Raw genomic sequence first — 72,089 nt, 5'->3', positions numbered from 1 at the left:
TTGGTGTTTGTCCCATTTTGTGAAGTCTTGGTTGGTGAGCGGACCCCAGACCTCACAACCATAAAGGGCAATGGGCTCTATGACTGATTCAAGTATTTTTAGCCAAATCCTAATTGGTATGTTGAAATTTATGTTTCTTTTGATGGCATAGAATGCCCTTCTTGCCTTGTCTCTCAGATCGTTCACAGCTTTGTGGAAGTTACCTGTGGTGCTGATGTTTAGGCCAAGGTATGTATAGTTTTTTGTGTGCTCTAGGGCAACAGTGTCTAGATGGAATTTGTATTTGTGGTCCTGGTGACTGGACCTTTTTGGAACACCATTATTTTGGTCTTACTGAGATTTACTGTCAGGGCCCAGGTCTGACAGAATCTGTGCATAAGATCTAGGTGCTGCTGTAGGCCCTCCTTGGTTGGTGACAGAAGCACCAGATCATCAGCAAACAGCAGACATTTGACTTCAGGTTTCTAGCAGGGGGAGGCCGGGTGCTGCAGACTCTTCTAGTGCCCGCGCCAATTCGTTGATATATATGTTGAAGAGGGTGGGGCTTAAGCCGCATCCCTGTCTAACCCCACGACCATGTGTGAAGAAATGTGTGTGTTTTTTGGCCATTTTAACCGCACACTTGTTGTTTGTGTACATGGATTTTATAATGTCGTATGTTTTACCCCCAACACCACTTTCCATCAGTTTGTATAGCAGACCCTCATGCCAGATTGAGTCGAAGGCTTTTTTGAAATCAACAAAGCATGAGAAGACTTTGCCTTTGTTTTGGTTTGTTTGGTTGTCAATTAGGGTGTGCAGGGTGAATACATGGTCTGTTGTACGGTAATTTGGTAAAAAGCCAATTTGACATTTGCTCAGTACATTTCTCTTCACTGAAAAAGAGAAAAACTACAAACTTTTTGCCCCCAACAATCTCTATTCCTCACTCCTAAACTCACATCAACATCAGCCTCCAGATGTAACCCTGGAGGTGTCCTGAGACAGTAAAGCCCTGGGCTTTGGCTAAAGCCATCAGCCAACAGACAGCAGCCAGGAGAATGGTTAGTACCTGTTGCTTAGTGCTTCATCGCAGGGTCTGATGCTGGGCTCACCCAGGCTCACCCTGCCCACTCTACCCATGATTTAGTGTCTGTCTCTGGGCTGGTGGTTGGAGGTTGGCTAGGGCGCGGGGCGCGGGGGCTGGAGCTGGGAGTCACTGGAGGTTGTAGGAGTACTGAGCCTACTGGCGAGGTAGTTTATAAAACGAATAGCGGTGGGCACTCACTCACATCTCCATGGGAGACGGTTTGGCAGCCGATGCAGTTATCCAGCATCATAGTACTATGTTAGGAGGGGGTTCTCAATGGCAAACGATACTCATAGTTCTACAGATATCCTGTTCATAAATAAGTCAATTATCTGATATTAGGCCTCAAGGCAATTATCCCATATACATTATGCCATTAGAACATCTCTCTTCTTCTCTAATACTAGATACTAGATGGGATAATATCAACCTTTTTTTTTTTTTTACCTGGATAACACTCGCCAGTCCAGCTTCCCTGCCCCATCCACCGCTGCCCCCTGGACACTGATCACTTGGCTACATAGCTGATGCATGCTGGACTGTCCATTAATCACGGTACTCCATTCTGCTTGTTTATGTTTTATCTGTCGGCCCCAGCCGCACTCAGGCTCTGTGTGTAGTTAATCCGACCCTCCCTGCCTAGTCAACGCCATTTTACCTGCTGTTGTTGTGCTAGCTGATTAGCTGTTGTTGTCTCACCTACTGTTTTAGCTACTGTTTTAGCTAGCTCTCCCAATTCAACACCTGTGATTACTGTATGCCTCGCTGTATGTCTCTCTCAAATGTCAATATGCTTTGTATACTGTTGTTCAGGTTAGTTATCATTGTTTTAGTTTACAATGGCGCCCCTTGTTCCACTCTTCATACCCCTGATACCTCCTTTGTCCCACCTCCCACACATGCGGTGACCTCACCCATTACAACCAGCATGTCCAGAGATACAACCTCTCTCATCATCACCCAGTGCCTGGGCTTACCTCCGCTGTACCCGCACCCCACCATACCCCTGTCTGCGCATTATGCCCTGAATATATTCTACCATGCCCAGAAATCTGCTCCTTTTATTCTCTGTCCCCAACGCTCTAGGAGACCAGTTTTGATAGCCTTTAGCCGCACCCTCATACTACTCCTCCTCTGTTCCGTGGGTGATGTGGAGGTAAACCCAGGCCCCGCATGTCCCCAGGCACCCTCATTTGTTGACTTCTGTGATCGAAAAAGCCTTGGTTTCATGCATGTCAACATCAGAAGCCTCCTCCCTAAGTCTGTTTTACTCACTGCTTTAGCACACTTTGCTAACCCTGATGTCCTTGCCGTGTCTGAATCCTGGCTCAGGAAGGCCACCAAAAATTCTGAGATTTCCATACCCAACTATAACATCTTCCGTCAAGATAGAACTGCCAAAGGGGGAGGAGTTGCAGTCTACTGCAGAGATAGCCTGCAAAGTAATGTCATACTTTCCAGGTCCATACCCAAACAGTTCAAACTACTAATTTTGAAAATTACTCTCTCCAGAAATAAGTCTCTCACTGTTGCCGCCTGCTACCGACCCCCCTCAGCACCCAGCTGTGCCCTGGACACCATTTATGAATTGATCGCCCACCATCTAGCTTCAGAGTTTGTTCTGTTAGGTGACCTAAACTGGGATATGCTTAACACTCCGGCAGTCCTACAATCTAAGCTAGATGCCCTCAATCTCACACAAATCATCAAGGAACCCACCAGGTACAACCCTAAATCTGTAAACAAGGGTACCCTCATAGACGTCATCCTGACCAACTGGCCCTCCAAATACACCTCCGCTGTCTTCAACCAGGATCTCAGCGATCACTGCCTCATTGCCTGTATCCGCTACGGAGCCGCAGTCAAACGACCACCCCTCATCACTGTCAAACGCTCCCTAAAACACTTCTGTGAGCAGGCCTTTCTAATCGACCTGGCCTGGGTATCCTGGAAGGACATTGACCTCAACCCGTCAGTTGAGGATGCCTGGTCATTCTTTAAAAGTAACTTCCTCGCCATTTTAGATAAGCATGCTCCATTCAAAAAATGCAGAACTAAGAACAGATATAGCCCTTGGTTCACTCCAGACCTGACTGCCCTCGACCAGCACAAAAACATCCTGTGGCGGACTGCAATAGCATCGAATAGTCCCCGTGATATGCAACTGTTCAGGGAAGTCAGGAACCAATACACGCAGTCAGTCAGGGAAGCTAAGGCCAGCTTCTTCAGGCAGAAGTTTGCATCCTGTAGCTCCAACTCCAAAAAGTTCTGGGACACTGTGAAGTCCATGGAGAACAAGAGCACCTCTTCCCAGCTGCCCACTGCACTGAGGCTAGGTAACACGGTCACCACCGATAAATCCATGATTATCGAAAACTTCAACAAGCATTTCTCAACGGCTGGCCATGCTTTCCGCCTGGCTACTCCAACCTCGGCCAACAGCTCCGCCCCCCCGCAGCTACTCGCCCAAGCCTCTCCAGGTTCTCCTTTACCCAAATCCAGATAGCAGATGTCCTGAAAGAGCTGCAAAACCTGGACCCGTACAAATCAGCTGGGCTTGACAATCTGGACCCTCTATTTCTGAAACTATCCGCCGCCATTGTCGCAACCCCTATTACCAGCCTGTTCAACCTCTCTTTCATATCGTCTGAGATCCCCAAGGATTGGAAAGCTGCCGCAGTCATCCCCCTCTTCAAAGGGGGAGACACCCTGGACCCAAACTGTTACAGACCTATATCCATCCTGCCCTGCCTATCTAAGGTCTTCGAAAGCCAAGTCAACACAGTCGGATGACTGCCGTGCCTGGTTCACCAACTACTTTGCAGACAGAGTTCAGTGTGTCAAATCGGAGGGCATGCTGTCCGGTCCTCTGGCAGTCTCTATGAGGGTGCCATAGGGTTCAATCCTCGGGCCGACTCTTTTCTCTGTATATATCAATGATGTTGCTCTTGCTGCGGGCGATTCCCTGATCCACCTCTACGCAGACGACACCATTCTATATACTTCCGGCCCGTCCTTGGACACTGTGCTATCTAACCTCCAAACGAGCTTCAATGCCATACAACACTCTTTCCGTGGCCTCCAACTGCTCTTAAACGCTAGTAAAACCAAATGCATGCTTTCCAACCGTTCGCTGCCTGCACCCGCACGCCTGACCAGCATCCTGGATGGTTCCGACCTTGAATATGTGGACATCTATAAGTACCTAGGTGTCTGGCTAGACTGTCAACTCTCCTTCCAGACTCATATCAAACATCTCCAATCGAAAATCAAATCAAGAGTCGGCTTTCTATTCCGCAACAAAGCCTCCTTCACTCACGCCGCCAAACTTACCCTAGTAAAACTGACTATCCTACCGATCCTCGACTTCGGCGATGTCATCTACAAAATTGCTTCCAACACTCTACTCAGCAAACTGGATGCAGTTTATCACAGTGCCATCCGTTTTGTCACTAAAGCACCTTATACCACCCACCACTGCGACTTGTATGCTCTAGTCGGCTGGCCCTCGCTACACATTCATCCCCAGACCCACTGGCTCCAGGTCATCTACAAGTCCATGCTAGGTAAAGCTCCGCCTTATCTCAGTTCACTGGTCACGATGGCAACACCCATCCGTAGCACGCGCTCCAGCAGGTGTATCTCACTGATCATCCCTAAAGCCAACACCTCATTGGGCCGCCTTTCGTTCCAGTTCTCTGCTGCCTGTGACTGGAACGAATTGCAAAAATCGCTGAAGTTGGAGACTTTTATCTCCCTCACCAACTTCAAACATCTGCTATCTGAGCAGCTAACCGATCGCTGCAGCTGTACATAGTCTATCGGTAAATAGCCCACCCATTTTTACCTACCTCATCCCCATACTGTTTTTATTTATTTACTTTTCTGCTCTTTTGCACACCAATATCTCTACCTGTACATGACCATCTGATCATTTATCACTCCAGTGTTAATCTGCAAAATTGTAATTATTCGCCTACCTCCTCATGCCTTTTGCACACAATGTATATAGACTCCCCTTTTTTTCTACTGTGTTATTGACTTGTTAATTGTTTACTCCATGTGTAACTCTGTGTTGTCTGTTCACACTGCTATGCTTTGTCTTGGCCAGGTCGCAGTTGCAAATGAGAACTTGTTCTCAACTAGCCTACCTGGTTAAATAAAGGTGAAATAAAAAAATAAAAAAATAAAAACCTAGACCCACTTGGCAGTAAAAGTCATCCATTTCTCCATTTAACATAAACCTGCAATGAAGCTCATCCAAAACTATTACAACATGTTGAAGCATCAAAAGCGTGCCTTTAAAGGTTTTGGACTTGACTACAGCAAGCCTAACACGGCTTCAGTCTTTTCTACTACTGGCAGTCCCTTAATGACAGCCCATTATGACCAGTTAACAGACCTCTCCAGACCTCCGAGCAGGTCTCTGTCCTGATCATCAGTCCCACTCTTCCATCTCTCCTCGCTCTCCTCCATCTTTCCATTGCTCCAAATACCCGTCCGTGTAAAGCCATCCACCATCACTCCATCCCTCTACCACTACCTCGCTCTAACCCAACCACGGCTGTAATGACAGCCATTGTTCTCATTAAATAGAGAGGGATGGGGGGATGGGATGGGATGGAGAGAGTGACAGAGACAGCGACAGAGAGGGAGAGGGAGAGAGAGAGCGCAAAAGGAAGAACATAAGTGTCAGACATGGAATGTGTGACGCTTCCGGAACATACAAGTGCTCTAACCTCTTATGTAAATAATGATGTCACTGCTTTGCTGATCTCTGAATACTGACAGGTGTTCCCACTTTAGCTTCTTCATCTACCATCAACAACACTGGGTATTCACATTCTATATGAGAACGATTTGAATGGGCCAGGCATTCTTTATAAGTAAGATTTTAATGGGCCGGGTATTCTTTATAAGTAAGATTTTAATGGGCCGGGCATTCTTTATAAGTAAGATTTTAATGGGCCGGGCATTCTTTATAAGAAGATTTTAATGGGCCTGGCATTCTTCATAAGTAAGATTTTAATGGGCCGGGCATTCTTTATAAGTAAGATTTGAATGGGCCGGGATTTTTATAAGTAATGGGCCGGGCATTCTTTATAAGTAAGATTTTAATGGGCCGGGCATTCTTTATAAGTAAGATTTTAATGGGCCGGGCATTCTTTATAAGTAAGATTTTAATGGGCCGGGCATTCTTTATAAGTAAGATTTTAATGGGCCGGGCATTCTTTATAAGTAAGATTTGAATGGGCCGGGCATTCTTTATAAGTAAGATTTTAATGGGCCGGGCATTCTTTATAAGTAAGATTTTAATGGGCCGGGCATTCTTTATAAGTAAGATTTTAATGGGCCGGGTATTCTTTATAAGTAAGATTTTAATGGGCCGGGCATTCTTTATAAGTAAGATTTTATTGGGCCGGGCATTCTTTATAAGTAAGATTTTAATGGGCCAGGCATGAATGCAAGTGAGCCTTCCATAGTGTCTTTACCAAGCATGCTATTACCATATTCTAAGAATGTTATATTTCACACGGAAGCTAATTGCTTTATCTGAACTGTGGACACCAGCTGTGCACTCATATACAATCACAGCAAGGTATGGAAAAATGATCAATTTCACCAGTTATTTAACCTAGCACATTTTACCCCATGTTTCTCTATTAGCTGTAAGTACTCTCACATTTAGATACATTATTGCACAGAGTGAGTGCATTCTACCTTCACGACAAGTGTCATGGGGAGGGCTCTGTGGCTAAGGAAACGGCTTCGACCGCCGGCTGTGAGCGCATGTGTATAACTATACATCCGTTTCTATAGACCATGAACAAAACACTCCATGTTTGGTAGATTTCTTATTCATGGTGAATCTTTATGAAAACATGAATGTATCGAAGACATGTGGTTTAGAAATGCAGTACATTGAGACTATCATATAAGTACAACGAGTCTATCAATGTACAGTAGATAGGAGCTTAGCTAGCACATACTGTATGGAAAACTCCCCCATCTGAAAACAGCTGTACTGTCTGTCTGCCAGAGACACAGTGAGACAAATAATAGCAGGTCCTGACAGCATGTGATGTATACACCATGTTTATCTCCCTCTGTCATGGTCCCCTGCTTCCAATGTATGACAATATCCTGGTGGTGGTGTCCTACAACAGCTGTACTATCAGCCCTAGAACATGAGGGTTTCACTATGCCAGTAAGGGATCCTTACAGACATGAAACACATGCTATCAGTCATATTGGTCGAGGTCCCCAGTCAACCAAAACAATGTATTCCATCTCTAGCACGTTGAGAGTCAGGGAGCAGCTTTTTAGTGGCTCAGCAATGGAATACATTGACAACTCTCATTATAAAAAAGACAACCTATGATTTGTAGAGATCTTTGGAATGAGACTTTCTTCTATTGTCCTTTACAGCTTATAATTGGTGGATTTCTAGCCCATGGTGGTCTGATGGTTGACCCTGTGTCTCTGAACAGCATCATGCCGTGGCTCATAAAGTGGGAGTCAATAGAGATCAGCAGAGGACTACTATAAGAACACTGCTGTGGCCCTGAGAGAAGTAGATTCCTGTCTCTCCAGCAGACCTGGATTCAAATACTATTTGAAATCGTTCCATTCCTTGGTCTGCCTAGATCGCTACATGGCCAATGTTTGCACTGCTGCGACTATTCAAATGGTTCTCAGTCAAACCCAGCTAAAGTTTCTGAAATGATTTCAAATAGTATTTCAACCCAGGTCTGCTCTCCAACCAATCCCTCTCCTCTGATTACAGTGGTCAGACCATATCAACACCTCTCCTCTGATTACAGTGATCAGACCATATCAACCCCTCTCCTCTGATTACAGTGGTCAGACCATATCAACCCCTCTCCTCTGATTACAGTGATCAGACCATATCAACCCCTCTTCTCTGATTACAGTGATCAGACCATATCAACCCCTCTTCTCTGATTACAGTGATCAGACCATATCAACCCCTCTCCTCTGATTACAGTGATCAGACCATATCAACCCCTCTCCTCTGATTACAGTGATCAGACCATATCAACCCCTCTCCTCTGATTACAGTGATCAGACCATATCAACCCCTCTTCTCTGATTACAGTGATCGACCATATCAACCCCTCTCCTCTGATTACAGTGATCAGACCATATCAACCCCTCTCCTCTGATTACAGTGATCAGACCATATCAACCTCTCTCTTCTGATTACAGTGATCAGACCATATCAACCCTCTCTTCTGATTACAGTGATCAGACCATATCAACCCCTCTCCTCTGATTACAGTGATCAGACCATATCAACCCCTCTCCTCTGATTACAGTGATCAGACCATATCAACCTCTCTCTTCTGATTACAGTGATCAGACCATATCAACCCTCTCTTCTGATTACAGTGGTCAGACCATATCAACCCCTCTCCTCTGATTACAGTGATCAGACCATATCAACCCCTCTTCTCTGATTACAGTGATCAGACCATATCAACCCCTCTCCTCTGATTACAGTGATCGGACCATATCAACCCCTCTCCTCTGATTACAGTGATCAGACCATATCAACCCCTCTCCTCTGATTACAGTGATCAGACCATATCAACCCTCTCTTCTGATTACAGTGATCAGACCATATCAACCCCTCTCCTCTGATTACAGTGATCGGACCATATCAACCCCTCTCCTCTGATTACAGTGATCAGACCATATCAACCCCTCTCCTCTGATTACAGTGATCGGACCATATCAACCCCTCTCTTCTGATTACAGTGATCAGACCATATCAACCTCTCTCTTCTGATTACAGTGATCAGACCATATCAACCCCTCTCCTCTGATTACAGTGATCAGACCATATCAACCCCTCTCCTCTGATTACAGTGATCAGACCATATCAACCCCTCTCCTCTGATTACAGTGATCAGACCATATCAACCCCTCTCCTCTGATTACAGTGATCAGACCATATCAACCCCTCTTCTCTGATTACAGTGATCAGACCATATCAACCCCTCTCCTCTGATTACAGTGATCAGACCATATCAACCCCTCTCCTCTGATTACAGTGATCAGACCATATCAACCCCTCTCCTCTGATTACAGTGATCAGACCATATCAACCCCTCTCTTCTGATTACAGTGATCAGACCATATCAACCCCTCTCCTCTGATTACAGTGATCAGACCATATCAACCCCTCTCCTCTGATTACAGTGATCAGACCATATCAACCCCTCTCTCTGATTACAGTGATCAGACCATATCAACCCCTCTCCTCTGATTACAGTGATCAGACCATATCAACCCCTCTCCTCTGATTACAGTGATCAGACCATATCAACCCCTCTCCTCTGATTACAGTGATCAGACCATATCAACCCCTCTCCTCTGATTACAGTGATCAGACCATATCAACCTCTCTCTTCTGATTACAGTGATCAGACCATATCAACCCCTCTCCTCTGATTACAGTGATCAGACCATATCAATCCGTCTCCTCCTCTGTGATCCAACCAGCCGAGGAACAGACGTTGGTGGTAAAGATCCATATAGTGAACCAACACATGTCCTGTCATCACACACACACACACACACACACACACACACACACACACACACACACACACACACACACACACACACACACACACACACACACCTCATTGTCATTCACTAAGCCCTACACACTGTGGTCCGTTCAATTACAACACAACACATCCTCTCAGTGGAATTCCTTTGTGAGTATTTTCTTTGCCTCAAAAAAATGAGCGTAAGGTCACACAGGTCCTGTCCCATCACCTCATAGTCACAGAGTCCCATCAGTCCCATAGCAGCCATTTGCTCATTGGCCTGTTGCGGCCAATAGACCCAGCAGTAATTGACTATTTCACACCAGTGAGGCTGGAGGTGGTCGATGGGGAAAGGGCCGAGAGTGAGTCCATCAGTGTCTTGTACCGAGCACATCCATCAATTAAACAGTGCAGAAGGGGAGTTCCTGGCTCTACGTCAAACACCCCCACCTCTCCACTCCACCAACCCTAACTCTACTCACACTGCCCCCTTCAGCAGTACCTTTTCTGTGTGTGTGTGTGTGTGTGTGTGTGTGTGTGTTGGGATTGACTGTATCATATGGCATAACAGACAAAGTTGCCAGCTCACACACTATTTTTGTGTGGCAAAAGATTGATCAATGAATCAATGTACATGCAAAACACAGATATTTTAAAAACATTTTTTTATCTACCTGCAGTAGAGCATGCTGGGAAATATGTTGAATATAATGATTGTATACATTTTCCATTTTAGGGTACCACCTCAGTGACAAAGCCCTGGCTAAATTCCCAATCTGGCCCTCAAACCATCACGGTCACCTAATAATCCCCAGTTTACAATTGGCTCATTCATCCCCCTCCTCTCCCCTGTAACTATTCCCCAGGTCGTTGCTGCAAAAAAGAGAACGTGTTCTGAGTCAACTTACCTGGTAAAATAACGGATAAATATAAAAAAATATATTTAAAAAAACATCCTTTTAGGAGGTAATTCCTCATTGTACCTTACAGTGGATATTAAGGGTTGGTTTGTATCCTAGGAAACAGAAAGACACCTTCACATTGTACCTTACAGTGGATATTAAGGGTTGGTTTGTATCCTAGGAAACAGAAACACACCTTCACATTGTACCTTACAGTGGATATTAAGGGTTGGTTTGTATCCTAGGAAACAGAAAGACACCTTCACATTGTACCTTACAGTGGATATTAAGGGTTGGTTTGTATCCTAGGAAACAGAAACACACCTTCACATTGTACCTTACAGTGGATATTAAGGGTTGGTTTGTATCTAGGAAACAGAAAGACACCTTCACATTGTACCTTACAGTGGATATTAAGGGTTGGTTTGTATCCTAGGAAACAGAAAGACACCTTCACATTGTACCTTACAGTGGATATTAAGGGTACGTTTGTATCCTAGGAAACAGAAAGACACCTTCACATTGTACCTTACAGTGTATATTAAGGGTTGGTTTGTATCCTAGGAAACAGAAAGACACCTTCACATTGTACCTTACAGTGGATATTAAGGGTTGGTTTGTATCCTAGGAAACAGAAACACACCTTCACATTGTACCTTACAGTGGATATTAAGGGTACGTTTGTATCCTAGGAAACAGAAAGACACCTTCACATTGTACCTTACAGTGTATATTAAGGGTTGGTTTGTATCCTAGGAAACAGAAACACACCTTCACATTGTACCTTACAGTGGATATTAAGGGTACGTTTGTATCCTAGGAAACAGAAAGACACCTTCACATTGTACCTTACAGTGGATATTAAGGGTTGGTTTGTATCCTAGTGTAACAGAAACACACCTTCACATTGTACCTTACAGTGGATATTAAGGGTACGTTTGTATCCTAGGAAACAGAAACACACCTTCACATTGTACCTTACAGTGGATATTAAGGGTTGGTTTGTATCCTAGGAAACAGAAACACACCTTCACATTGTACCTTACAGTGGATATTAAGGGTTGGTTTGTATCCTAGGAAACAGAAACACACCTTCACATTGTACCTTACAGTGGATATTAAGGGTACGTTTGTATCCTAGGAAACAGAAAGACACCTTCACATTGTACCTTACAGTGGATATTAAGGGTTGGTTTGTATCCTAGGAAACAGAAACACACCTTCACATTGTACCTTACAGTGGATATTAAGGGTACGTTTGTATCCTAGTGTAACAGTATAACTTTAGACCGTCCCCTCGCCAGTACCCGGGCGCGAACCAGGGACCCTCTGCACACATCAACAACAGTCACCCTCGAAGCATCGTTACCCATCGCTCCACAAAAGCCGCGGCCCTTGCAGAGCAAGGGGAACCACTACTTCAAGGTCTCAGAGCAAGTGACGTCACCGATTGAAACGCTATTTAGCGCGCACCACCGCTAACTAGCTAGCCGTTTCACATCCGTTACACTAGGAAACAGAGAAACACACAACAACACAAATTGTACCCCTTTCTTAGAGAGTGAATCTGATGACTGGACCTTTATATTCAATATAGAGGGTACAAAAATGTACCATCATACTCTTTATCCACACATGTACCCTACAAGGTACCTTATTACTGTGTAACAGAGAACAATACCATACCCTCATTACTGTGTAACAGAGAACAATACCGTACCCTCATTACTGTGTAACAGAGAACAATACCGTACCCTCATTACTGTGTAACAGAGAACAATACCGTACCCTCATTACTGTGTAACCCAGAGAACAATACCGTACCCTCATTACTGTGTAACAGAGAACAATACCGTACCCTCATTACTGTGTAACAGAGAACAATACCGTACCCTCATTACTGTGTAACAGAGAACAATACCGTACCCTCATTACTGTGTAACAGAGAACAATACCGTACCCTCATTACTGTGTAACCGTACCCTCAGTGTAACAGAGAACAATACCGTACCCTCATTACTGTGTAACAGAGAACAATACCGTACCCTCATTACTGTGTAACTGTGTAACCCAGAGAACAATACCGAGAACAATACCGTACCCTCATTACTGTGTAACCCAGAGAACAATACCGTACCCTCATTACTGTGTAACCCAGGGAACAAACCGTACCCTCATTACTGTGTAACCCAGGGAACAATACCATACCCTTATTACTGTGTAACCCAGAGAACAATACCGTACCCTCATTACTGTGTAACAGAGAACAATACCGTACCCTCATTACTGTGTAACAGAGAACAATACCGTACCCTCATTACTGTGTAACAGAGAACAATACCGTACCCTCATTACTGTGTAACAGAGAACAATACCGTACCCTCATTACTGTGTAACCCAGGGAACAATACCGTACCCTCATTACTGTGTAACAGAGAACAATACCGTACCCTCATTACTGTGTAACAGGGAACAATACCGTACCCTCATTACTGTGTAACAGAGAACAATACCGTACCCTCATTACAATAACCCTCATTACTGTGTAACAGGAACAATACCGAACATTACTGTGTAACCGTACCTTATTACTGTGTAACAGAGAACAATACCCTCATTACTGTGTAACAGAGAACAATACCGTACCCTCATTACTGTGTAACAGGGAACAATACCGTACCCTCATTACTGTGTAACAGGGAACAATACCGTACCCTCATTACTGTGTAACAGGGAACAATACCGTACCCTCATTACTGTGTAACAGGGAACAATACCGTACCCTTATTACTGTGTAACAGAGAACAATACCATACCCTCATTACTGTGTAACAGAGAACAATACCATACCCTCATTAAATCAAATCAATTTTTATTGGTCACATACACATGGTTAGCAGATGTTAATGTGAGTGTAGCGAAATGCTTGTGCTTCTGGTTCCGACCATTTAGTAATATCTAACAAGTAGTCTAACCTAACAATTTCATAACTACCTTATACACACAAGTGTAAAGGAATGAATAAGAATATGTACATAAAGAAATAGGAATTAGCGATGGCCGAAAGATGCAGTAGATGGTATTGTTCCCATTACTGTGTAACAGGGAAGCCATCCACAACTATCCAGCCTCATGAATAAATGTTTAATCCCATTCACAGACTACAGAACCTGAATCCACCTGTGGTCATCAGACCAGCTCAGTACCATACCGCCGCTTATATGTCCTGTGTCGAATGAAGAAGCCAATAAACTACACTGCCTTTACATCAATGAAAGGACAGATCACTTCCATGCGTTGTCTCTGTGTTAATGATGCACAATACATTCATGAATTTATACATTTTCCAAGAAGTTGTAAAAAGCTTTTCTTACCAGAGTGGCTAGTTTTAGTTGGATACAAATGCTGAATCCCAAATTGCAACCTGTTCCCTATGGGCCCTGGTCGAACGTAGTGCACCATGTCGGGAATAGGGTGCTATTTGGGATGCATACAAACAATGTCCATTTATCTTTTTAATGGGCCAGATAAATTATGTAGAGTTGAATTGTAGTGGCAAAATAAATGTAAATTACTGACTCAAATTAGCTTAAATTGGATTCCGCCCCACACTGACAACAACACACACACGCACACACACACACACATATCCATGCATTGCTTGGATGTGGTCAACGTTCTTGTTAGTAGATTCCCTAATCAAATCAATACTATGAAGGCCAGTCTGTCTTACCAGTTTATCTAATTGATATCTATGTTGATGGACATAGTACAATTGCGGGCACACACACACACACACTCTCTCTCTCTCTCTCTCTCTCTCTCTCTCTCTCTCTCTCTCTCTCTCACACACACTGCTAGTATTGTCTGGTGAGGTTCTTCAAATGATGCAAATGAGGGATGTTATATAGTACCCAAAGAGGGGTGTAAACAATTAACCTGAACACAATGTTCTATATTTGGAGAAGACAAATGAATCTCCACAAAGAATGTCATTATACAGAGGGAATTATGATGTTTAATGAAGCAGCAGACCACAGTGACCTCAAAGTCCTTCACAAACAAAGCACTGCACACTGATTGGTTGCTCACCCAACATGCTCCTTGTATTAAAAAAATACAAACAAAATGGAATATGAATGTGCCTTTCTATAGACCAATCAAACGCATGTCCTTGGTCCTACACATTAGACGAATAAAGTGCCACCCAAACCTCAACAAATACATATTTATCTAAATGAATTTGTATTAGACATTGAGGCCAGACTCTTATATCTACAACATAATTTGTCTATTCATTTAATCATTCCAGGAGACCCCGACCCTAAAAAACCCTGAGAGCTGTGAACTGAGTAATCCATCCTGACTGATCCATGTTAACTCTTTAAACCAGTCTTTAGTCTAAACCAGGCTTTAGTCTAAACCAGTCTTTAATCCAAACCAGTTTAAACCAGTCTTTAGTCTAAACCAGTTTTTAGTCTAAACCAGTCTTTAATCTAAACCAGTCTAAACCAGTCTTTAGTCTAAATCCGTCTTTAATCTAAACCAGTCTTTAGTCCAAACCAATCTTTAGTCTAAACGAGTATTTAGTCTAAACCAGTCTAAATTGCCTTACGTCTCTATTGCCTTACCTCCCTAATCCTACTTCATTTGCGTACAAATGTCTATTGTGTTATTGACTGTACGTTTGTTTATTCCATGTGTAACTGTTGTTTGAGTCGCACCGCTTTGCTTTATCTTGGCCAGGTCGCAGATGTAAATGACAACTTCTTCTCAACTGGCCAACATGGTTAAATAAAAGTGAAATATATATTTATTTTTTTAGGATCAGAGGCTAAGAAACAGGAAACAGAATTTACACCAATAAGTAACGAAACCAGATTGATTAACTATCAGCCAAATCAAATCTAACGAGCTTAATCAACAAAATGAAGCCGATAACTAAATTGCAACCATAAAGTATGTTTTGTAGTGCTAAATAATATGTCTCAGACGATGACAGAACATTTGGAAATCAACAAGATAGTGTGAGACAACACTTACATAATAACCTGTTGCTCCCTATTAACTAGCTAGTGTAAGACAACACTTACATAATAACCTGTTTCTCACTCTTAACTATCTACGGTAAGACAACACTTACATAATACCCTGTTCCTCCCTCTTAACTAGCTTTAACAAGTGTTGACAGCTTCTCTAGTCAAGAAGGATGCACCAAGTATGGGACAGACTATGGGAGGGGCACAGTACTACATAGAACCATGACTACATAGAACTACACTGCTCAAAAAAATTAAGGGAACACTAAAATAACACATCCTAAAACTGAAACAACAAAATCACACAAAAATTATCAATGGAAATCAAATGTATCAACCCATGGAGGTCTGGATTTGGAGTCACACTCAAAATTAAAGTGGAAAATCACACTACAGGCTGATCCAACTTTGATGTAATGTCCTTAAAACAAGTCTAAATGAGGCTCAGTAGTGTGTGTGGCCTCCACGTGCCTGTATGACCTCCCTACAACGCCTGGGCATGCTCCTGATGAGGTGGCGGATGGTCTCCTGAGGGATCTCCTCCCCGACCTGGACTAAAGCATCCGCCAACTCCTGGACAGTCTGTGGTGCAACGTGGCGTTGGTGGATGGAGCAAGACATGATGTCCCAGATGTGCTCAATTGGATTCAGGTCTGGGGAACGGGCGGGCCAGTCCATAGCATCAATGCCTTCCTCTTGCAGGAACTGCTGACACACTCCAGCCACATGAGTACTAGCATTGTCTTGCATTAGGAGGAACCCAGGGCCAACCGCACCAGCATATGGTCTCACAAGGGGTCTGAGGATCTCATCTCGGTACCTAATGGCAGTCAGGCTACCTCTGGCGAGCACATGGAGGGCTGTGCGGCCCCCTAAAGAAATGCCACCCCACACCATGACTGACCCACCGCCAAACCGGTCATGCTGGAGGATGTTGCAGGCAGCAGAACGTTCTCCACGGCGTCTCCAGACTCTGTCACGTCTGTCATGTGCTCAGTGTGAACCTGCTTTCATCTGTGAAGAGCACAGGGCGCCAGTGGCGAATTTGCCAATCTTGGTGTTCTCTGGCAAATGCCAAACGTCCTGCACAGTGTTGGGCTGTAAGCACAACCCCCACCTGTGGACGTCGGGCCCTCATACCACCCTCACCACCCTCATGGAGTCTGAGTTTGAGTTTGAGCAGATACATGCACATTTGTGGCCTGCTGGAGGTCATTTTGCAGGACTCTGGCAGCTCTGGCAGTGCTCCTCCTGCTCCTCCTTGCACAAAGGCGGAGGTAGCGGTCCTGCTGCTGGGTTGTTGCCCTCCTACGGCCTCCTCCACGTCTCCTGATGTACTGGCCTGTTTCCTGGTAGCGCCTCCATGCTCTGGACACTACGCTGACAGACACAGCAAACCTTCTTGCCACAGCTCGCATTGATGTGCCATCCTGGATGAGCTGCACTACCTGAGCCACTTGTGTGGGTTGTAGACTCCGTATCATGCTACCACTAGAGTGAAAGCACCGCCAGCATTCAAAAGTGACCAAAACATCAGCCAGGAAGAATAGGAACTGAGAAGTGGTCTCTGGTCACCACCTGCAGAACCACTCCTTTATTGGGGGTGTCTTGCTAATTGCCTATCATTTCCACCTGTTGTCTTTTTCATTTGCACAACAGCATGTGAAATGTATTGTCAATCACTGTTGGTTCCTAAGTGGACAGTTTGATTTCACAGAAGTGTGATTGACTTGGAGCTACATTGTGTTCCCTTTATTTTTTTTGAGTAGTGTATATTCCACATCAGGGAACTGATGCAAGCAGTAGAATCACATTTCAAAAACAGGTAAAAATGCACCTTATGGAACAATGGGGACTGTGAAGAGACACACACAAAGGTACAGACATACGCACTCTACACACACGTACATTGTAATATTGCTGTATTATACATTTTGTATTGTAGATATATAGTGGTGTAATAATGTTATGTGATGTACTGTTTTATATTTTGTTTTATATGTAATGTAAGTGTCTTTATGCGTTTGGACCCAAGGAAGAGTAGCTGCCGCCTTGGCAGAACTAATGGGGATCCCTAATAAATACCAGTCATTCAGCGAGCGCTCCTTGACCACTCCTCATTCAGAGGACAATATGCTGAGTAAGAACCCACCAGATGTTGGTACTCCCTGAAACAGATTCCCTCTCCTCTCTAAAGACATTTCACCCAGGAGGGGTCAGCTAACAGCCATGTGTTCAGGGTCACCCAGGTGTCAAAGGTTATAGGATAATCCCCTTATATACACCATCTGCATTTCTGGATTTCTGCTTCCTGCTCAAGGGAATTATGGGAAGGGACTAAGTGATGCCAAATTGTCACATAGTGATAAGGGATGATTTCACTATATCTATATGATAAGATGGAATAGGATCTATGAAAGCAAACTCTATCTCTCTCTATCTGTGTATCAGTAAGACACACCCTGTTACATCTGTCGTTGGAGGAAGACAAAGGTGCAGCGTGGTAGGCGTAAATTTTACATTTACAAAAAAAATAAAAAATACAAACGAACGTAAAGCTCTGTAGCGCTAGACAGCAACTACACAAAGACAAGATCCCACAAATGAAGGTGGGAAAAAGGGCTGCCTAAGTATGATCCCCAATCAGAGACAACGATAGACAGCTGCCTCTGATTGGGAACCATATCCGGCCAACAAAGAAATAGACAAACTAGACTGCCCACCCATATCACACCCTGACCTAACCAAATAGAGAAATAAAAAGGCTCTCTAAGGTCAGGGTCTGACACACCCGACTACTGTCCTACAGAGTCCAGTTGAGCTAGAGGGCAGTGTAATGCATCGCTGTCTGACCCTACTACCCTGACACAGACCCCTTGACCTGCTCAGGACGTTCCCACACACAGAGGTGATGACCTTCGTACCCTACTGTAATCCCTCCCAACATGGAAGAAAGTAGAAACATTACAGGTCAAAGGAATGCATAGAGGTATTTGTGTTTTAGCTCACTAGTGTAGCTTGTCTTGCTAGTTCATTCAGTCTGTAGTCTTTAGACGTTCCTCTACTGAGACAGCGAACAACGGGAGGAATTTGACCAATAGAGTGAAAGCTTGTGGATTTAATGTTCCATTATACGTGTATTTCTATTCAGTTCGTTCTGTTTTTTTCTGACAGAACCACGCTCACTATCAAATGGGAAGCAATTAGCACCGCTAACTAACCTGCTTTCACACTACTGCCCAGTGACAGGGGACTAGGCTGGGGGATCTGGCTGAGCTAGTTTGTGTAATGTTCAGGAACAATAGGAATGAGGGGCTATCGCTCCGTCACCGCATCACAATGTCATCCAGCACACACTAACCAGGCTGTAGGATCACACAGCCTGTACTGAGTGGGGCTACCGCTACACCACCGCATCACAATGTCATCCAGCACAGACTAACCAGGCTGTAGGATCACACAGCCTGTACTGAGTGGGGCTACCGCTCCACCACCGCATCACAATGTCATCCAGCACACACTAACCAGGCTGTAGGATCACACAGCCTGTACTGAGTGGGGCACCGCCAGCATTCAAAAGTGACCAAAACATCAGCCAGGAAGAATAGGAACTGAGAAGTGGTCTCTGGTCACCACCTGCAGAACCACTCCTTTATTGGGGGTGTCTTGCTAATTGCCTATCATTTCCACCTGTTGTCTTTTTCATTTGCACAACAGCATGAACCAGTTTACCGTGCTTCTACACCTGCATTGCTTGCTGTTTGGGGTTTTAGGCTGGGTTTCTGTACAGCACTTTGAGATATCAGCTGATGTACGAAGGGCTATATAAATAAATTTGATTTTGATTTTTTTTTTTTGGGGGGCTACTGCTCATTGGCCTCTTTTGTCTGACCAATTTGTGCTTGTTGTGGCTTCAACATGTGGAGAACTATCTCCAACCCATCCTCACAAACCAATGATAGAGACTACTATCAATATCTGCATGCAGATTGACACCCAAACTGCCATTTGTTGGTTTTATACTTTTCTTTCACATTGTAATTTCCAGAATGATTCCAGCTGCAATAATGGATGATTTAACAGGCCAGCACAGCATGATTTTACACAGCTTGGCTTTACTCAGTGTGGCTTTACTCAGTGTGGCTTTACTCAGTGTGGCTTTACTCAGTGTGGCTTTACTCAGTGTGGCTTTACTCAGTGTGGCTTTACTCGGCTTGGCTTTACTCGGCTTTACACAGCTTGGCTTTACTCGGCTTGGCTTTACTCAGTGTGGCTTTATTCGGCTTGGCTTTACTCAGTGTGGCTTTACTCGGCTTTACTCTGCTTGGCTTCACTCAGCTTGGCTTTACTTGGCTTGGCTTTACTCGTCTTGGCTTTACCTTGGCTTCACTCAGCTTGGCTTTACTCGGCTTGGCTTTACTCGGCTTGGCTTTACTCGGCTTTACTCTGCTTGGCTTTACTCAGTGTGGCTTTACTCGGCTTGGTTTACTCGGCTTTACACTGCTTGGCTTTACTCAGCTTGGCTTTACTTGGCTTGTCTTTACTCGTCTTGGCTTTACCTTGGCTTCACTCAGCTTGGCTTTACTCGGCTTGGCTTTACTCGGCTTGGCTTTACTCGGCTTGGCTTTACTCTGTTTGGCTTTACTCAGCTTGGCTTTACTCAGCTTGGCTTTACTCAGCTTGTCTTTACTCAGCTTGGCTTTACTCAGCTTGGCTTTACTCAGCTTGGCTTTACCTTGGCTTTACTTAGCTTGGCTTTACTCAGCTTGACTTTACTCAGCTTGGCTTTACTCAGCTTGGCTTTACTCAGCTTGGCTTTACTCAGCTTGTCTTTACTCAGCTTGGCTTTACCTTGGCTTTACTCGGCTTGGCTTTACTCAGCTTGGCTTTACTCGGCTTGGCTTTACTCGGTTTGGCTTTACTCAGCTTGGTTTTACTCAGCTTGGCTTTACTCAGCTTGTCTTTCTTTACTCAGCTTGGCTTACTCAGCTTGGCTTTACTCGGCTTGGCTTTACCTTGGCTTTACTCAGCTTGGCTTTACTCGGCTTGGCTTTACCTTGGTCTTCACTCAGCTTGGCTTTACTCGGCTTGGCTTTACTCGGTTTGGCTTTACTCAGCTGGGCTTTACTCAGCTTGGCTTTACTCGGCTTGGCTTTACTCGGCTTGGCTTTACCTTGGCTTTACCTTGGCTTTACTCAGCTTGGCGTCACTCGGGCGGCAGGCAGCCTAGTGGTTCGAGGGTTGGGCCAGTAACCGAAAGGTTGCTGGATTCGATCCCTGAGCTGACAAAGTACAAATCTGTCGTTCTACCCCTGAACAAGGCAGTTAACCCACTGTTCCCCAGTAGGCCGTCATTGTAAATAATAATTTGTTCTTAACTGACTTGCCTAGTTAAATAAAGGTTTTAAAAAACTATTAGGCTTGGCCTGGTTCATCAGTGTGAAAAGATCATGTCTAATGACCTTCCACTGTCCTCTGCATACATTTACCTCAGCATCCTGTATCAGCCTCCATTCAGATGACTCTTCAGGAATAATTACAAAGAGATCAGATTAATATTGATTGGTTTACTCTTGCTTTCTGTCTCTCTCTCATTTCTCTCCTCTCTCTTTTCCCCTTTCTCCCTCTCTGGCTCATTCATTCTCTCATTCTCTCCATCTTTCTCTCTCGCTCTCTTTCCGTTTCTTATGGGAAGGAACTAAGTGATGCCAAAACATCACATAGTGATAAAGATGATTTTACTATAGGTATACAGTATGAAAAGATGGAATCTGATCTATGAAAGCAAGCTCTCTCTCTCTCGCACTCTCTCGCACTCTACCTCTCACTCTGTCTAGATCTAAAATTAAGCATTATGGATCACAGGAACATTTACTCCTACACATAGAGACAGAGACAGATACAATTACTTACAGTCTGCAGGGCCAATCACCTCCCTGATTTAACATCCATGCACAACATGGTATATTACCCACACAGCACTGTGTTTCTATACATGGTTATACAGTACAACATGGTATATTACCCACACTGCACTGTGTTTCTATACATGGTTATACAGTACAACATGGTATATTACCCACACAGCACTGTGTTTCTATACATGGTTATACAGTACAACATGGTATATTACCCACACAGCACTGTGTTTCTATACATGGTTATACAGTACAACATGGTATATTACCCAGACAGCACTGTGTTTCTATACATGGTTATACAGTACAACATGGTATATTACCCACACTGCACTGTGTTTCTATACATGGTTATACAGTACAACATGGTATATTACCCACACTGCACTGTGTTTCTATACATGGTTATACAGTACAACATGGTATATTATCATAACTGTTTGAGGACTTTGCAGTTTGGGTAAATATTACATTGAGGTTGACCTTTATTTCCATTTCCTTCAGTAAAAATATGTTATTTAACTCCAACACTCATCATGCCATGATCGCTGTAATCAAATGTAGTACATATTAGATGATGGTTAAAACACAATAATGTCTGTGTGTAAACAAGCAACAGTCTAACAGCTGTGTTCCCCATTGACCCAGCTCTACTAGTCATGTAGTAGAAGCATAGAGAGGTGTTTTACACACACACACACACACACACACACAAACACACACGCACACGCGCACACACGCAAATACACTCGTTCGTACACACACACACACATACACACACACACACAGTCTGCATAGGAGGCAAACTAAAAGTAAAGTTAGTCTCTTGAGATTATCTCCGGTGATAGATGGCAACAGGGGAGAACTGTCTGCATCTCATTACCAAACCCCGGCAACGCTAAGACATCTTCTCTTTGATATCTAGCTAGTTTTCCCCAGGTGCCAAATTACTGGGTGAGCCCTGGCAGTACACAGTTAATACTCATCTCTAGGATCTGTTTTTTGACCTGTCACTTCAAAATAAACCCTTTCTGAACCCAGTCAACCCACAGAGATAGCAGAGAAATAAACCCTTTCTGAACCCAGTCAACCCACAGAGATAGCTGAGAAATAAACCCTTTCTGAACCCAGTCAACCCACAGAGATAGCAGAGAAATAAACCCGTTCTGAACCCAGTCAACCCACAGAGATAGCAGAGAAATAAACCCTTTCTGAACCCAGTCAACCCACAGAGATAGCAGAGAAATAAACCCTTTCTGAACCCAGTCAACCCACAGAGATAACAGAGAAATAAACCCTTTCTGAACCCAGTCAACCCACAGAGATAGCAGAGAAATAAACCCTTTCTGAACCCAGTCAACCCACAGAGATAGCAGAGAAATAAACCCGTTCTGAACCCAGTCAACCCACAGAGATAGCTGAGAAATCAAGTGTTGTGGGATCATTCTCCGGTTCTATCTCTGGTTGTTGTATTCACTGTGGATCAATGATGAAGCGAAGAGCAACAACATCCCACTGGGCACAGATGTCTGATGGTAAACCTGAACGTCACTTCCTGTTGCACGCAGAATGAGGCAGAGCTCGGTTTGCTGGTTTGGAAAGTGTCTGAAAAGGTGTTCTATTGGAAAAGTTTAATAAATAGCTACCTACCTTTTGATTTTGATCCCGCGACGTGGTTGGCTCCTGCCAACCGAGGGTCTGATGATGAGCTGCTTGGCGTAGCAGCTGGCCTAGCTGCCACTGTTAGCTGCCTATTAAGCTAGCGGGATTTCCTTGAGGGCTTGAATGCAGCCCATGACGCGATTAGCCCTTGTGGCTGGGACCGCGGATTGTACCGGGCTTGTGGCTGTCTAGACCCCTACTGTTTGTTGCTATTTCCATCTTCCATGCGGCTTGCCCTGTCTGAAATTTTAGGGAGTAACAGCGTAGCCTACGTTGCTACAATGACAAAGACCAAAGCCAGTGGGAGTACCATTGAAGACAGTGGTGTCTCTCTATCACAGGTGAAGGATCAACTAAACAAACAGAAATAATATCTACAAGCAGTTATTACAACAAACAAAAAAATTGCTTCAAGTGTTTTGTCCAAATACTGGTGGAGTCAACTATTAAAATAATAGACCTGACCAGAGAGGTCCAGGACCTGAAGAGCAGTTTACAGTTCTCCCAAGGTCAGCCCGATGAGTTTAAACAGGAAAACAGCAAGGTGACAACAATCTGTAAGTCAATGAGAGAGGACATTAAGAACCTGAGGGGAATGTACATCTTCCTCAACGAGGACTATCCTAAGATGTGTGCTAGAAGATAAAATAACCCAGCCATGAAAGCTGCCAGAGCGAGTGGGGACATTGCTTACATCCGCTATGAAAGGCTCATTGTCCACCTTCCTTCCCAAAAGCCTGGAAGTGATGAGAGAGCCAAGCCTATGGGTTCGTAGCCAACCCTATGGGTTCACACACACACACACACACACACACACACACACACACACACACACACACACACACACACACACACACACACACACACACACACACACACACACACACACACACACACACACACACACACACACACACACACACACACACACTTACTGTACACAGAGCAACTGATTAATGGACCACTAATGTTTTTGTCTCTTGCTTTGTTTGTTCTTTTCCATATGATGTCTATCTCTGAGAAGCTACCCAGGAAAGGGCCGAGCCCATATTAATGTACGTAGCTTTAGAAATAATATTATATCAATAACTTGCTGACATCAGATAACATTCACATATGACCCATTTCTGAGACTTGCTTAGATTATTCCTTTGATGATACAGCAGTAGCAATACAAGGATATAACATCTATAGAGAGACAGGAATGCTTATGGGGGTGGAAGGATCGACACAGCAGATGAGAAGCAGGTACAGGGAGGGAAGGTTTAATAGCTGACGGACATGAAACAGAACAGGAACAGCATCTGGACGGGAACACATAACAACAATTAATGAGGACACAGGAACACCACCGAGGAACAGACAGATATACAGGGGGTAATCAACAACGTGAAGGAGTCCAGGTGAGTCCAATGAGCGCTGCTGGTTGCAAAAGCTGGGCTAAAATAGTATACAGTATAAGAGATCATACAAACATTTTTGCTGTGACTCTTAAGTGTAATTGTCACACCCTGACCATAGTTTACTTTGTATATTTCTATGTTTTGTTTGGTCAGGGTGTGAGCTGAGTGGGCATTCTATGTTTCATGTCTAGTTTGTCTATTTCTATGTCTGGCCTGATATGGTTCTCAATCAGAGGCAGGTGTTAGTCATTGTCTCTGATTGGGAACCATATTTAGGTAACCTGGGTTTCACTGTGTGTTTGTGGGTGATTGTTCCTGTCTCTGTGTTTGCACCAGATAGGACTGTTTCGGTTTTCGTTACGTTCATTACGTTCTTTGTTTTGTAGTGTTTGTATTGATTCGTGTTTTACGTTTGTTTATTAAACCTGGATCGCAATCTACACGCCGCATTTTGGTCCGACTCTCCTTCACCACAAGAGAACCGTTACAGTAATTATTGTTGGTCTGATGTGATTATAATAAGGAGCATCCAGACGCTGCACTTCTTCCTATTATTGATAAGCATACACCTGTTAAGAAACTGACTGTCAGAACTGTCTTATTTTTATTGGCCAGTCTGAGATATGGCTTTTTCTTTGCAACTCTGCCTAGAAGGACAGCATCCCGGAGTCGCCTCTTCACTGTTGATGTTGAGACTGGACAGAGGAACCCTGCCTAGAAGGGCAGCATCCCGGAGTCGCCTCTTCACTGTTGACGTTGAGGCTGGTGTTTTGCGGGTACTATTTAATGAAGCTGCCAGTTGAGGACTTCTGAGGCATCTGTTTCTCAAACTAGACACTCTAATGTACTTGTTCTCTTGCTCAGTTGTGCACCGGGGCCTCCCACTCCTGTTTCTATTCTGGTTAGAGACAGTTTGCTGTTCTGTGAAGAGAGTAGTACAGTGTTGTACGAGATCTTCAGTTTCTTGACAATTTCTCACATGGAATAGCCTTCATTTCTCAGAACAAGAATAGACTGACGAGTTTCAGGAGAAAGTTCTTTGTTTCTGGTCATTTTGAGCCTGTAATCGAACTCACAAATGCTGAGGCTCCAGATACTCAACTAGTCTAAAGAAGGCCAGTTGTATTGCTTCTTTAATCAGAACAACCGTTTTCAGCTGTGATAACATAATTGCAAAAGGGTTTTCTAATGATTAATTAGCCTTTTAAAATGACAAACTGATATTAGCTAACACAACGTGCCATTGGAACACAGGAGTGATGGTTGCTGATAATGGGCCTCTGTACGCCTATGCAGATATTCCATAAAATATTAGCCATTTCAGCTACAATAGTCATTTACAACATTAAATGTCTACACTGTATTTTTGATCAATTTGATGCGAAACAAGTAAGTGACCCCAGACTTTTGAACGGTAGTGTATATATACTGTACATATATCATTTTTTTAAATACAAAATGTGGGGCTGAAAACATGGGCCACTGCGTATTCATGCATAAAAAACAAATGGTCAAAGAAAAGCATTGTAAGTTTGAATTTGGAAAGTTAGTGTGGGACAGTTGGAAACAATATTGTTATCGATCAATAATGGCAAACATCCTGGCATTGACAACTTAGATGGAAGGCTCTGAGGATGGTAGCTGACTCTATAGTCACTCCTATCTGTCATATCTTTAATCTGAGTCTCGAGGAAGGTGTTTGTCCTCCGGCCTGGAGGGAAGCCAAAGTCATTCCGCTACCAAAGAATGGTAAAGCGGCCTTTACTGGTTCTAACAGCAGACCAATCAGCTTTCTGCCAGCTCTGAGCAAACTGTTGGAAAAAATGGTGTTTGACCAAATACAATGCTGTTTCTCTCTAAACAAATTGATAAGACTTTCAGCATGCTTACAGAGAAGGGCACTCAACATGTACATCGCTGACACAAATGACTGGTGATTGGTTGAAATAAATTGATAATAATGTAACTGACAGTTAGACTTACAGGTTAGGTCGTTGTCTTTTGTTTGAATTGTTCTGTAATAAGCAGCCAATGAGGTATTTTTTCCTTTATTCATGTGTTTAATCTGAACCCGTTATAACGCCGGTTAAACTGTTATGTATGTAAGCACTTCAGAGTTATACCAAGCTAATAAGTCACTCGTAAGATAAGGTTGTAAGAGTGTGCTTAACTGTATTTTCATTTACTTTATAGTTCTCACGGAAGGTGATAATTCTGACCAAAACTACAGAATAAAGCCGCCAGTTAAAATCAAGGAACGGTTGTGCTCGTGGTTACTGAAGGGTGCTACAGTGAGAACTCATTGGCTGCTTATTACAGAAGGGAGGAAATCAAACTTCACACTTATTATTCCTGGCATGAATTCACACTTCATCCTAACATACACTCTTCAACCTTTATGAACTACACCCGATGACATGAAAACTTAGCTAACGCAGCGCAGGATTGCCTTCCCTCCAAAAGTGTGTTGCTACAATAAGGATCCCCGTTACAACAGTATTAGCTACGTAGTTCCGATTGTATTATGATTTCCCCCGCACAGCGGATACGTAAACAATTCAAACAAAAGACAACGACCTAACCTGTAAGTCTAACTGTCAGTTACAAATAAGAAGATTGTGGAAGCTGAACAAAACATGTCACCATGTCATTGGATGGAGGTTAAAAGTTGGTGAAAATGCCTTTAGTTGATCATTTTTTTACAAATTCAATCAGTTTTCAACGTTGATTTAAGGTCCCCAGATATATTATTTGGGTTGAAATTACGTGGTAACAACGCCGCCTCAAATAATATTATAACTGAGAAGTTGCTTGAATATTAATAGAGGTTCTCATTCAAATGACGCAAAAACAGGATTGTGAAAAGGCACTAGGTTATATGTTGGGCAGGGGAGCTTTGTGTCAGTCTGATGCAATTCACTTTGAAGTCAGTCTACAATTCCTACCGTTCTTGCCTCTTTGGGACGGGACATGCTTTCTCATTTTCTATATGACTATTGCATCAGCAGAATCTTCCATTCTTTTAAAAGTGCTTTACTCTGAAAATGGAATGTCAGACGGCGTCAATCAAACGCAACACAATCTCTCAGGTCTTGAACCAGTATAATGAGTGCAGAAAAAAACTGTAAACTCTTAGAACAACCTACAGCCATTGGCTGGCTCGTCATCAGCGTTTTTCACCGACTTCGCATATTTCGATGCCTCTCTCACTACGAGCCAGCGCTAGTCATTAAAAATGCATCCGTCTCAATTAGGCAATAACGCTTTAACTCTTTTCCACGCGAGGTGTTCCCATCCCCAATCCATCACGTTCTATGTGTAACCCGATAACATCGCCTCGCCTTCTCACAGGTGTTGGGTAGGTAGGTGTGTGGGTGCAGACAGAGGCAGCAGTATGCTTTTTGGCAGAGGACCTATAGATGGGAGAAGAGAGGTGTAATTCAGTACTCAGGCTATATGAAGTCATGTTGCTAATGACTCTTTTAAACAAGCCCTTTGTCTCAGCTGGAGTTTGACTGTGACAGAACCTGATATCTTTATTCTCTGCCTGCCTGTGCTATCTACTGAGCCCGAGAGGCAGGCAGCTTGAGAAGCGATGGGAGGAGGGGTGTGGCAGGGTTTCACATGACAAGAAAACACGACAGCTTCCCAAACAAACCTCCTTCAAAACACCAACCTGCACAGAGAGAGACCGAGGCATCATCCTGGGCTTCCATTTCACATCACTGAGCCCAATGAAGACAAAACACCTTTCAAAATAATGGAAACTTACAGAGGTGATATTTTCATCACAGTTGGTAGTCTACTACTGTGATGTACCTCCTCCTCTGACGGCGTTATTATGAACTCTACCCAGCATTCTCCTTCAGAAGTCCTCCTGACAGTGTCCTAGCTTTCTGTCATTCATTAGGTGAGTGAGAGGGAGAGAAAGTGAGAGAGAAGAGAGATATAAATTAAGAAACAGAATGGGAGAGAGAGGGGAAGAGAGAGAGAGGGAGAGAGAGAGAGAGAGAGAGAGAGAGACAGAGGGAAAGAGAGAGAGAGACAGAGGGAAAGAGAGAGAGGGGAGGAGGGATATGGAGAGATGAGATGACAGCCCCTCCAGGGTCCGGGTCCTGAGTGATGCGTTGTGTTTTCAGGCAAGGCTACGGTGGCGTCGTATTCTCCTTTTATCAGCGTGGCAGCCAATCTGTCAGCCTGCTTCTGTACACTACTGCTAGGTGAGAGGTCGTCAGGCTAGCCCGTAATGAGGTAGTTTACTCTGCTGTACAATACTGCTAGGTGAGAGGTCGTCAGGCTAGCCCTTAATGAGGTAGTTTACTCTGCTGTACACTACTGCTAGGTGAGAGGTTGTCAGGCTAGCCCTTAATGAGGTAGTTTACTCTGCTGTACACTACTGCTAGGTGAGAGGTTGTCAGGCTAGCCCGTAATGAGGTAGTTTACTCTGCTGTACACTACTGCTAGGTGAGAGGTTGTCAGGCTAGCCCGTAATGATGTAGTTTACTCTGCTGTACACTACTGCTAGGTGAGAGGTTGTCAGGCTAGCCCTTAATGAGGTAGTTTACTCTGCTGTACACTACTGCTAGGTGAGAGGTTGTCAGGCTAGCCCTTAATGAGGTAGATTACTCTGCTGTACACTCCTGCTAGGTGAGAGGTTGTCAGGCTAGCCCCCTTAATGAGGTAGATTACTCTGCTGTACACTCCTGCTAGGTGAGAGGTTGTCAGGCTAGCCCACTTAATGAGGTAGATTACTCTGCTGTACACTCCTGCTAGGTGAGAGGTTGTCAGGCTAGCCCTTAATGAGGTAGATTACTCTGCTGTACTATACTGCTAGGTGAGAGGTTGTCAGGCTAGCCCTTAATGAGGTAGTTTACTCTGCTGTACAGGCTCCTGCTAGGTGAGAGGTTGTCAGGCTAGCCCTTAATGAGGTAGATTACTCTGCTGTACTATACTGCTAGGTGAGAGGTTGTCAGGCTAGCCCTTAATGAGGTAGATTACTCTGCTGTACTATACTGCTAGGTGAGAGGTCGTCAGGCTAGCCCTTAATGAGGTAGATTACTCTGCTGTACTATACTGCTAGGTGAGAGGTTGTCAGGCTAGCCCTTAATGAGGTAGATTACTCTGCTGTACTATACTGCTAGGTGAGAGGTCGTCAGGCTAGCCCTTAATGAGGTAGTTTACTCTGCTGTACACTACTGCTAGGTGAGAGGTTGTCAGGCTAGCCCTTAATGAGGTAGATTACTCTGCTGTACTATACTCCAAGGCTGAGTGCTACACAGGAAGAACGATGGGGACCACTGACAGGGAACGCTCCCTTCACTCTCTCTTCTTACATGGGAGTTTGATTCTTACATGGGAGACCACAGGGGACTGCCAATGCTGCTTCTGATCATTGGAAACATAGGCTACTCAGTGTGCACACTTCAACCATCAGAGACAGGTACATCACATAGGAGATGGTAGACAGTGTAGAATCACAGACAGGTACATCACATAGGAGATGGTAGACAGTGTAGAATCACAGACAGGTACATCACATAGGAGATGGTAGACAGTGTAGAATCACAGACAGGTACATCACATAGGAGATGGTAGACAGTGTAGAATCACAGACAGGTACATCACATAGGAGATGGTAGACAGTGTAGAATCATAGACAGGTACATCACATAGGAGATGGTAGACAGTGTAGAATCACAGACAGGTACATCACATAGGAGATGGTAGACAGTGTAGAATCATAGACAGGTACATCACATAGGAGATGGTAGACAGTGTAGAATCACAGACAGGTACATCACATAGGAGATGGTAGACAGTGTAGAATCACAGACAGGTACATCACATAGGAGATGGTGGACAGTGTAGAATCACAGACAGGTACATCACATAGGAGATGGTTGACAGTGTAGAATCACAGACAGGTACATCACATAGGAGATGGTGGACAGTGTAGAATCACAGACAGGTACATCACATAGGAGATGGTAGACAGTGTAGAATCACAGACAGGTACATCACATAGGAGATGGTAGACAGTGTAGAATCATAGACAGGTACATCACATAGGAGATGGTGGACAGTGTAGTTGTCCTGACAAAGGAAGTGGTTATCAGCAGTGCTTCAACCAATCACAGTGGAAATGACAGTATTTCTATCTGTCAGGGGTTGTATGGATCATTTCTCTGTAGACCTTCTGACAGAAAGCACACTACTACTACAACACTAGACCCACTACACTCTGCTGCTGATTCCACTGCCTTCTGGATGGATTCACAAAGAACTCCTCCGAAACATTTTAGGGACACTTTCCTGCTTAGAATACATTTATATTTCAGGCAGGATATTTTTGGACGATTTCAAAGTTGACACATCAAAGACCTGATTTCATGAACCACAGTTTATCCGTGGGACTTGAAGAAAATATTCTCTACACGAAGACGAGACATTGGTGTTAATCTCTAATTGGACTCAAAGAGGATTTGGTTGCTTCCTGTCGTTGCTTTGCCAGCCAGAGCCCTGGTTAGTTATTTAGGGGAGGAGAAGGGGAAAGGATTCGGTTTGGTGCGATTGCCAAATCAGTCTGGGAGGGGTCCCTTTGCAGACAGAGCAGAAATATCTGGCAGAATGCTGACAGGCAACAAGAGAGGCTTATAAGGAGGTATCATGCTCACAAAGGCAGAAACAGACTGTTTCCCGGTGTCATTTCAAACATTCACAACAACTGCTGGGAACGGGAATCGTTTCAATGCCAGCTGGAACATGCTAAGCATAGACATATTCTACAATACAATCCATAGAAGGCTAGCTTGGTCCCACATCTGCTTGTGCTGTAAAGATACGTCCTATGGTTGTTATTCAGCACAAACAGGTCTGGGGCCAGGCTTAAATAGAAGGATATAGCTACCTCCTATTGGTTGTTACTCCGCACAAACATATCTGGGGCCAGGCTTAAATAGAAGGATATAGCTACCTCCTATTGTTTGTTACTCAGCACAAACAGATCTGGGGCCAGGCTTAAATAGAAGGATATAGCTACCTCCTATTGGTTGTTACTCAGCACAAACAGATCTGGGACCAGGCTTATATAAAAGGGTACAGCCACCTCCTATGGTTGTCATTCAGCACAAACAGATCTGGGGCCAGGCTAATATAGAAGGATACAGCTACCCCCTATGGTTATTATTCAGCACAAACAGATCTGGAGCCAGGCTTAAATAGAAGCATATTTAATTGGAAAATAAGAATAATTGTTTCTCTTGCTCTACTCACTGTGTCCCTGTACTGACCCAAGGTTGTGTTTCTCTTAGTCATTACCATTGAATGACTACCCCTATAGACGACCATCAGTTTGACAAAGTGCCAGTATATGAACCACCTAGCAGAGAGGGGACTTCTTACAAAAGCCATTCCTCACAGAGTAAACAGGGCCATAAAGCATCTATAGAAGTGGCAATTACTTCCTGATCTGACACCAAGGATGCGTCCCAAATGGCACACCATTCCCTATGTCAAAAGTAGTGCACTAAATAGGGAATAGGGTGCTATTTGGAACAGCGGGTTCCCTCACTAACAGCGTTAGCTGCAGCTAATACTCTATAGCCACTGACATATCACATTGGCCAAGGAGATTTAGATTAGAGGGTGTTCGATCTAGTCCACTCTGTACAGCCATCTTAGATTTAGAGTAGACGCTAGGCTACATTACATTTCAGGACTCCACGGGCCTAGGTGAAGTAGCGTTAGCGAGATAGCTACCTGGCCCGGGGTCCCTGCCAAAAGCATGTGATTTATGGCTTAGCGCTAGGCTAATACATGGCGTTTTACATACAGTATGTCCTGCTTTAGACCCATAGCGGATGGAGTTGGACTATTTATTGCGGCCTCTTCTCTATCCGATACTGAGAGCCCTATATTATTCATAGCATCCCCCTTTTCTGCTGTAATGATGCTGCTAAATTATGGAAAATGTGTTTTCTATTCAAATTTACAGCACCTTGTTGTGCGCAAATACAAAATGCATTAATGATATATGGACATAGATATGGGTATTACATAGGATATGTAGGATACGTTTAGAGGCAAAAAAAGGAGAAGAGAGGTTTTTTAAATGCAATGAGAGAGGTGTGAAATCCCCCTGTAGGCTGGCTGCTCTGAGCTCCATGACTTCGATCTCTCTTCACCCACGGTGGATCAAATTATGACAGTGGGCCTCTGATCTGGAAACATGGCAAACTGAATATCATATAGCTAAATGAATAGCATTCCATATACATACCATCTCAGGGTCAAAAACATTGAATACATTGCTGAATATTTCTCCAACATTAAATATGCCGACATGGAAGGAGACAACCTTCTTCATTGTCAAAGGGCAGAATTTAGACTTCAGTGGAATACATCCGAGACTGATTACAGATTTAACTATATTGGTTTCTGTAGAGCACTGGTCCTGATTACAATCACGCGAAAGGGAAACTGATATTCCACACGCTGCAATCTGTTTATGCTCTGAAGTGGTCTATTGACAGACCATGTTTGAAGGCCTTTCTATTGGTCTTCATCAGGTCTCCTTGTCTCCTCATTATAATCATAACACCAACAGAAAACAAAACAGCATTGTTGCGAGTGCTTCATCAAAAGACAAATGAAGGAAGTCTATTGTGTTTATCTATGTGATTGTTGATGAGAGGATGGCTCATTTTCTATCCAATCTCTGTTTGGAATGGGAAAGGGTCAGCCTGACTCCCACAATAACTAGTATCTATCAGTGAAGGTTGCTAAGGGGAGGACGGCTCAGAATAATGACTGGAATGGAGCAAATGGAATGGCATCAAACCATATGTTTGATGTACAGTACCAGTCAAAAGATTGGACACACCTACTCATTCAAGGGTTCTTCTTTATTTTTACTATTTTCTACATTGTAGAATAATAGTGAAGATATCAAAACTATGAAGTAACACATATGGAATCATGTGTTAAACAAATCTAAATATATTTTAGATTTTAGATTCTTCAAAGTAGCCACCCTTTACCTTGATGACAGCTTTGCTCACTCTTGGCATTCTCTCAACCAGCTTCACCTGGAATGCTTTTCAAACAGTCTTGAAGGAGTTCCCACATATGCTGAGCACTTGTTGGTTGCTTTTCCTTCACTTTGCAGTCCAACTCATCCCAATCTCAATTGGGTTAAGGTTGGGTGATTGTGGAGGCCAGGCCATCTGATGCAACACTCCATCACTCTCCTTCTTGGTCAAATAGCCCTTACACAGCCTGGAGGTGTGTTGGGTCATTGTCCTATTGAAAAACAAATGGGATGGGATGGCGTATTGCTGCAGAATTCTGGTTAAGTGTGCCTTGAATTCTAAATAAATCACAGACAGTGTCACCAGCAAAACACCATCACACCTCCTCCTCCATGTTTCACGGTGGGAACCACACATGAAAAGATCATCCGTTCACCTACTCTGCGTCTCACAAAGACACGGCAGTTGGAACTAAAAATCTCAAATTTAGACACATCAGACCAAAGGACAGATTTCCACTGGTCTAATGTCCATTGCTCGTGTTTCTTGGCCCAACTAAGTATCTTCTTCTTATTGGTGTCCTTTAGTAATGGTTTCTTTACAGCAATTCAACCATGAAGACCTATTTAACGCAGCCACCTCTGAACAGTTGATGTTGCAATTTCTGAGGCTCCTATCTAACTTATCCTCTGCAGCAGAGGATGTAACTCTGGGTCTTCCTTTCCTGTGGCGGTCCTCATGAGAGCGCTTGATGGTTTTTGAAACTGCTCTTGAAGAAACTTCAACGTTTTTGACATTTTCTGGATTGACTTAATGTCTTAACGTAATGATGGACTTTCGTTTCTCTTTGCTTATTTGAGCTGTTCTTGCCATAATATGGACTTTGTCTTTTACCAAATAGGGCTATCTTCAGTATAACAACCCTACCTTGTCACAACACAACTGATTGGCTCAGATAAGAAGGAAATAAATTCCACAAATTAACTTTAAAAAAAGGTACACCTGTTAATTTAAATGAATTCCAGGTGACTACCTCATGAAGCTGGTTGAGAGAATGGCAAGAGTGTGCAAAGCTGTCATCAAGGCAAAGGGTGGCTACTTTGAAGAATCTAAAATCTAAAACATATTTTGATTTGTTTAACACTTTCTCGGTTACTACATGATTCCATACGTGTTATTTCATAGTTTCGATGTCTTTACAATTATTCTACAATGTACAATTTACAATTATCCCACCATAATCTGTTACATATCCCTGAAGGGCCCACCATAACCTGTTACATATCCCTGAAGGGGCCCACCATAACCTGTTACATATCCCTGAAGGGCCCACCATAACCTGTTACATATCCCTGACCATAACCTGTTACATATCCCTGAAGGGCCCACCATAACCTGTTACATATCCCTGAAGGGCCCACCATAACCTGTTTACATATCCCTGCCCACCAAACCTGTTACATATCCCTGACCAGCCCACCATAACCTGTTACATATCCCTGAAGGGCCCACCATAACCTGTTACATATCCCTGACGGGCCCACCATAACCTGTTACATATCCCTGACCATAACCTGTTACATAACCTGTTACATATCCCTAATGGGCCCACCATAACCTGTTACATATCCCTGACGGGCCCACCATAACCTGTTACATATCCCTGAAGGGCCCACCATAACCTGTTACATATCCCTGACGGGCCCACCATAACCTGTTACATATCCCTGACGGGCCCACCATAACCTGTTACATATCCCTGAAGGGCCCACCATAACCTGTTACATATCCCTGGTGGGCCCACCATAACCTGTTACATATCCCTGAAGGGCCCACCATAACCTGTTACATATCCCTGGTGGGCCCACCATAACCTGTTACATATCCCTGGTGGGCCCACCATAACCTGTTACATATCCCTGAAGGGCCCACCATAACCTGTTACATATCCCTGGTGGGCCCACCATAACCTGTTACATATCCCTGGTGGGCCCACCATAACCTGTTACATATCCCTGCCCACCATAACCTGTTACATATCCCTGGTGGGCCCACCATAACCTGTTACATATCCCTGCCCCACCATAACCTGTTACATATCCCTGAAGGGCCCACCATAACCTGTTACATATCCCTGAAGGGCCCACCATAACCTGTTACATATCCCTGACGGCCCACCATAACCTGTTACATATCCCTGACGGGCCCACCATAACCTGTTACATATCCCTGAAGGGCCCACCATAACCTGTTACATATCCCTAATGGGCCCACCATAACCTGTTACATATCCCTAATGGGCCCACCATAACCTGTTACATATCCCTAATGGGCCCACCATAACCTGTTACATATCCCTAATGGGCCCACCATAACCTGTTACATATCCCTAATGGGCCCACCATAACCTGTTACATATCCCTAATGGGCCCACCATAACCGGGTTTCAAGTATATTATCTGTTTAATACAGTCAGCACCTGAAACCTGTATTTGGCTATAGGCTTCCTCTGACTGCACTCATCCCTCCCTCCCTCCCTCCCTCCCTCACAAGAAGAATAGGCTATTCTCTGTGCTTCATCAGAGGCCAAATCAGCCTCCAGCAGTAAGAGCATCACCTCTGTCGACCAGTAACATTGTTTACACATAATGGCCACATTGATTTCTACTTTGCTCCATTCCTGTAATTTGTTTAAGGGGAGAATGTAGAGGGGAAACACACTGATAATGGAGGTAGAAGAGAGAGAAAAAGGCCACAGATACATGTCCACACACCTACTGTACGTGAAGACACACACATACACACAAAGGCGCACACAGAGAAACACACACACACAGACAGACACACACACACACACACACTCCTCAGTAATCTGTGGGCTCCCTGTTCAACTCATCTGCTGATTTCACCACGGTAACAACATCGCTCTCGCTCTCTATTTCTCTCTACCTCCGTCGGGGGAAAGGAGAGAGAGATGAGCAGCAGGCGACGGGTCTCTACCTCAGAGAGATGAACAAGTGATTGTCCTCAACAACAGAACTCTGTAAGGACTGCTACAGGTCCACTCCACAGGTATTGGTCTATAAGGACTGCTAAAGGTCCACTCCACAGGTACTGGTCTATAAGGACTGCTACTGGTCCACTCCACAGGTACTGGTCTATAAGGACTGCTAAAGGTCCACTCCACAGGTACTGGTCTATAAGGACTGCTAAAGGTCCACTCCACAGGTACTGCTCTATAAGGACTGCTAAAGGTCCACTCCACAGGTACTGCTCTATAAGGACTGCTAAAGGTCCACTCCACAGGTACTGCTCTATAAGGACTGCTAAAGGTCCACTCCACAGGTACTGCTCTATAAGGACTGCTACAGGTCCACTCCACAGGTACTGGTCTATAAGGACTGCTAAAGGTCCACTCCACAGGTACTGCTCTATAAGGACTGCTACTGGTCCACTCCACAGGTACTGCTCTATAAGGACTGCTACTGGTCCACTCCACAGGTACTGCTCTATAAGGACTGCTACTGGTCCACTCCACAGGTACTGCTCTATAAGGACTGCTAAAGGTCCACTCCACAGGTACTGACGCACCTTTCACATTGATTGGCAGAAGGTCTTCATAGATGAGTGGCTGCAACCTGTAAATAAAGTAAAATGAAGGAATGCTGCCCTCTGGTGGCACCATAAAAGTAATACAACAAATAAACCTCAAATAAACCTCAAGATTTAGTGACGCTCACATGATACTTACAATCCTGGAGTGTTCATGTGTATTCTATTTAATGAGTTTACAGCATGATCCTCGTATACATAGCAAGGGAAAACAAATCCTATAATAAAATAAAACAGCAGCACATCAATATTCTTCAACCCTGATTTCTTGTTACCATTCTGTTAAAACATTCTGCCATCGTCAGTGCAAAAATCGGGACAAGCCTAAATACCGGGGCATTGTCGAAGCGATATGGCTTCTATGGCATCTAGAAGACAGAATTCACTATGAATACAAAGCTAATTAACGGTGTGGTATAGTACAGTGTAAGAAAGAATAGCATTCAAAGCTAGCAATCTCTGCAGAGTTGGTTATAGCGATATCCATATGAGCCGAGTGTGTGTGTGTACGAATCTGAAGAGATAAATAAACAGAAAAGGAAACAAAACTAAATATCTATTTTCACAGCAGCACCAATACAGAAACAGTAAAAGGATTCTCCAACGAACCAATCAAACATAAACACACATTACTTCTAATCTAGTGTCGTCTTGAAATGGCAAACGTGTGGAAACTAAATAGTCAAGCGGAGGAAGAGGCTGTGTAGTTGGTGTCTGAGCTACATACAATCTTACTCTGATCCTTCCTTTACAGTTCACTCATTACAAACCTCATACAGTGTAGTGTTGATTACAGTCCGTCCTTGTCTTATACATTTCGGGCTAGAATATGTTGGGAAGATTGTACAATATGATTCATCATAAGGCATATTGAAAAACATCTATTCCTCTTTTGTACCCGTTCAATTCCTTCAGTACCTGTTCAATAAATTCATCAGAAAGGATTTCTTGGATGTCTTACAGTAGAGTAACGTTCGTAGATTCTACAGCTAGGCAGGTCATTCTGTATGGTGACACGGTGCTCTGTTTTGTGGAGGGAAGACATACAGACAGTAAGAGGTTGAGGAAAGATTGGACGTCCTTAAGGAGATGTACGAAGTTGATGTGAGAGTTGTTTCTGTCAAACCTCCCACAGTCCACCCAGACATGTCCTGGGTCTCTATATCCCCAATCCCACGATGCACAGGGCCAGCAGTAGCATGGCGGCCAGACTGAGAGTGGGTCTCAGGAAAGACGCCTTACCTGGAGGAGGGGAGGGGACATGGTAAGAGGCATGCTGGGTAAGACACTGTCTGGACAACAAACACACTCAAAAGTATGTTCCTCCTCAGATCTTCTCCTCCGATGCTCTCCTCCTTTCCCTCTGACGTTTTGAGAAGAAGGTGAGGAGAGAGGAATCAAATAATCATGGAATTGAGGAAAATACTTTTGAGATTCACCCACAAATTGACATGGCCTGTCAATTCCCCAACCAGATACTAACCAGTAGACCCATCTGTCCCTTACTTACCCTGAAGCCTGATCTTCCTGATGGGGCCGTCTCCACCCTCATAGCGACCTCTGACCTCCAGCTCGTAGTCCCCTACCTGGGGCATGGGGAAGTCAATGAAGTGCCAGCCCGTCATGTAGATCGGCCCTGTGATGTAGCCAGTCTTCCTGAACATCACCTGGAGAGGAGAGGAGAGGAGAGGAGAGGAGAGGAGAGGAGAGGAGAGGAGGGAGAGGAGAGGAGAGGAGAGGAGAGGAGAGGAGAGGAGAGGAGAGGAGAGGAGAGGAGAGGAGAGGAGAGGAGAGGAGAGGAGAGGAGAGGAGAGGAGAGGAGAGGAGAGGAGGGATTTCTTGTCTTCTGAGGACACTTATTTCCACAGGCTCAAACTGGATCACACCAGTTGCTGCAAGATTCAAATGAAACAAAGTAAAATGCCTTTAAATACCTTATAATATAGTGGGAAGGACTCATTGCCAAACCAGTCGTAGGAGATGTGGTGCCACCACACGTACAGCCACTTGCCAGAGTAGCTGATGTAACGCCACATTTGGGGAGCCACACTTGGAGCTGCAAAGAATAGAATATTAATCTCAATGGGATCACCTACAAAAGACATGTACTGTATATGGAATTCCAGTGTGGTTTTGGCATCTGGTCTTACGTGCTCTCTTGGTGAACATCTCACAGTGTTCGCTGGGAGGGCCGACACCGGCTCCGTTGTAGGCTCTGACCTCGATGAGGTAGTGGGAGTCTGGCAGCATGTTCTCTAGCCTGGTCTGGTTCATGGAGGCGGGCACAAAGATACGATTGGCCCCCGGCTCTGTATCGTCATACTTCCTCCAGTACTTCACCTGATCAGAAAGCCGGGATTGGTCAGAGCAGGTGTCAATCAATTTGAACCAAAACTGGTTATCCAATCAAAATGTTCACCAGTTCCTCACACAGAGACCTAGTCTTCTTTCACGTCAGGCTGGCAAGGTAGCCACAGTTAAACACAAGGTATTTTATTTGTTATAGTCTCATGAGAAGGGCCATCCCACTTGGCAAAAACCAGTTGAATCAATATCGGTTCCATGTCATTTCACGCAAAAACAACTGATTGTATTTGCAAAAAAATCATCAAGGGAATTTCATATTTTTTTCTCACCCAACTTTAAACATAAATCCAATGACATGATACTTTTGTTGTTGTTGATTTCACATTAAATTCACGTTAGTTGACAACTCAGCCAAATGTAAATCAAAACGAGATGTTGAACTGACGTCTGTGCCCAGTGAGATGTGTTTTTCCTGATCACTTAACCAGACCATCATTTGTATTCTGAGCAGGAAAATGTGTCCTTCCCCATAAATCATGAACATCACTAGACATCCAGGAGATGTAAAGAGCAACAGACCTGGTATCCATCTATGTACTGCTGAAGGCCGGTACCAGTGTCCATGACTGGTATCCACCAGACCAGAGCTTCATGGGACGAGACAGGCCTGGAGTATACATCTGTAGGAGACTCAGAGGGGACTAGTGGAGGGAGGGAGGGAGGGGGAGGGAGGGAGGGAGAGAGAGGAGAGGAGAGGGGAGAGAGAGAGAGAGAGAGAGAGAGAGAGAGAGAGAGAGAGAGAGAGAGAGAGAGAGAGAGAGAGAGAGAGAGAGAGAGAGAGAGAGAGAGAGAGGGGGGGGGGATTGGGGTAGACCAGATTGAGAGAAACTGGTAAAGGCTGCCTATTGTCATGTCTTTACTATCATTAAATGAAGACTTTTAGTTGTTATCAAAGTTTCTCTGTATTTAGTATTACCCGATTAACTAATTAATAATGTGACTGTAATTAACTAGGAAGTCGGGGCACCAACTTTTTGAATATTTTCACATCTGATCAATAGTCTTCTGATTAATTAATTATTTATTTTACCTCACGTTAGTCTCATTCCAAACGTTGTACATTTTCTGCACGAACCCAGTCTTCACTATGAGTCATCCATACATCAATTGTCTTACATAATTTATTTATTAATTAACTAAACAATCACAGAAATGCACACACAAACAAACAAAGTAAATATGGTTACAAGAAATGATAGGAGAATGTGCCCTAGTGGGCTAAACCGGCATGGCGGCTTGTTAGACAAAAGGAGAAGTGGGGGTCGACTAAGAAGTCACTACAGAGTGATAATTATAACAATTGAAATGCTAATCCTTTACACATGAATGCTCACTCATTCGGGAATAATTGCAATCAATATATAGGGTTGAGGGATAGGGTTGAGGTTAAGGGTTGAGGGTTAGGTTTAGGGTTAAGGGTTGAGGGTTAGGTTTAGGGTTGAGGGTAGGGTTGTATTTAGGTTTAAGAGGGTTTCTGTTTATGCTGGTATGAAACTTTGGGTTGCAACGTTCTGCCCTGTTTCTATATTGTACATTAGTCCGGTCTGGAGAGGGTGAGAGAACATGAAAGGCCGAGTGCTCCGAGGGGTCACCCATGACGGTTCAACAACAGGAGGAAGGGTTCATTAAGTGCTGAGCGTGAACAAGTTGAATTTTAAAAAAATAAAAAAACATGCAAGCTGGATCAATAAATGAATAGATAAATAATTGAATAAGTAAATAATATAGTACATCATTAAAAATCACACCAAGGGATGAAGGGATTAAGGAATTCAGTGCTGCATAAATAAGTGCTGTGTTAAAGTGCTTCATATAAGAACATTAAATATGGAAGACAAGCAGGCCAATAAATCCATTGTTTTTTATTGAACTTCCTCCTGGTGGCAACCCCTCCAGCTCTCCTGATTGGGCCTCACTGACTCCCATGGTCAAGGCTATATACTACTCTTTACCATGCAGACCAAGTGGAGCCAAGGTCTTCAGATTGACTATCCACCTGGATTCAGCTGTTCTTCTCTGGTTTGAGGCTAGGGTTAGGGTTGAGGTTAGGGTTAGGGTTGTGGTTGAGGTTAGGGTTGTACCGGGATGTGGTCATACAGCTAGTATGACCCTCACCATCTCGTGGGGTTAGGGGTTAGTACGATCCCTCACCATCTCATGGGGTTAGGGGTTAGGGGTTTAGGGTTGAGGCTAGACCCTCACCATCTATGGTTAGGGCTACAGGTTAGGGTTGAGGGGTTAGGGGAGGGTTAGGGGGTTAGAGGTTAGGGTTAGGTTTAAAGGTTAGGTTTATGGTTCACCATCTTGGGTTAGGTTAACCCCTCACCATCTCAAGGTTAGGGTTAGGTTTGTTAGGGGTTAGGGGTTAGTATGTACATCCCTCTGGAGAGGGTGAGAGAACATGAAAGGCATCTCGTCACCCATGGGGTTAGGGAAGGGTTCATTAAGTGCTGACCAAGTTGAATTTTAAAAAAATAAAAAAACATCACCATCTCGTGGGGTTAGGGGAAGGGATTAGGAATTCAGTGCTCACCATCTCACAGGGTTAGGGGTTAGGGGTTAGTATGACCCTCACCATCTCGTGTTGTACATCAGTCTGTGTTAAAGGTTAGGGTTTGGGTTAGTACGACCCTCACCATCTCGTGGGGTTAGGGGTTATGGGTTAGTAAGACCCTCACCATCTCAGTATGACCCTCACCATCTCATGGGGGTTAGGGGTTAGGGGGTTAGGGGTTATGACCCTCACCATCTCGTGGGGTTAGGGGTTAGGGTTAGCTCACCATTTCGTGGGGTTAGGGGCTGTGGGGTAGTATGACCCTCACCATTTCGTGGGGTTAGGGGCTAGTATGACCCTCACCATCTCGTGGGGTTAGGGGTTAGTATGACCCCACCATCTCATGGGGTTAGGGGTTAGGGGTTAGTACGACCCTCACCATCTCGTGGGTAGTAGATAGTGGTCGACAGGCTGTAGGGTCCATCTCCTTTGGAGTTAAACGTCTTCACCTTCACCTGGAACTCCCTGACCTGGAAGTCGTTCGACTTGACCCTGAAAGAGGCGTCTCGATGGACGTAGCGTCGTGTCTCTGGGTCTGATATGGTCTCATACCACCAGTCAACATCATCATGAGGCTTGAAGGCCACAACGTAGCCAAACTTCTTACCATAGAAGTACTGTGGCTGTACGGGCTATGGATGGAAGATGACAGAGGAAGATCACATCCTTGTTATTTACCTAATCATCAAGACCCACAACATTCCAAACTGACCAACATTTTGATTGAAAGCTGCTCAAAGAAAAACCACATTAGTAACTTTAAATAGATGCCATAGATTTTGTATGAAACATTATGACAAAATACAGGTGGGTGTATTTAGACAAAAAAGCACATTGCACATCAGAACAGAAACTAAAACAAGAGTTGTACGAAAACAAATTTAAAAAATATAGATGAATTGGATCAGGTGGGTTGGTGACTAACTGGAGCAACAGCCTGTGAACCGTGTAGTTCTGCACAACCAGGACTGAAGAACGCTGGGTCAGAACATGGTTAGAAGGGTTGAAATGTGTCAGAGGGAAGAGAGAAACTCAGACACTTACTGTCCATGTGATGATCAACTCTCCATCTTTACCCCCGTAGCCTCCAACGTTGGTCGGGGCCACCACAGGCACTGAGAGACACAGTGGAGTGTGTTACCAACAGGTGTTATTAGACGCTCACACAGAAACACACACATTTCTTTGCAACAACAACATGTTAGTGCCCCAGGCTGGTCCCTACCTGCGTCCCAGGTTTTGATCTTCATTGAAGGGATGCTGGCCTCCCCGTCTCCAAACTCATTAGTAGCATAGACCCTGAACTCATACTCCATCCAGGGGTACAGGTCCACAACATCAGCCATCACTGACATGCGATCCAGGGCCGTAGGGGCTGAGAGAGAGAGAGAGAGAGAGAGAGAGAGAGAGAGAGAGAGAGAGAGAGAGAGAGAGAGAGAGAGAGAGAGAGAGAGAGAGAGAGAGAGGAGGGATAGAGAGAGAGAAAGGGAGGTAGGGGGCACGCAAAAGATAAATAAAGAGAGAGAGAGAATGAGAGATACAGCGAGAGAGAGATAGAGAGAGAGTAGTATGTTAAGCATTAAAGGCTACTGTTTTCATGTTGTTGCTGTCAGCTGTAGAGTAATTACGTCCTCTAGTGGTATACTCCTGTACTTACAGGTGGATGCGTCCCTCCAGTCCACTTCAGTTAGTGCGTAGAAGTCTCTGGTCTGGATGGTGTACCCAAGGATGGGGCTGCCATGGTCGGCCCCTCGGTTCCACACCAGCTTCACCGAGGTGTCCCTGATCTCCTCAACCCTCACCCCACCGGGAGGAGCAGGAAGACCTTTGATCTTGAGGTCCGCTGACGCGGTGACGTTGTCCACGACAGTCTGGGCTGTACAGGTGTAGCGTCCCTCGTGTCTCAACTGGACATTCATTATCTTCAGCTCTCCACTGTCCTCACGATCCTGGATGGACAGAGAGACAGGGTTAAACACTTCACACACTGTCCTCACCATCCTGGATGGACAGAGAGACAAGGTTCACACACTGTCCTCACGATCCTGGATGGACAGAGAGACAGGGTTCAACACTTCACACACTGTCCTCACCATCCTGGATGGACAGAGAGACAGGGTTAAACACTGTCCTCACCATCCTGGATGGACAGAGAGACAGGGTTAAACACTGTCCTCACCATCCTGGATGGACAGAGAGACAGGGTTAAACACTGTCCTCACCATCCTGGATGGACAGAGAGACAGGGTTAAACACTGTCCTCACCATCCTGGATGGACAGAAAGACAGGGTTAAACACTGTCCTCACCATCCTGGATGGACAGAAAGACAGGGTTAAACACTGTCCTCACCATCCTGGATGGACAGAAAGACAGGGTTAAACACTGTCCTCACCATCCTGGATGGACAGAGAGACAAGGTTAAACACTGTCCTCACCATCCTGGATGGACAGAGAGACAAGGTTCACACACTGTCCTCACCATCCTGGATGGACAGAGAGACAAGGTTCACACACTGTCCTCACCATCCTGGATGGACAGAGAGACAAGGTTCACACACTGTCCTCACCATCCTGGATGGACAGAGAGACAAGGTTCACACACTGTCCTCACCATCCTGGATGGACAGAGAGACAAGGTTCACACACTGTCCTCACCATCCTGGATGGACAGAGAGACAGGGTTAAACACTTCACACACTGGTACATCACCTGAGAAACAGGTGAATTCCAGTGTACTTCCTGAATATACTGAACTGATATGGAATTGACCCCAACCCTGCTGGTTTGTGCTATCCCTCCTACCATGATGCGTTCATAGTGCTTCCACTCTAGGTAGAAGTCGATGACCCTGAAATCCAGAGACCAGATGAAGGTGATGTCCAGACTGGGGTCAAAGGAGGCCTGGCACTGCAGATGCACCTCCTCTCCTACCATCACCTGAGTGTCCTCTGGGGCTACTGTGATCTGTGTCGCCTCTGTGTCACACACACACACACACACACACACACAGAAGAGAAGACTGTTGACTCACACTGTGCAACATTATGCTGGCTGTACACAGACCCAGCTTTAAAGAACAGTACTCGTGTCAATACAGAATCAGAATGGGATCAAATAATGAGACAACAGATGGTTGAATGTCCCCAACGTCCTCAATAACTACACATGAACATTCAAGGTAGATCAATACCAGGGCACATTTTAGACAGCTGTGTAAAGCTGGATGGAGAGTGATACCTGTGATGGTCAGAGTCCCTGTACTGTTGGCCTTCCCTCTGTCATTCTCAGCTAAGCAGGTGTACACCCCCTCATCATTCCTGGTGGCATTCAGGATCTCCAGACTCCCATCAAACATGATGGAGATACTATGGAGGGAAGGAAACACGCCATTCACAACCATACAGTATTGGTTTTCTTTCAAATGTTTGACAAGATTCTCCTACAGTTGCTCTGATGAATAACAAACTCAGATGTCAATAAATCAACCAACCGACCAACCAATCAACCATCTAATCAATCAATCAATAAACCAACCAACCAACCAATCAATCAACCAGCCAACCAATCAATCAATAAACCAACCAATCAATCAACCAGCCAGCCAATCAATCAATAAACCAATCAATCAACCAACAACCAATTAATCAATCAATCAATCAACCAACCAACCAACCAACAACCAATTAATCAAACAACCAACCAACCAACCAACAACCAATTAATCAAACAACCAACCAACCAACAACCAATTAATCAAACAACCAACCAACCAACCAACCAACAACCAATTAATCAAACAACCAACCAACCAACCAACAACCAATTAATCAAACAACCAAACAATCAATCAACCAACCAAACATTTGTATTTGTAATGCCTTTACGTTGAAATCAAATTCCCACAAAGAAATCCTTATTTACCGTGAGTTGTTGAAGAGCACTTCTTTTCCCTTGGTCCAGGTGAACCTGGGTCTGGGGGCAGCTCTGGGCTTACACTCTATGACCACACGGCCGTTGTTAGCTCCTAGAAGATACTTCTTCACTGGGTTCAACTCAAACGTCGGGGCACAAGCTGGGATGGGGTAGGGAAGTGGTTGGATGTAATTATCTATGAGGACTGTGTGTATAACTGACAACTTTGTCGTTGCTATAGTTGATGACTATCGTTTTTTATATTCCCAGAATCAAAACTAGAAACACGGTGGGGGTGTGCTCGTTGAACCAATGAGGTGCAGTTCAGGGCACAGACTAACCAATCACATGTAGTTTGTGTTACAGACTAACCAATCATAGGTAGGTTGTGTTATACACTCACCAATGACACGTAGCTCAGCGCTGGCGTAGATGATACCCCAGTAGTTCTCAGCGATACACTGGTACATCCCAGAGTCCTCAAACGTCAGACTGGAGAACTTCAGCTCACCTTTACCATACTGGGAAAAAATTAGTACTAGATAAGATGGTGCCCATCTTTCCTATTGAATTAGTACTAGATAAGATGGTGCCCATCTTTCCTATTGAATTAGTACTAGATAAGATGGTGCCCATCTTTCCTATTGAATTAGTACTAGATAAGATGGTGCCAATCTTTCCTATTGAATTAGTACTAGATAAGATGGTGCCCATCTTTCCTATTGAATTAGTACTAGATAAGATGGTGCCCATCTTTCCTATTGAATTAGTACTAGATAAGATGGTGCCCATCTTTCCTATTGAATTAGTACTAGATAAGATGGTGCCCATCTTTCCTATTGAATTAGTACTAGATAAGATGGTGCCCATCTTTCCTATTGAATTAGTACTAGATAAGATGGTGCCAATCTTTCCTATTGAATTAGTACTAGATAAGATGGTGCCCATCTTTCCTATTGAATTAGTACTAGATAAGATGGTGCCCATCTTTCCTATTGAATTAGTACTAGATAAGATGGTGCCCATCTTTCCTATTGAATTAGTACTAGATAAGATGGTGTCCATCTTTCCTATTGAATTAGTACTAGATAAGATGGTGCCCATCTTTCCTATTGAATTAGTACTAGATAAGATGGTGCCCATCTTTCCTATTGAATTAGTACTAGATAAGATGGTGCCCATCTTTCCTATTGAATTAGTACTAGATAAGATGGTGCCCATCTTTCCTATTGAATTAGTACTAGATAAGATGGTGCCCATCTTTCCTATTGAATTAGTACTAGATAAGATGGTGCCAATCTTTCCTATTGAATTAGTACTAGATAAGATGGTGCCCATCTTTCCTATTGAATTAGTACTAGATAAGATGGTGCCAATCTTTCCTATTGAATTAGTACTAGATAAGATGGTTCTCATCTTTCCTATTGAATTAGTACTAGATAAGATGGTGCCCATTTTTCCTATTGAATTAGTACTAGATAAGATGGTTCTCATCTTTCCTATTTAATTAGTACTAGATAAGATGGTGCCCATCTTTCCTATTGAATTAGTACTAGATAAGATGGTGCCAATCTTTCCTATTGAATTAGTACTAGATAAGATGGTGCCCATCTTTCCTATTGAATTAGTACTAGATAAGATGGTGCCCATCTTTCCTATTGAATTAGTACTAGATAAGATGGTTCTCATCTTTCCTATTGAATTAGTACTAGATAAGATGGTGCCAATCTTTCCTATTGAATTGAGATCAAGTCCAGCTTATTTCCCTATCCTTATACAGTGGATCTACACAACAGATGTACATTAATTGTGGTTGGTGTTAATTAAAACACCTACCACAAAAGCATGCTAGCAAAGACCCATAGACATCCAATCATTGCGCTAACGCTAGTTAACATTGGCCCTCATAACTACCTCTAACTTCCTTCATACTGGACACAGAGACATACAAATGGTATCCTCAAGTTCATCTGACTCTGGGGAAGTAGATACATGTATCCCTTTAAGGAGTTTGTGATCATCTGTCCAATTTTGATTTTGACGGTGAAGTTGCCCTTTAAAGAATGACAGCCAGCAGGGGGAGGACAGGCATCTTTACCGAGTATCCATCCTTGAGCCATCGGATGTATGGGCCAGGCTTCCCATTAGCTACACAGGACATGGTGTGTTCTGACCCTACGTCCTTCTGGGTGTTGTTGATGGTCACAGCCCACTCAGGAGCAGCTGTCAATCAAAACACAATTTAAAATGTTGAAACACATACACACTACAATGAAACCGTGTATATGTTTTGGTTTACAGTAAATCAGATATTAGTGTTAGTGGTACTAACATTGTAATGTAAAGTGTTAGAAGCAAGTGCTACGTACTGTATATCAGATCTGTTATTGTAACACTGTAGAGATGGAGTTTGGTGTCTTACCCTCGTCTCTTATTGTAACACTGTAGAGATGGAGTTTGGTATCTTACCCTCTTCTCTTATTGTAACACTGTAGAGATGGAGTTTGGTGTCTTACCCTCTTCTCTTATTGTAACACTGTAGAGATGGAGTTTGGTATCTTACCCTCTTCTCTTATTGTAACACTGTAGAGATGGAGTTTGGTGGAGTTTGGTATCTTATTGTAACACTGTAGAGATGGAGTTTGGTATCTCTTCTCTTATTGTAACACTGTAGAGATGGAGTTTGGTGTCTTACCCTTCTTTATTGTAACACTGTAGAGATGGAGTTTGGTGTCTTACCCTCTTCTCTTATTGTAACACTGTAGAGATGGAGTTTGGTATCTTACCCTCTTCTCTTATTGTAACACTGTAGAGATGGAGTTTGGTGTCTTACCCTCTTCTCTTATTGTAACACTGTAGAGATGGAGTTTGGTGTCTTACCCTCTTCTCTTATTGTAACACTGTAGAGATGGAGTTTGGTATCTTATCCTCTTCTCTTATTGTAACACTGTAGAGATGGAGTTTGGTATCTTACCCTCTTCTCTTATTGTAACACTGTAGAGATGGAGTTTGGTATCTTATCCTCTTCTCTTATTGTAACACTGTAGAGATGGAGTTTGGTGTCTTAACCTCTTCTCTTATTGTAACACTGTAGAGATGGAGTTTGGTATCTTAACCTCTTCTCTTATTGTAACACTGTAGAGATGGAGTTTGGTATCTTAACCTCTTCTCTTATTGTAACACTGTAGAGATGGAGTTTGGTATCTTACCCTCTACATAGAGCCACGCCTGATGCCAGTCTTGCCATTTCTGGTTGATGGCCTCACACTCGTACCCTGCTGAGTCTTCATACTGGACGTTGTAGAGGTGGAGCAGCGCTCCAGACATGCTGACCTGAGCGCTGGCAGGCAGGTCGGTAGCACCTATCTTCCTCCAGACGATATGAGGGGCCGGACTGGACGCAAAGACAACAAGAGAAGAAGGAACTAACTAAGCCCGGTTATGTCTCAAATGGAAGGCCTTGTGTCTTATGAAGGCTTAATGAATCCTCCATAAGCCCTTTATAAGGCATACATAACTGTTTCACAAAATATGTGTAAGCAAATGGATGCCATCTTCTCTAGTTGCAGTGTGACAAGTGAACAAAAGTCCCCAAAGTCTTTGTGTTTGTTTCATCAGTAGCTAAATATCTGTCATTTCCATATTCTGACTCACTTTCCCAGAGCGAAGCACTCCAGTGTGACGTTGTAGTTGAGCATAGCTGTGGTGTCAGGGAACTTCACTACGAGGTCGGCCTTGTATCTCTTCTCTGGGGCTATGGGGATGAAAGGGTCATAGGTCAACACTATGGAGTTGCCCAAAAGACATTGATGTATGGTCAGTTTTGTGTTTTTTTTCCAGCCTAATGTTAAGGGAGAGATTTCGCAGAGTGTAACATGATCCCAGATCTGTGGCTAGGATGCACCTCTACCTAGACACTGATCTAAGGTCAGTTTTGTGTCTTTACATCTAAAGAAACATCTTAGATTTTGGGGAGGGTTTAAGCTGATCCTAGATCTGAGCCTAGGCGTAACATCTACCCAGAGCTGAAGACAAAGCAAAGACAATGGTCAAAAGTAGTGTACTATATAGGTAACACAGCTATAAAATAGTGTACTATACAGGTAACACAGCTATAAACTAGTGTACTATATAGGTAACACAGCTATATACTAGTGTACTATATAGGTAACACAGCTATAAAATAGTGTACTATACAGGTAACACAGCTATAAACTAGTGTACTATATAGGTAACACAGCTATATACTAGTGTACTATATAGGTAACACAGCTATATACTAGTGTACTATATAGGTAACACAGCTATATACTAGTGTACTATATAGGTAACACAGCTATATACTAGTGTACTATATAGGTAACACAGCTATATACTAGTGTACTATATAGGTAACACAGCTATATACTAGTGTACTATATAGGTACTAAAATTATCTGCCGAAATTGTTGCCACCCCTATTACTAGCCTGTTCAACCTCTCTTTCGTGTCGTCTGAGATTCCCAAAGATTGGAAAGCAGCTGCGGTCATCCCCCTCTTCAAAGGGGGGGACACTCTTGACCCAAACTGCTACAGACCTATATCTATCCTACCCTGCCTTTCTAAGGTCTTCGAAAGCCAAGTCAACAAACAGATTACCGACCATTTCGAATCTCACCATACCTTCTCTGCTATGCAATCTGGTTTCAGAGCTGGTCATGGGTGCACCACAGCCACGCTCAAGGTCCTAAACGATATCTTACCCGCCATCGATAAGAAACATTACTGTGCAGCAGTATTCATTGATCTGGTGAATCCCTGATCCACCTCTACGCAGACGACACCATTCTGTATACTTCCGGCCCTTCTTTGGACACTGTGTTAACAACCCTCCAGGCAAGCTTCAATGCCATACAACTCTCCTTCCGTGGCCTCCAATTGCTCTTAAATACAAGTAAAACTAAATGCATGCTCTTCAACCGATCGCTACCTGCACCTACCAGCCTGTCCAACATCACTACTCTGGACGGCTCTGACTTAGAATACGTGGACAACTACAAATACTTAGGTGTCTGGTTAGACTGTAAACTCTCCTTCCAGACCCATATCAAACATCTCCAATCCAAAGTTAAATCTAGAATTGGCTTCCTATTTCGCAACAAAGCATCCTTCACTCATGCTGCCAAACATACCCTTGTAAAACTGACCATCCTATAAACTTTGGCGATGTCATTTACAAAATAGCCTCCAATACCCTACTCAACAAATTGGATGCAGTCTATCACAGTGCAATCTATAAACAAAGCCCCATATACTACCCACCATTGCGACCTAAACGCTCTCGTTGGCTGGCCCTCGCTTCATACTCGTAGCCAAACCCACTGGCTCCATGTCATCTACAAGACCCTGCTAGGTAAAGTCCCCCTTATCTCAGCTCGCTGGTCACCATAGCATCTCCCACCTGTAGCACACGCTCCAGCAGGTATATCTCTCTAGTCACCCCCAAAACCAATTCTTCCTTTGGCCGCCTCTCCTTCCAGTTCTCTGCTGCCAATGACTGGAACGAACTACAAAAATCTCTGAAACTGGAAACACTTATCTCCCTCACTATTTAAGCACCAACTGTCAGAGCAGCTCACAGATTACTGCACCTGTAGATAGCCCACCTATAATTTAGCCCAAACAACTACCTCTTTCCCAACTGTATTTAATTTTTATTTATTTATTTATTTTGCTCCTTTGCACCCCATTATTTTTATTTCTAGCACATTCTTCCATTGCAAAACTACCATTCCAGTGTTTTACTTGCTATATTGTATTTACTTTGCCATCATGGCCTTTTTTGCCTTTACCTCCCTTCTCACCTCATTTGCTCACATTGTATATAGACTTGTTTATACTGTATTATTGACTGTATGTTTGTTTTACTATGTAACTCTGTGTCGTTGTATCTGTCGAACTGCTTTGCTTTATCTTGGCCAGGTCGCAATTGTAAATGAGAACTTGTTCTCAACTTGCCTACCTGGTTAAATAAAGGTAAAATAAATAAATAAATAAATAGGTAACACAGCTATAAACTAGTGTACTATATAGGTAACACAGCTATATACTAGTGTACTATATAGGTAACACAGCTATATACTAGTGTACTATATAGGTAACACAGCTATATACTAGTGTACTATATAGGTAACACAGCTATAAACTAGTGTACTATATAGGTAACACAGCTATATACTAGTGTACTATATAAGTAACACAGCTATAAAATAGTGTACTATATACTGTAGGTAACACAGCTATAAACTAGTGTACTATATACTGTAGGTAACACAGCTATAAACTAGTGTACTATATACTGTAGGTAACACAGCTATATAGTGTACTATATACTGTAACTATAAACTAGTGTACTATATACTGGTAACACAGCTATAAACTAGTGTACTATATACTGTAGGTAACACAGCTATAAACTAGTGTACTATATAGGTAACACAGCTATATACTAGTGTACTATATACTGTAGGTAACACAGCTATATATACTAGTGTACTATATAGGTAACACAGCTATAAACTAGTGTACTATATACTGTAGGTAACACAGCTTTATATACTAGTGTACTATATAGGTAACACAGCTATAGACTAGTGTACTATATACTGTAGGTAACACAGCTATAAACTAGTGTACTATATACTGTAGGTAACACAGGTACTATAAAATACTAGTGTAATATACTGTAGGTAACACAGGTGTACTATATAGGTAACACAGCTATAAACTAGTGTACTATATAGGTAACACAGCTATAAACTAGTGTACTATATACTGTAGGTAAAACAGCTATATACTAGTGTACTATATAGGTAACACAGCTATAGGCTAGTGTACTATATACTGTTGGTAACACAGCTATAAACTAGTGTACTATATACTGTAGGTAACACAGCTATAAACTAGTGTACTATATACTGTAACACAGCTATAAACTAGTGTACTATATAGGTAACACAGCTATAAACTAGTGTACTATATAGGTAACACAGCTATAAACTAGTGTACTATATACTGTAACACAGCTATAAACTAGGTAACACAGCTATAAACTAGTGTACTATATACTGTAGGTATAAACTAGTGTACTATATACACAGCTATAAACTAGTGTACTATATACTGTTGGTAACACAGCTATAAACTAGTGTACTATATACTGTAGGTAACACAGCTATAAACTAGTGTACTATATACTGTAGGTAACACAGCTATAAACTAGTGTACTATATACTGTAGGTAACACAGCTATAAACTAGTGTACTATATACTGTAGGTAACACAGCTATAAACTAGTGTACTATATACTGTAGGTAACACAGCTATAAACTAGTGTACTATATACTGTAGGTAACACAGGTATAAACTAGTGTACTATACAGGTATCACAGCTACAGGCTACTCACTCTCTTCTGTAGATATGAGAGGGATAAACTTGGAGTAGACTCCCTTGCCAATCTGTGGGTTGAACACATAGCAGGAGTAGTTCCCTGCGTCTGACGCCTCCACCTTGGAGATGTACAGATTCCCGGTGCTCTGAGAGACGAAGCGACGCTTATCCGGGTGGAGGAAGACCGGAAACTCGTTGTATATCCAACGGAACGTCACCTCAGCTGGGACACAGAGGAAGAACAAAAAACACAACTAGTAAGAATGTGGTGGTCGGTTTCCCCTGAATCACCTCTGAGTCTCTATGGGGGTTTAGTTTGTGTACTGTGTAACTCTGAGGTACTGTGAACCACGGTGTTCTGAACAGCTCTTTCTTCATGAAGCTCTAGGACTCAGCACTGAATAGATTACAGGTCAGAATGGTTATGTTTACGTTTGAGTCCTTTAACAGACGCTATTACCCAGAGCCACTTGAAGGTAGAGCATTGATCTTAAAGGTCCAATGTAGCCATTTTTATTTCACTATCAAATCAATTCTGGATAACAATTAAGTACGTTAATGTGATTGCTTTCAATTAAAATATTTTTTTTAGCAAAGAGCAATTTCTCAAGCAATATTTTTTCTAGGACTGAGTGGGGAGGTGAAAACTGAACATTTGCTGTGATTGGCAGAACATTTCACAGTATTATTCCAACCTCATAGTCTGGAGATATGTATAAAACACAAGAAAATCATGTTTTTGATAGCTTGGTGGGTCAACCACATATTACAGTCATAGTAAGTACATTTTTCTTCAATAAAGTAGCTATCAGCAGAGTCAGAGCTAGTAGGAAAAGACAAGTATGACTGTTAGTTTGAGTGATCATGTGTATTCTAGTATGTCTGAGGTACTAACTTGGTCATCATGTGTATTCTAGTATGTCTGAGGTACTAACTTGGTCATCATGTGTATTCTAGTATGTCTGAGGTACTAACTTGGCCATCGCTTGGGAGGAGCACAGAGCAGCACGGCCCCCTGGCCCTCCTTCACGGTCACAGGGTCTCTCTCTTCATCTGGGAACTCCTCCAGGTCTGGAGATAGAGAAAGATAACGCAGTGGTCAGTTTAACTCTAGCATATAGTTATGATTCCAGGTGTCCACAGACAACACAGCTGTATACCACAGACAGAAGCAATGACTTAGAGACTACACACACGACATGATACTTCCTGTGTTTGTCAGTCAATTCAGTTTCAGAAACCATGGGGATGTGAATAAGCAAATCTACTGTGAGAGAGAAATAGAACCTGTTGACCAGAGTCAACCAGTTTCACTCACATCCAGTACTAGTCTCTCTCAACATGAAATGAGGTCATGGCTCGCCACAATACTCACATCCAGTACTAGTCTCTCTCAACATGAAATTAGGTCATGGCTCGCCACAATACTCACATCCAAACTTGACCTTGGCCTCCTTGCTGATGACGGTGCCGTACACGTTCTTGGCGACACAGACGTAGGTCCCTGCATGTTTCTTCTCCTCAGGGTTGTTAATGATGAGGTTCCCTCCCACCAGACTGTAGTGTTCATTGGGCAGCTCCATCAGCTTGATCTCCCAGTTATCACGCCTCCATCTGGGGGGGAAATGTGGATCTCCCTTTTTACCCATAAATAGTTTTTTGTTTTTTTTGTATAAATTGGAATGAGTCATTCCTCTCCATGTCCTCTGAAAGTTGTATGACTCTAGAACCAATCAAAGTCCTTTAAAACACCTTGTGAATGTCTGTGACTACATGGCACTAGATCTTAAAATGTTCTTTAAATTTCTGTTTACTTTGGTTTTCCAATGATATGTGACGTAATGTGTGTTACCTTGATGTATTGTACGGGTTGATTTGGGTGTGTGTGTATAGGGTTGATTTGTGTGTGTGTATAGGGTTGATTCGTGTGTGTGTGTGGGGGGGGTTACCTGTATGTGGGTGCAGGGTTGATTTGGGTGTATGTGTGTGTATAGGGTTGATTTGTGTGTGTGTGTGTGTGTGTGTGTGTGTGTGTGTGTGTGTGTGTGTGTGTGTGTGTGTGTGTGGGTGTGTATAAGGGTGATTTGTATGTGTGTGTGAGTGTGTGTGTGTGTGTGTGTGTGTGTGTGTGTGTGTGTGTGTGTGTGTGTGTGTGTGTGTGTGTGTGTGTGTGTGTGTGTGTGTGTGTGTGTGCTTATACCTGTGTGTGTGTGTGTGTGTGTGTGTGTGTGTGTGTGTGTGTGTGTGTGTGTGTGTGTATGTGGGTGCAGGGTTGATGTGTGTGTGTGTGGTGATACCTGTATGTGGGTGCAGGGTTGATGTGGGTGTGTGTGGGGATACCTGTATGTGGGTGCAGGGTTGATGTGGGTGTGTGTGGGGATACCTGTATGTGGGTGCAGGGTTGATGTGGGTGTGTGTGGGGTTACCTGTATGTGGGTGCAGGGTTGATGTGGGTGTGTGTGGGGTTACCGGTATGTGGGTGCAGGTTTGATGTGGGTGTGTGTGGGGTTACCGGTATGTGGGTGCAGGGTTGATGTGGGTGTGTGTGGGGTTACCGGTATGTGGGTGCAGGGTTGATGTGGGTGTGTGTGGGGTTACCTGTATGTGGGTGCAGGGTTGATGTGGGTGTGTGTGGGGTTACCGGTATGTGGGTGCAGGGTTGATGTGGGTGTGTGTGGGGTTACCTGTATGTGGGTGCAGGGTTGATGTGGGTGTGTGTGGGGTTACCGGTATGTGGGTGCAGGGTTGATGTGGGTGTGTGGGGGGTTACCGGTATGTGGGTGCAGGGTTGGCCCGTGCTCTACAGTTCATGGAGATAAGTCTGTCAGGGGACTCCTTTGTGTAGACGATATCCAGAGGCTCCTCTTCAAATATTGGACCGTAGCCAGTAGCGTCATCTGACAGGGCACAACATCACAGTGATGTTACAACAACGTTACAGCAACATTATGTCAATATAACTTTAATGACTGCGAATGGTCGATAAACACACATAAAGCCAGACTCATTTCACTGTGATTCAGCGTGTAGGAGTTAATGCTGTATGTCAGTGCATTACAAGCTTTTACAGAGTAAACGGTCAGGAGAATCAAAACCAGACTCCGCTTACCTCCAAAGATCCTGGGCTCACCAAACAATACGGACTCTGCAAAATGACGGGAGAAGACAAGGACACTTTGTTGAGTTTCTCATGGCTAGAACATGGATTAACCTGTACCAGAACGTTCCAACCACACATGATGTGGAACAGAGCCACATGGATTAACCTGTACCAGAACGTTCCAACCACACATGATGTGGAACAGAGCCACATGGATTAAACTGTACCAGAACGTTCCAACCACACATGAGGTGGAACAGAGCCACATGGATTAAACTGTACCAGAACGTTCCAACCACACATGAGGTGGAACAGAGCAACATGGATTAAACTGTACCAGAACGTTCCAACCACACATGAGGTGGAACAGAGCAACATGGCTTGGATTAACTGTACCAGAACGTTCCAACCACACATGAGGTGGAACAGAGCCACATGGATTAACCTGTACCAGAACGTTCCAACCACACATGAGGTGGAACAGAGCCACATGGATTAACCTGTACCAGAACGTTCCAACCACACATGAGGTGGAACAGAGCCACATGGATTAAACTGTACCAGAACGTTCCAACCACACATGAGGTGGAACAGAGCCACATGGATTAAACTGTATCAGAACGTTCCAACCACACATGAGGTGGAACAGAGCAACATGGATTAACCTGTACCAGAACGTTCCAACCACACATGAGGTGGAACAGAGCCACATGGATTAAACTGTACCAGAACGTTCCAACCACACATGAGGTGGAACAGAGCCACATGGATTAACCTGTACCAGAACGTTCCAACCACACATGAGGTGGAACAGAGCCACATGGATTAACCTGTACCAGAACGTTCCAACCACACATGAGGTGGAACAGAGCCACATGGATTAACCTGTATCAGAACGTTCCAACCACACATGAGGTGGAACAGAGCCACATGGATTAAACTGTATCAGAACGTTCCAACCACACATGAGGTGGAACAGAGCCACATGGATTAAACTGTACCAGAACGTTCCAACCACACATGAGGTGGAACAGAGCCACATGGATTAAACTGTACCAGAACGTTCCAACCACACATGAGGTGGAACAGAGCCACATGGATTAAACTGTATCAGAACGTTCCAACCACACATGAGGTGGAACAGAGCCACATGGATTAACCTGTACAGAACGTTCCAACCACACATGAGGTGGAACAGAGCCACATGGACCTAGTAAAAACAGTAGTCCTTCTGAGATGATGTCTAATCTAGTTCATTCTAAGACATGTATAGAAGACAGAAGCAGTAACAGAGCCACATGTATGAAACAGTGAGGAGAAACCAGGGCTGAAGCAGACTGCCACATGGATTAGAGAAGTCTGTAACCACAGAGACATCAGCTAGGCTTAGGAGACTGAAATCACACATCAGACATCAGCAGAGAGGAGAGAGAGAAATGACATCAGCTAGGAACAGAGAGAGGAATGACATCAGCTAGAGAGGAGAATTACATCAGAGAGGAGAGAGAAATGACATCAGCCAGATGGATGAGAACATCAGCAGCTAGAGAGGAACAGAGCCAATGACATCAGCTAGAGGAGAGAAATGACATCAGCTAGAGGAGAGGACAGTAAAAACAGCTAGAAGATGATGACATAATCTAGTTCATCAGCTAGAGAGGAGAGAAGAGACAGCAGTCTGTTGAGAGAAATGACATCAGCTAGAGAGGAGAGAGAGAGATGACATCAGCTAGAGACCAGGGCTGGACATGACATCAGCTAGAGGAGAGAAATGACATCACAGACCGGACAGCTAGAGAGGACAGAAATGACATCAGCTAGAGAGGAGAGAAATGACATCAGCTAGAAGAGAAATGACATCAGCTAGAGAGGAGAGAGAGAAATGACATCAGCTAGAGAGGAGAGAGGAAATTACATCAGCTAGAGAGGAGAGAGAGGAAATGACATCAGCTAGAGAGGAGAGAGAGAAATGACATCAGCTAGAGAGGAGAGAGAGAAAATGACATCAGCTAGAGAGGAGAGAGAGAAATGACATCAGCTAGAGGAGAGAAATGACATCAGCTAGAGAGGAGAAGAGAAATGACATCAGCTAGAGAGGAGAGAAATGACATCAGCTAGAGAGGAGAGAAATGACATCAGCTAGAGAGGAGAGAAATGACATCAGCTAGAGAGAGAGAAATGACATCAGATAGAGAGGAGAGAAATGACATCAGCTAGAGAGGAGAGAAATGACATCAGCTAGAGAGGAGAGAAATGACATCAGCTAGAGAGGAGAGAAATGACATCAGATAGAGAGGAGAGAAATGACATCAGCTAGAGAGGAGAGAAATGACATCAGCTAGAGAGGAGAGAAATGACATCAGCTAGAGGAGAGAAATGACATCAGATAGAGAGGAGAGAAATGACATCAGCTAGAGAGGAGAGAAATGACATCAGCTAGAGGAGAGAAATGACATCAGATAGAGAGGAAATACAATTATTGTTCATCTTCTTTGCTGAATGAAATAACCCTGAGCCTGAGTTGTCTCTAATACAATTAAAAAGCCACTCAGATAACATGATGGCTTGATCTTGTGCTCATCATTGCTGATAGTGTTTCCTCATATCCACAACAAGAACAGTCACACACACAGATCTATGGATTCTATTATTCATACGGTCCCGTCCACTGTCCTTAGCAGTTTGACAGTACCCTCAGTGTGGCAGCAGCCACAGATCTGAATTCATGTATTCATTTGGTTTGTTTTATTGTTGAATATCCTGGTGTATACACAATTCAGCTTTTAGCTGTAGAAATAAAACTGGATTCTATTAGATAGACCCCCCAGTGTGCAATTTCCATATCAATTCACTTTGGATGTTTAAATTATTTATAACACTCATGAGTCAGCAATATTCTCCAAATATACTGTGGTCATGTAGGCTTTTCTCTGTGAGGGGCTTTTTCCATTAATATATGCGTTCACACACACACACACACACACACACACACACACACACACACACACACACACACACACACACACACACACACACACACACACACACACACACACACACACACACACACACACACACACACACACACACACTGCAGCGCTCAGACGGGTCCGGTCTGGCGTCACACATGCTCACACATCAGTTCTGCAGCAGCATATGAGAGTCATCCTGCAGCAAGACACACCTTCTGAATACTGAGAGGAGAGGGAGGGATAGAGGGAGGGAGGGAGGGAGGATAGAGCGATAGGGAGAGCGAGAGAGACACAGAGCAAGTGAGAGAGAGAGACGAGAGAGAGAGAGAGAGAGAGAGAGAGAGAGAGAGAGAGAGAGAAGAGAGAGAGAGAGACAGAGAGACAGAGAGAGAGAGAGAGAGAGAGACAGAGACAGAGAAGAGAGAGAGAGAACGATAGAGAGAGAAAGAGAGAGAGAAAGAGCGAGAGAGAGAGAGAGAGAGAGAGAGAGCTGCTCTGAGTCTGCAGTATTCTCAGCTCTCTCAGAGGACAACACAACACCAGTCTCAATCGGCTGCAGCTAGTCACGCTATAGCTCCGCCCCTCACCTCACCATTATCTAAAAGTGCAGTCATGCTGCATGCATAATACACTCCTGATTGAACACAGGATGTAGAGCATACTGTAGTCGTGTTTAGTGTCTTTAACACACCTCTGACACCCTATATCTGTAGAGAATCCTAGAGATACCCCCATCTTTCCACGGTACTGGCCTCAGCATCCCTGTCTGTTCCAGCTACTCTACTGAACCCAGTCTGGCCTAGCTACTACACTGAACCCTGTCTGTTCAGCTACTATACTGAACCCTGTCTGGCCTAGCTACTATACTGAACCCTGTCTGTTTAGCTACTATACTGAACCCTGTCTGTTCCAGCTACTATACTGAACCCTGTCTGTTCCAGCTACTATACTGAACCCTGTCTGTTCCAGCTACTATACTGAACCCTGTCTGTTCCAGCTACTATACTGAACCCTGTCTGGCCTAGCTACTATACTCAACCCTGTCTGTTCCAGCTACTCTACTGAACCCTGTCTGTTTAGCTAATCTACTGAACCCTGTCTGGCCTAGCTACTATACTGAACCCTGTCTGTCCCAGCTACTCTACTGAACCCTGTCTGTTTAGCTAATCTACTGAACCCTGTCTGGCCTAGCTACTATACTGAACCCTGTCTGTTCCAGTTACTATACTGAACCCTGTCTGTCCAGCTACACTACTGAACCCTGTATAGCCAGCTACTATACTGAACCCTGTCTCTTCAGCTACTATACTGAACCCTGTCTGTTCAACTAAAATACTGAGCCGTGTCTGTTCAGCTATTGTACTGAACCCTGTCTGTTCATCTAATATACTGAGCCCTGTCTGTTCAGCTATTATACTGAACCCTGTCTGTTCAGCTATTATACTGAACCCTGTCTGTTCAGCTACTATACTGAACCCTGTCTGTTCAGCTAAAATACTGAACCCTGTCTGTCCCAGCTACTCTACTGAACCCTGTCTGTTCAGCTACTCTACTGAACCCTGTCTGTTCCAGCTACTCTACTGAACCCTGTCTGTCCCAGCTTCTCTACTGAACCCTGTCTGTTCAGCTACTATACTGAACCCTGTCTGTCCCAGCTACTCTACTGAACCCTGTCTGTCCCAGCTTCTCTACTGAACCATGTCTGTTCAGCTACTCTACTGAACCCTGTCTGTCCCAGCTACTCTACTGAACCCTGTCTGTTCAACTACTCTTCTGAACCCTGTCTGTTCAGCTAAAATACTGAGCCCTGTCTGTTCAGCTTTTATACTGAACCCTGTCTGTCCCACCTACCCTGTCTGTTCCAGCTACTCTACTGAACCCTGTCTGTCCCAGCTACTCTACTGAACCCTGTCTGTTCAGCTAATCTACTGAACCCTGTCTGTCCCAGCTACTCTACTGAACCCTGTCTGTTCAGCTAATCTACTGAACCCTGTCTGTCCCAGCTACTCTACTGAACCCTGTCTGTCCCAGCTACTCTACTGAACCCTGTCTGTTCAGCTAATCTACTGAACCCTGTCTGTCCCAGCTACTCTACTGAACCCTGTCTGTTCAGCTAATCTACTGAACCCTGTCTGTCCCATCTACTATACTGAACCATGTCTGTCCTAGCTAATATACTGAACCCTGTCTGTCCAGCTACACTACTGAACCCTGTATAGCCAGCTACTAAACTGAACCCTGTATGGCCAGCTACTCTACTGAACCCTGTCTGTCCAGCTATTATACTGAACCCTTGGCCTAGCTACTCTACTGAACCCTGTCTGTCCAGCTACACTACTGAACCCTGTATAGCCAGCTACTAAACTGAAATCTGTCTGTCCAGCTACTCTACTGAACCCTGTCTGTCCAGCTACTATACTGAACCCTGTCTCTCCTAAAGTCACTATGCAGTCCCAGAGCCCATCAGAGTCAGATTGTGACCTAAGAGAGAGGAGAGAGCGGGGGTGCTTCTGTTCCCAACCAAGGAGGGCCTACAGCAGCAACTAGATCTTCTGCACAGATTGCATCCGCCCTCTGCACAGAGAGAGGAGAGAGAGGAACTGTCTACACTGAACAAAAATATAAACACAACATGTAAAACGTTGATCCCATGTTTCATGAGCTGAAATAAAAGATTGCGAAATGTTCCATACGCACAAAAAGCTTATTTCTCTCAATTTTTGTGGACAAATTTGTTTACATCCCTCTTAGTGAGCATTTTGCATCCTTTGCCAAGATAATCCATCCATCTGACAAGCGTGCCATATCCAGAAGCTGATTAAACAGCATGATCATTATACAGGTGCACCTTGTGCTGGGGACCATAACAGGCCACTCTAAAATGTGCAGTTTTGTCACACAACACAATGCCACAAATGTATCATGTTTTGAGGGAGCGTGCTATTGGCATGCTGACTGCAGGAATGTCCACCAGAGCTGTTGCCAGAGAATTTAATGTGAATTTCTCTACCATACGCTGCCTTCAACTTCATTTTAGAGAATTTGACAATATGTCCAACCATCCTCACAACCGCAGACCATGTGTATGGCGTCGTGTGGACGAGCAGTTTGCTGATGTCAACATTGTGAACTGAATGCCCCATGGTGGGTTATGGTATTGGCAGGAATAAGCTACGGAAAAGGAACACAATTGCATTTTATCAATGGCGATTTCAATGCACAGAGATATCGTGACGAGATCCTGAGGCCCATTGCCGTGCCATTCATCTGCCACCATCTCCTCATGTTTCAGCATGAGAATGCACGGCCCCATGTCGCAAGGATCTATACACAATTCCTGGACGCTGAAATAGGGGATGAGTGATGACTAACAGAGGAGGGTATAAATGAAGAATAACTCAGGATTCTCCAGCAGAGCAGCTTCCAGCATTTATCATCTGATACCCTGCTGCTGCTGCTGTCCTCCTCACACTCTCTTCTGGCTGGCTGGCTGGCTGGCTGGCTGGCTGGCTGGCTGGCTGGCTGACTGGCTGGCTTGCTGGCTGACTGGCTGGCTGACTGGCTGGCTGACTCAACAATATTAGCATGTGCTGCCTAGCAGGAGCTCTAGGAATGACTCAGTGATTCCTAAAGACTTAGACAACAGTTTTTGTATCCTAGCAGTATGTCAGACCCAGCCCTGACACTTGACCACTGCATAATCTCACTTATCAACAACTACTGTGAGGCTGTATTATCTTCCTAACCTAATGTGTCATGAAGTCCATCCTCTATAATCCACACAGAATAGAATGCAATAGAATACATTGGAATGCAATAGAATAGAATGGAATGGAATGCTATAGAAAGTAATGGAATAGAATAGAATAGAATGGAATGGAATGCTATAGAAAATAATGGAATAGAATAGAATAGAATGGAATGGAATGCTATAGAAAATAATGGAATAGAATAGAATAGAATGAAATGCTATAGAAAATAATGGAATAGAGTAGAATAGAATGAAATGCTATAGAAAATAATAGAATAGAATGGAATGATATAGAAAATAATAGAATAGAATAGAATAGAATGGAATGCTATAGAAAATGATGGAATAGAATAGAATAGAATGGAATGTAAATCTTCCTCAGAGCACCACTGATATTGTTCTAGTGGATCCAGAGGCATAGTGAATATGATGAAGACAAGACTGTAAGCATCTTCTACTCTCGTCTACTATCTCTGATCAAGTCCTGAGAGTTGGTTTTCTCTGTCATTCTGTAATCTGATCAACGGGACACTCGTATTTAGGTCAGCCCAGTATTAAGCTGCCTGCCTGGCCCACTGACTGAGTGGGTGTCTGTTTTTCCTGGCTGAACACAGAGAAACACCACAGTGATAACACTGACCTCAATATATGTCTGCTTCATTTCTTTTCAGATTTGTATTCTGACATCTGAATTATCCAGAGAAATATATAGGCCTGGAGTGAATGAAAAGTAATCACCAAAATGTCCTTTCCCCTAATATAAAATATCTTAAATAATGACATTTTTGTTTCTCAAACACCAATAATGTTAAATGAAAGCTATAAACATCCTATAATACCTGTGGTTATAATATTAAATGTATTCTATAAACATCCTATAATACCTGTGGTTATAATATTAAATGTATTCTATAAACATCCTATAATACCTGTGGTTATAATATTACATGTATTCTATAAACATCCTATAATACCTGTGGTTATAATATTAAATGTATTCTATAAACATCCTATAATACCTGTGGTTATAATATTGTGCGTGGCAGTTTGCTGATTGTTTTCCCATCTGCTTATGTGCAACTGAATTGACAACAACCAATATTGCCAGAGTTTAGTGGTGTTCACTGTCATTGCCTCTAATTAGGCTGTGCTACATCAATGAAGAACAGCCTAGAAGGTATGAGGGTATGAAGGTATGAAGGTATGCCCCATCCAGCCCGCTGTAGGACAGTTACATATATGATTATTACATATTGCAGGAGTTTGGTCAGATAACGGGTTACAGGACAGCCCTGCCCAATGAGCCCGTAACGCATCATCCTTCAATTTCACCTTGCCTCGCCTCAACGCTGAGCTGCAGGGTACCCTCCCAAAATGAGACGCTACCTTCACAAACAACTTAGATGTGTAACTTGCCCACATTCATTTTTCAGAAGCCTATTAAATGTAACAAAGTACAGATGTGTAAATATCCCGGAAAAAAGGCGCTCACCGGTCAAAAAAGTGACTGCACATTACCCTCACACGCACCTCCCTCGACTATGAGTATGGAACTGCAGTACGAGGCCAGCATTGGCAACTGACTATTCTGCATTGCGGTAGCATACTCCGAAGCGTTGCGGTAGCATACTCCGAAGCGTTGCAGAGTTATCCCTGTCCTGGTCCGTCTTAAAATCCCTCATTGCAATCCACTAAAACCGACTAAATCTACAGACCCTATTCTACATGCATTTTGCTCATGCCGTTTCAGCCTTACCTGTGAAATAGAATGAAACGGTATTTCAAATTATCCGCATAGCATGAACACCTGGATCAAAAGCGCATTGTCCCACAACCAAGCGCGAGGAGCAGCGCGTGCGTCTCAACTTTTCTATTGGAGGAGAGAATATGACTGACGGTGGTCGTAGGAAGGACGAGGAAGCGCATATCTGATCGCTATTGGAAGAGGAGGATGCAGGGAGGATGCCAGCATTGCGCACCGGCAGCGGTATCTGTGCCTGCAAAGCAAAGCCAACAAAGTAATCACATCAGCATTCTACATGATCAGTAGCCTACAATTTCAGAAAATGTTTTTATTTGCAAAGATCTTAAAAATGTTCTCTGGCCACATTATAATAATAACAGTTATGTTGATATATATTGGACATTTATTGTCTCAATGTGCTGCCATGTGCAAGGCATTTTAAACTCAGCATTAATAACACAAGGTTACCGTTATGAAACAGAGCATGATACCCATTTATAAAACAACAACAGCAGAGGCTTTACATGAACAAAGAGGAGGTCCAGAAACACATGTGGAAGGTGATGGGGGTGATGGGATGAGAGAGGGTAGAGGTGTGTGGAGGGGTGATGGGATGAGAGAGGAGGTGTGTGGAGGGGTGATGGGATGAGAGAGGGTAGAGGTGGGATGATGGGATGAGAGAGAGGGTAGAGGTGTGTGGAGGGGTGATGGGATGAGAGAGGGTAGAGGTGTGTGGAGGGGTGATGGGATGAGAGAGGGTAGAGGTGTGTGGAGGGGTGATGGGATGAGAGAGGGTAGAGGTGGAGGGGTGATGGGATGAGAGAGGGTAGAGGTGTGTGGAGGGGTGATGGGATGAGAGAGGGTAGAGGTGTGTGGAGGGGTGATGGGATGAGAGAGGGTAGAGGTGTGATGGAGGAGGTGATGATGGGATGAGAGAGGGTAGAGGTGTGATGGGATGGAGGGGTGATGGGATGATGGGAGAGGGGGTAGAGGTGTGTGGAGGGGTGATGGGATGAGAGAGGGTAGAGGTGTGTGGAGGGGTGATGGGATGAGAGAGGGTAGAGGTGAGAGAGGGTGAGGGGTGATGGGATGAGATGAGGTGTGTGGAGGGTGATGGGATGAGAGAGGGTAGAGGTGTGGGAGGGGTGATGGGATGAGAGGGGTAGAGGTGGTGGAGGGGTGATGGGATGAGAGAGGGTAGAGGTGTGTGGAGGGGTGATGGGATGAGAGAGGGGTGTGTGGAGGGGGTGATGGGATGAGAGAGGGTAGAGGTGTGTGGAGGGGTGATGGGATGAGAGAGGGTAGAGGTGTGTGGAGGGGTGATGGGATGAGAGAGGGTAGAGGTGTGTGGAGGGGTGATGGGATGAGAGAGGGTAGAGGTGTGTGGAGGGGTGATGGGATGAGAGAGGGTAGAGGTGTGTGGAGGGGTGATGGGATGAGAGAGGGTAGAGGTGTGTGGAGGGGTGATGGGATGAGAGAGGGTAGAGGTGTGTGGAGGGGTGATGGGATGAGAGAGGGTAGAGGTGTGTGGAGGGGTGATGGGATGAGAGAGGGTAGAGGTGTGTGGAGGGTGATGGGATGAGAGAGGGTAGAGGTGTGTGGAGGGGTGATGGGATGAGAGAGGGTAGAGGTGTGTGGAGGGGGATGGGATGATGGGATGAGGGAGAGGGGGTAGAGGTGTGTGGAGGGGTGATGGGATGAGAGAGGGTAGAGGTGTGTGGGGATGAGGGGTGATGGGATGAGAGAGGGTAGGGGTGATGGGATGGAGGGGTGATGGGATGAGAGAGGGTAGAGGTGTGTGGAGGGGTGATGGGATGAGAGAGGGTAGAGGTGTGTGGAGGGGATGATGGGATGAGAGAGGGTAGAGGTGTGTGGAGGGGTGATGGGATGAGAGAGGGTGAGGTGTGAGGGGTGATGGGATGAGAGAGGGTAGAGGTGTGTGGAGGGGTGATGGGATGAGAGAGGGTAGAGGTGGAGGGTGTGATGGGATGAGAGAGGGTAGAGGTGTGGGAGGGGTGATGGGATGAGAGAGGGTAGAGGTGTGTGGAGGGGTGATGGGAGAGAGAGGGTAGAGGTGTGTGGAGGGGTGATGGGATGAGAGAGGGTAGAGGTGTGTGGAGGGGTGATGGGATGAGAGAGGGTAGAGGTGTGTGGAGGGGTGATGGGATGAGAGAGGGTAGAGGTGTGTGGGATGAGAGAGGGTAGAGGTGTGTGGAGGGGTGATGGGATGAGAGAGGGTAGAGGTGTGTGATGGGATGAGGGGGTGATGGGATGAGAGGGAGGGTGATGTGTGGATGGGATGAGAGAGGGTAGAGGTGTGTGGAGGGGTGATGGGATGAGAGGGGTAGAGGTGATGATGGGATGAGAGAGGGTAGAGGTGTGTGGAGGGGTGATGGGAGAGAGAGGGTGAGGTGTGTGGAGGGGTGATGGGATGAGAGAGGGTAGAGGTGTGTGGAGAGGGTGATGGGATGATGGGATGAGGGTAGAGGTGTGTGGAGGGTGATGGGATGAGAGGGTAGAGGTGTGTGAGGGGTGATGGGATGATGAGGGTAGAGGTGTGTGGAGGGGTGATGGGATGAGAGAGGTGGTAGGTGGAGGGGTGATGGGATGAGGATGAGGGTAGAGGTGTGTGGAGGGGTGATGGGATGAGAGAGGGTAGAGGTGTGTTGAGGGGGTGATGGGATGAGAGAGGGGTAGAGGTGTGTGGAGGGTTGATGGGATGAGAGAGGGTAGAGATGTGTGGAGGGTGATGGATGAGAGAGGGTAGAGATGTGGGAGGGGTGATGGGATGAGAGAGGGTAGAGATGTGTGGAGGGTGATGGATGAGAGGGGTAGAGATGTGTGGAGGGGTGATGGGATGAGAGAGGGTAGAGATGTGTGGAGGGGTGATGGATGAGAGAGGGTGAGATGGGAGGGGTGATGGGATGAGAGGGTGGTAGGTGGAGGGGTGATGGGATGAGAGCGGTGGATGGAGGGATGGGATGAGAGGGGTAGAGATGTGTGGAGGGGTGATGGGATGAGAGAGGGTAGAGTAGTGTGGAGGGTGATGGGATGAGAGAGGGTAGAGATGTGTGGAGGGGTGATGGGATGAGAGAGGGTAGAGATGTGTGATGGGATGAGAGGGGTGATGGGAGGGGGAGGGTAGAGATGGGGAGGGGTGATGGGATGAGAGAGGGTAGAGATGTGTGGAGGGGTGATGGGATGAGAGAGGGTAGAGTAGGGGTGTGGAGGGGGGTGATGGGATGAGAGAGGGTGAGGTGTGGGAGGGGTGATGGGATGAGAGGGGTAGAGGTGTGGAGGGGTGATGGAGGGGGGTGATGGGGAGGGGTGATGGGATGAGAGAGGGTAGAGTGTGTGGAGGTGATGGGAGGGGGTGATGGGATGGGATGAGAGGGTAGAGGTGTGTGGGGGGTGATGGGATGAGAGAGGGTAGAGGTGTGTGGAGGGGTGATGGGATGAGAGAGTGTAGAGGTGTGTGGAGGGGTGATGGGATGAGAGAGGGTAGATGTGTGTGGGGGTTTGATGGGATGAGAGAGATGGGATGAGAGAGGTGGTGGTGGAGGGGTGATGGGATGAGAGAGGGTAGAGGTGTGGGAGGGGTGATGGGATGGGAGGGTGAGGTGGGAGGGGTGATGGGATGAGAGAGGGTAGAGGTGTGTGGAGAGGTGATGGGATGAGAGAGGGTAGGGTGTGGGGTGATGGGATGGGATGAGAGAGGTGGAGGTGGAGGGGTGATGGGATGAGAGAGGGTAGAGGTGTGTGGAGGGGTGATGGGATGAGGAGGGTAGAGAGAGGGTAGAGGTGGTGGAGGGGTGATGGGATGAGAGAGGGTAGAGGTGTGTGGAGGGGTGATGGGATGAGAGAGGGTAGAGGTGTGTGGAGGGGTGATGGGATGAGAGGGGTGATGGGAGGGGTGATGGGATGAGAGAGGGTAGAGGTGTGTGGAGGGGTGATGGGATGAGAGAGAGGTGTGAGAGGGTGATGGGATGAGAGAGGGTAGAGGTGTGAGGGGTGATGGGATGAGAGAGGGTAGAGGTGTGTGGAGGGGGATGATGGGATGAGAGAGGGTAGAGGTGTGTGGAGGGGTGATGGGATGAGAGAGGGTAGGGTAGAGGTGTGTGGAGGGGTGATGGGATGAGAGAGGGTAGAGGTGTGAGGGGTGATGGGATGGATGAGAGGGGGGATGAGAGAGGGTAGAGGCGTAGAGGATGAGAGTGGGAGGGGTGATGGGATGAGAGAGGGTAGAGGTGTGTGGAGGGGTGATGGGATGGAGGGGTGATGGGATGAGAGAGGGTAGAGGTGTGTGGAGGGGATGGGATGGGATGAGAGGGGTGATGGGATGAGAGAGGGTGAGGTGTGGAGGGGTGGAGGGGTGATGGGATGAGAGAGGGTAGAGGTGGAGGGGTGATGGGATGAGAGAGGGTAGAGGTGTGTGGAGGTGATGGGATGAGAGAGGGTAGAGGTGTGTGGAGGGTGATGGGATGAGAGAGGGTAGAGGTGTGTGGAGGGGTGATGGGATGAGAGAGGGTAGAGGTGTGTGGAGGGGTGATGGGGGGGTGATGGGGGGTGATGAGAGAGGGTAGAGGTGTGAGGGGTGATGATGGGATGAGATGAGGGGGTAGAGGTGTGTGGAGGGGTGATGGGATGAGAGAGGGTAGAGGTGGGGTGTGGAGGGGGGTGATGGGATGAGAGAGGAGGTGTGTGGAGGGGTGATGGGATGAGAGAGGGTAGAGGTGTGTGGAGGGGTGATGGGATGAGAGAGGGTAGAGGTGTGTGATGGGAGGGGGGTGATGGGATGATGGGATGAGAGGGGTAGAGGTGTGTGGAGGGGTGATGGGATGAGAGGGGTGAGGGATGAGAGAGGTAGAGGTGTGTGGAGGGGTGATGGGATGAGAGAGGGTAGAGGTGGTGGAGGGGTGATGGGATGAGGGAAGAGAGGGTAGAGGTGTGTGGAGGGGTGATGGGATGAGAGAGGGTAGAGGTGTGTGGAGGGGTGATGGGATGAGAGAGGGTAGAGGTGGGGTGATGGGATGAGAGAGGGTGAGGTGGAGGGGTGATGGGATGAGAGAGGGTAGAGGTAGTGTGGAGGGTGATGGGATGAGAGAGGGTAGGGTGGTGGAGGGGTGATGGGATGAGAGAGGGTAGAGGTGTGTGGGGGGTGATGGGATGAGAGAGGGTAGAGGTGTGTGGAGGGGTGATGGGATGAGAGAGGGTAGAGGTGTGGGAGGGGTGATGGGATGAGAGGGGTAGAGGTGTGTGGAGGGGTGATGGGATGAGAGAGGGTAGAGGTGTGTGGGGAGGGTGATGGGATGAGAGAGGGTAGAGGTGGTGGAGGGGTGATGGGATGAGAGAGGGTAGAGGTGGTGATGGGATGAGGGGGTGATGGGATGAGGAGGGGTGATGGGATGAGAGAGGGTAGAGGTGTGGGAGGGTGATGGGATGAGAGAGGGTAGAGGTGTGTGGAGGGGTGATGGGATGAGAGGGGTGAGGTGGGGATGAGGGGTGATGGGATGAGAGAGGGTAGAGGTGGGGTGGGAGGGGTGATGATGGGATGAGAGAGGGTAGAGGTGTGTGGGGGGTGATGGGATGAGGGAGAGGGGTAGAGGTGTGGAGGGGTGATGGGATGAGGTGATGGGATGAGAGGTAGAGGTGTGTGGAGGGGTGATGGGATGAGAGAGGGTAGAGGTGTGTGGAGGGGTGATGGGATGAGAGAGGGTAGAGGTGGAGGGGTGATGGGATGAGAGAGGGTAGAGGTGTGAGGGGTGATGGGATGAGAGAGGGTAGAGGTGGGAGAGGGTGATGGGATGAGAGAGGGGTAGAGGTGTGTGGAGGGGTGATGGGATGAGAGAGGTGGTAGGTGGAGGGTGATGGGATGAGAGAGGGTAGAGGTGGGGGGTGATGGGATGAGAGAGGGTAGAGGTGTGTGGAGGGGTGATGGGATGAGAGAGGGTAGAGGTGTGTGGAGGGGTGATGGGATGAGAGAGGGTAGAGGTGTGTGGAGGGGTGATGGGATGAGAGGGGTGGTGGAGGGGTGATGGGATGAGGTGTGTGGAGGGGGGTGATGGGAGGGGTGATGAGAGGGGGGTAGAGGTGTGTGGAGGGGTGATGGGATGAGAGAGGGTAGAGGTGTGTGATGGAGGGGGGTGATGGGATGAGAGAAGGGTAGAGGTGTGTGAGGGGTGATGGGATGAGAGAGGGTAGAGGTGTGTGGAGGGGTGATGGGATGAGAGAGGGTAGAGGTGTGTGGAGGGGTGATGGGATGAGAGAGGGTACAGGTGTGTGGAGGGGTGATGGGATGAGAGAGGGTAGAGGTGTGTGGAGGGGTGATGGGATGAAAGAGGGTAGAGGTGTGTGGAGGGGTGATGGATGAGAGAGGTGGTGGTGGAGGGGTGATGGGATGAGAGAGGGTAGAGGTGTGTGGAGGGGTGATGGATGAGAGAGGTGATGAGAGAGGGTGAGGTGTGTGGAGGGGTGATGGATGAGAGAGGGGTGATGGGATGAGAGGTAGGTGGAGGGGGGTGATGGGATGAGAGAGGGTAGAGGTGTGTGGAGGGGTGATGGGGTGAGAGAGGGTAGAGGTGTGTGGAGGGGTGATGGGATGAGAGAGGGTAGAGGTTTGTGGAGGGGTGATGGGGTGAGAGAGGGTAGAGGTGTGTGGAGGGGTGATGGGATGAGAGAGCGTAGAGGTGTGTGGAGGGGTGATGGGATGAGAGAGGGTAGAGGTGTGTGTAGGGGTGATGGGATGAGAGAGGGTAGAGGTGTATGGAGGGGGGATGGGATGAGAGAGGTGGATGGAGGGGAGATGGGATGAGAGAGGGTAGAGGTGTGTGTAGGGGTGATGGGATGAGAGAAGGTAGAGGTGTGTGGGAGGGGTGATGGGATGAGAGAGGTGGTAGGTGGAGGGATGATGGGATGAGAGAGGTGGTAGAGGTGTGTGGAGGGGTGATGGGATGAGAGAGGTGGTAGAGGTGTGTGGAGGGGTGATGGGATGAGAGAGGTGGTAGAGGTGTGTGGAGGGGTGATGGATGAGAGAGGGTAGAGG

General features: G+C 45.1%; 1 protein-coding gene across 1 annotated transcript; it reads right to left on the bottom strand.

Moving 5' to 3' along the window:
- Window positions 1–37,362: 37,362 nt before the first annotated feature.
- Window positions 37,363–56,007, bottom strand: LOC112241018 (contactin-1a-like). The gene is made up of 20 exons (XM_042317547.1): window positions 55,993–56,007; window positions 54,913–55,094; window positions 54,456–54,551; window positions 53,497–53,703; window positions 49,706–49,805; window positions 49,261–49,445; window positions 48,150–48,274; window positions 46,455–46,572; window positions 46,061–46,211; window positions 45,377–45,504; window positions 44,942–45,114; window positions 43,795–44,086; window positions 43,363–43,512; window positions 43,182–43,252; window positions 42,517–42,769; window positions 40,103–40,224; window positions 39,367–39,556; window positions 39,151–39,272; window positions 38,727–38,883; window positions 37,363–38,458 (listed from the first exon to the last, which is right to left on the bottom strand). Exons 2-20 carry the CDS (start codon window positions 55,061–55,063, stop codon window positions 38,376–38,378), a joined length of 2,874 nt encoding a protein of 957 aa, XP_042173481.1. The 5' UTR covers window positions 55,064–55,094; window positions 55,993–56,007; the 3' UTR covers window positions 37,363–38,375.
- Between the last annotated feature and the right edge of the window lie 16,082 nt (window positions 56,008–72,089).

This window comes from Oncorhynchus tshawytscha, unplaced genomic scaffold (genome assembly GCF_018296145.1).
Source record: "Oncorhynchus tshawytscha isolate Ot180627B unplaced genomic scaffold, Otsh_v2.0 Un_contig_1231_pilon_pilon, whole genome shotgun sequence".
NCBI classification, from domain to species: domain Eukaryota; kingdom Metazoa; phylum Chordata; class Actinopteri; order Salmoniformes; family Salmonidae; genus Oncorhynchus; species Oncorhynchus tshawytscha.
The sequence above is the reverse complement of the archived record's forward strand: the minus strand, read 5'-3'. Positions and strand labels throughout refer to the sequence as shown.

Coding starts and splice junctions, on each gene's coding strand:
- LOC112241018 (XM_042317547.1), bottom strand. CDS start 55,063: ATGGAGCTGCCCAATGAACACTACAGTCTGGTGGGAGGGAACCTCATC. Junction 49,446..49,705: donor GAGTGCTTCGCTCTGGGAAA/GTGAGTCAGAAT, acceptor CTTTGCGTCCAG/TCCGGCCCCTCATATCGTCT. Junction 46,573..48,149: donor GGCTCAAGGATGGATACTCG/GTAAAGATGCCT, acceptor ATTTTTTCCCAG/TATGGTAAAGGTGAGCTGAA.